The following is a 65,312-nucleotide window of genomic DNA, read 5'->3' as shown; positions in this document are numbered from 1 at the left end:
GTAGATGTACAATTCCAACAACTATACACAATATACTTTTTTTAATCATCCTATACAGCTCACATGTTATGCACCTTGATTTAAAAAATCAAATTTAGTCATTTATATCTCGGTCTCAGGCAACATTTCTTGTTTATGTGTCGAAATGTTGCCTATACGTCTATATGGCAATGCAAAACACACAGCAAAGTCTTAGCGGAGTGTAAACACAATGCTTGATAATATTGTATGACTATGGACCGGTTTGGTGACATTTTCACAACCTTGTTTTAACCTCATACAGTATATATATATATATATATATATATATATATATATATATATATATATATATATATATAGCACCAAATACTTAGTAGTATTTCAAATCCGCAATGAAGACTTTTCTCATAAAGGGTACACTATCAGAGATAATGACTTGATCCATTCTTAAAGTGTCAAGTCTAGACCCCATATGCTTTCCTAGAGTCACTGACAATATACAGTGCACTGCCTGTGTCTATACAGCGTCATATGAACAATCATAGAGCCAGAGGACTGAGCAGCATTGTATGAGGTAAGTTAGACTTAGGATAATTCCACATGTTTTCAACCCAGACCCTATTTTCCTACGTTCAACCTATTCCAACCAAAGTCTTGTCATCTGCACCACGTGAGGGAGTTGTTTTGTTCTGGCTGTTCTTGTTAGCTGCAGCTGCTGACTGTTAGTGATGGCTGCAGCTGCTGACTGTTAGTGATGGCTGCAGCTGCTGACTGTTAGTGATGGCTGCAGCTATCCTGCTGACTGTTAGTGATGGCTGCAGCTACTGACTGTTAGTGATGGCTGCAGCTATCCTGCTGACTGTTAGTGATGGCTGCAGCTACTGACTGTTAGTGATGGCTGCAGCTGCTGACAGTTAGTGATGGCTGCAGCTGCTTACTGTTAGTGATGGCTGCAGCTATCCTGCTGACTGTTAGTGATGGCTGCAGCTGCTGACCGTTAGTGATGGCTGCAGCTGCTGACAGTTAGTGATGGCTGGAGCTGCTGACAGTTAGTGATGGCTGCAGCTATCCTGCTGACTGTTAGTGATGGCTGTAGCTATCCTGCTGACAGTTAGGGATGGCTGCAGCTATCCTGCTGACAGTTAGTGATGGCTGTAGCTATCCTGCTGACAGTTAGTGATGGCTGTAGCTATCCTGCTGACAGTTAGGGATGGCTGCAGCTGCTGACTGTTAGTGATGGCTGCAGCTGCTGACTGTTAGTGATGGCTGCAGCTATCCTGCTGACTGTTAGTGATGGCTGCAGCTATCCTGCTGACTGTTAGTGATGGCTGCAGCTGCTGACCGTTAGTGATGGCTGCAGCTGCTGACAGTTAGTCATGGCTGCAGCTGCTGACTGTTAGTGATGGCTGCAGCTATCCTGCTGACTGTTAGTGATGGCTGCAGCTGCTGACCGTTAGTGATGGCTGTAGCTACTGACAGTTAGTGATGGCTGCAGCTATCCTGCTGACTGTTAGTGATGGATGCAGCTATCCTGCTGATTGTTAGTGATGGGGCAACTGCGCAACTGGCAAAGAATTAACAAAAATATAAAAATGTCATTTCAGAGTATAACAAAAAGTCTGGCTCCTTTTGAGTCTTTCTTTTTTCACCTTTTGAAATGCACCAGGTTGAGCTGCAGCCAACTTGAATGCCCAGAAAAACACAACTCCCCTCATTCAAGGTCTTGACAAGACTTTGTTGTGAATTGATTGGTATGATGCCAAATTATATAAAAACAGGGGCTACGTTGAAAATAATCTGAATTATCATATAAAGTGTTTGTAAGATGGAGTTGATCAAATACAATAGTGTTTTCAAAAAGATGCAAGGGGCCAGTTGTGTAGATTAATTATAAAGGACTAAAGCATTGCTGAATGAGAGTGTGTAACCTCAAACCAGTATGTGTGTGATCAGAGAGCATAATGTCTAGCAGTGTCGAACCATAGTAAGCAGTCTGTGTTCAGTAGGATGTGTGTTTTCGCTGAGCTGAGGTCAGCCTCACAAAGTCTCCGCACTTGAAGCAGCGTAAATTGGAGTTCTCCTCCTTCCTAGGGATGTGCCAGCATTTGATACAGCGTACTCTGTATTTCTTATACCTTAAAAAAGGGGGGAGAAAGTAAAGACAATAGAAATGTTATGCTGAATATTTTCTTTCTCTTCTAGTACATTGAATGCTATTGTTCTTGTGGGTGGTCTCCAAGCAAAATACACAGAATGTTCGTAATGATAGCATGATAACAAACAATGGCCCATATGTTTTGAAGTTCTCCATATAAGTGTAGGCCTCCTTGAAGCAATATGCCACTATGGTAGAACATTTAACATGCATAGCTCAGACTCTGAACTCTGCCAAATTAAATAAATAAAAATGTATGTATGTGTATATATATATATATATATATATATATATATATATATATATATATATACACACTTGGAAAAGTATGATGCAGTATAATACACACAAAAGATTATCTGGGACACATTAATCATATGTGTTTGAAGTATAACTTTTTGCTCTGGGGTTTTCAATATTCATTGAGATAAATCATGACATATGTATCTGGGGCAGCCCATACCCACTGTTCATAAACTAATATAACGGTATGCCGATTTAGTCCTTTCAACATATGTTACAGGCTTCTTTAATATAGAGTGCAATAAGAATGAAGAATGCTCTGAAAATTCGTCTAGCCACCTTATACCACAAGCGTTACACAGCGGTGTCCCGTCCTCAGCATCCCTCCACATGGGGGTCGTCTTGGTGCAGCATGACGCACATTCTTTGATCTCTGATGGGACAAAGGGAAGATTCTTTTGTATGTTTCTATTCAGTTTATGTTACTTTACACAACATTTAGTTCCAACCACACATTGTGATTGGACAAGAGATGGTAGTGCTCATAACAGAAGTATAGCACTGCTACCTTACATTGCTTCGCAATGGGGAATTCATTGTTGTTGGAAGATCAAAGTAAAGCGTGGGTCTTTGTTTAATCTTAGGTTTGAAAAGATTATGTAAGAATGTGTGTATAAAAACAATAACACGTGCTATATACTATAGTAGTTAATTGACAAAAGGTAGTGCCAATAGCCACAATATATCACTCTCTCTCATATTGCTTAAATAGCATTAATGACTCATGTTGTTGTGGTGGTCTCTGAATAGAAGAAGTTTCAAGTTTCTTTAATAGTTGTCATACAGAAGTACAGAATACTTTTGTACAAAATGCTTCTTACTGTTGCGCTCCAGAGACTGTGCATGACAAGATAAGTATGAAATAAAGACATAGTAAAAATTAGAAGTAAAAAAAGAGGTCACAGTGTTCAGTTTAGACATATGTACAATGTTCGTAGACGTAGTTACCATACAATATACAATACTGTGCAGTGTACTAATATACAATACTATATAGTGCAAGGCATAAATGGACGAGGTGCAGTTTAGGTACAATTCACAGTAGGTGTACGAGTTGTAGTGCAAATCCTTTATCAATAAATATAAAGTGTAAGTGTGTTTGTGTGATCTAAAGTGTGGAGAGTGGGTGCTGCAGTGTGTTGTTTGTTTGAGTGAGTGTGTGCGTGTGGGTGTGTGTGCTGTGTGCATTTGATGGTTGTTGCATAGTGATTATTGTTCGTTTAGCGATTATTGTTCGTTTAGCAGCCTGATGGCCTGGGGATAGAAGCTCCTTCTGAGTCTTTCTGTGCTCGCCATAAGACTCCGGTATCGCTTGCCTGACGGCAGCAGTTCAAAGAGGCAGTTGTTCGGGTGGCTCGAGTCCTTAATAATTCTCTTAGCCTTCCCCTTGCACCGCTTGTTGTGGTGGTGGCAATGTCAATTTGGAACGCTCAAGGTGAATGTGACGACATTTCAGTATTCAAATGCAGTTGTTTTCCCAATAAACAAACACGCTTTGGTAGCACAGGTGAATATTCTTCTTCTGACCTCCAATCTGTGATGCTGTACTATAGTGTACAGCTCAATACAGAACTGAGGAGGAAATTAAAAAGGTGACTGAAAGAACCCAAGATGATGGTCTGCACTATTGTGAAATATAGCTCAATTATATTATATAATATTATACAAGTTCAGACAAACATTTTGCCTCCCATTTATGGTCAATGCTGTGACTTCAGGCGACGCATTGGCATGACATCACAAATTAAAGTCATGGTTTTGTGGTTTCCAAATTTAGGGTAATCTTCATGTTCACAAATGTTGATAAAAAAATAATGTTGATTGGGCTAACATAGGCTACAGGAATATCATGTGTAAATTGTTCAATTAAGCAGGACACCTCTTCCCATAACTACATTCAGAATGTAGCAAATAATGGCGTGTTCACTGAGATGCATTGTGAGGACTTGTGAAGGGGCACAGTGTGTTTGGATTTGTGTGCCAATTCTTTCTCCTTTTCCATTGCTCTATTATTGGGCCCTTAGGGGAACTGTTTGTTACCCATTATGGTCTTAAGGATGTTTACACAGCAGTTTCCCTAAATACCTCCTTTATTATCACTCATCAAATGTATTCCACCTGTCTGTAGTTGGGCTGCTCACTGGTCATTTGTTTTGTGATGACACCCCCTAGTGGAGAGCCACTGACACAGCATGGATATATACTATCCCGATATTGGATCTGTGAATTTCTTTTTTACAATCCCATTAACTGCAGTGAATAGGTTCGCCAAGGTGTAGATTACAGATCTGTTCCATTAAGTTTTATGTAAGCAGTGCAAATATAAACTGTTCTTACTGGAGAAGCTGGGGGCAGAGTCGCTCTCCTCCTCTGAGCTGCTGGTTCTTAGGGAACTCTGGCACGACCTTGACCTCACCCTGGACTTTCTTACACTCTTACAGAGCTCCTCGCTGGAGAAGAGACAAAGACAAAGACAAAGACAAAGACACACACACACACAATACACAATTTAAGACTATGTATGACCCTATGAAGGGAATGTACAATCAACAACTTAGTCAGTTATGCATTTCAGTTATATGTAATGATAATAATAATCATAAAAAAAAATTATTTGGACATAAGCATTTCACCTGTACTTGGAGGTGATGAGGAGGCGACACTGCTGCTCCCTGGCATCATCCAACTGTGTGTGCATCCTGAACGTCACGCCCTGGAAGTGGGGGTCTTGGACGTCAGCACTCCGGGTGGGATAAGGCTGTTTCCTTAGAGTCTTGGTGTCCGATCTCTCCATTGACTTCCATAGTAAAATTGGACATGAGAAAGTCAATTAAATTGCACATATCTGTCGGCTACTTTAACTTATGTTAAAGTGACAGGAGGGTGATGCTTTAGGTTTAGGGGACTGGACAACATAACACTCAGAAGTCAACCGTCCCACCTAAAATCCCATTAAATTGGTTTGAGAGGCACTGGTCTCTGCTTTGTTCTGCAGAAAAGACAAAACTTTTATCATAAATCGATCAATACAGACCGTATTAATTAATGTTGTGTTTCTTTTTCAAAAGTAGCCAAAAGTAAAGACCATAACCCTATCAAAACAGCAGTCAAAGTGTATATTTTCAGCACTACATTTGTTTACCGATGTTTTAAAACATTTCCGAAAATAAGAATTTATCAAAACTCTATCTCTCTTTTATCGTAGAACCACAAGGAAATGACTAAATCCAGATGTACTGCCATTGGAAAGAGGAGCTTTTTCCCTATCCATAGATGTATGAGTTGGCCATAATAAGGTAATTTATAGTTAATAATTGAATTTTGAATGTATAATTCAAATGGTTTATAATTATTACTGTATCTACAAATCCTTCTGTTTAATCATCTTCCCTTTATTCATTTGCTTAGATTTTTTGTACACATGATCTCAAGAAGGTGCTGAATGAGCTCAGTGAGCGAAATCAGAAGAACCTCAAGGTTAGAATGGTGTTATTCACCGGGAAAGATGCAAATAAAAATCATAATTTATATTCTCCTTTGTTTCATCACAATTTACTCAAGCCTAGTAACAGACACTATTCCTTACACTGGGGAATACATTCCCAAGAACATGCAAATTGACCTTGTAGAAGTGGAGCAATCTTCCATTTACTTGGGCATGTATACTGTTAGGTGACATTTCTGAAATCACAGATCAAGCCATCTTTGATCGCAAAGGATTTGAAAACAAATATTAAATATGACAGCATTATTTAAGTTTATGTTTATTTGTACAATTACTTTTGCCCCCTAAAAGACTAAAGGGCTACATGCAGTTCCTATACACAGTTCACCTGATATGGATGTGAACATCCTCAAATGAAAGCTGTCTGCACTTGAATGGGGTTGGGTTGGGACATTTACAGGGGCCAGTTTCGAATTGCAGTCTCCCGTAGGTGTTCTTTGAGAGTGGTTTTGATGTGTGAGTGTGTGATTCACATTCCTTTACAGCTTTTATAGGCCGGGCGTTCCACATTGTCAAATCCAATGTGCTGGATTTGACATCTTTCACTGTCCTAAGACTTGGGCTACTGACTGTACTGTAATCAAATGCTAATGATATATTACAGCATACATTTATTGTTGAAAGATAAGCTGTTTTCAGAAGATGTATAAGTTTCAGGTGGGTTTTAATTGAAAGATATAGAGTATAAATAGCTAGGGAAACAAAATAAATACTGATAGTCACAAGAAAACATGTACGCCACGCCTATAGATATTTTGATAAACACCCTATTTTCGTAACTACAGTATTCTGAACTTTATCAATGATATGGATACACAAAAAGGCTATGGAAAACTTGATTTGCCAAAAGGGCGGCATATTGAAACCCAGTAGTGTTTAGGCTGCATACATTTGATCCAAGCTAACATTAAAAAAAATTGGGAAACAAGTTGTATCCATGAAGCTAACATGTCATGAATCATATTGTGTAACTCAATGGATAACAGTCAAGCAAAGCTGTCAAAGTTGCTTTGAGGAGTTGAGTTGCCTCTTTCGAAAATAGGGGTCATGTACAGTTACAAATTCCAAGTTACAAATTATGTATCCTAACTCACCTCAAAGATTATACAAATCTTTTTCCAGAATGTCTTCAGCATGCAACAATGTAGCAATCTGTCCTGATGGTAATATTTCTGTCTCGCGCGCGCGTCGCTAGTTGAACTTTCAATCAGCGCGCGCGACGTGCAGCTACAGCAGCCACCACAAGACGTGCTGTTACGCCGAAAATTGCATATAGGCTACATTTCACACACTGGCCCCTGGCTTTGACCGATCTATAGGCCCCATTGATCATTTTCCTCAATCGATTATTATAATCCACCCTGATCACCTACTACTAGCCTGCTGATCTTTTTAATGTTCCATCAAAACGCTACGATCAAAACACCCATGTGCATCGGTGATCGTGCAGTTCAATAGACTGCGATTGCTTTGCACATGGTCGCTCACCTTGTAGCCTATCTCCTTTGAATGTGGCATCAACGAGATTACACGGATTGTCAGCTTATTTTGATCACAAATGTAGTCAAATGGGTTGTCACGTTGCTGCATCCATGTTGTTTTGGACTAGGTCAAGTGACAGGTGTTACTGTTTGAAGCTGATTGCCCCGGAAATCCCTGACGTAAAGTGTTTTCCTCGCCTCCCCTCGGGTTCTCAAGTGAGATGGTGTCTACAGAGTGTCCTCGCCTCCCCTCGGGTTCTCCAAGTGAGATGGATCTACAGAGTGTCCTCGCCTCCTCTCGGGTTCTCCAAGTGAGATGGATCTACAGAGTGTCCTCGCCTCCTCTCGGGTTCTCCAAGTGAGATGGATCTACAGAGTGTCCTCGCCTCCTCTCGGGTTCTCCAAGTGAGATGGATCTACACGTGGGCATTGGCCTAAAGACCAAAATACAAATACGTCGCAATGCTTTCAGTTAGAATTTTCTGTCTGAGTTCCGGGGGTGAGAAGTAATGAATTACATTTACTCGTCTCTAGTTTAACTCTGTAATTGAGTAGATTGTTTCTTAGCTGAAACTATTTTACAAGTATTTTTTATTTTAAAGCCTGTACAGTACTTCTACTTTTACTTGAGTATGTTTTATTTCTGGTCAGCATACTGAGTACAATCTGTAATTTACAGTAAAAACGTTATTCTGAACATGACTGATTTTAAAAGGGGTTAAAAGGGGATCTCTTAACCTTGGATTTTTGGTATAAATATTTACATTTACATTTAGCTGATGCTTTTATCCAAAGCGACTTACAAGTTCTGTACGACAAGTCATCAGGAAGGGTACAAATCAGCTGAGTAACAATGTTCATCAAAGTGTTGCGTGTTACAGTGTAGGTTAGTTTATTAGGACAAGTGCATGGCCGTAAGGTTAGTTAGGGTTAGGTATTTTTGATTTTTTTTTATTATTTCAGATAATGGTTGAAGAAGACTCTCTTTAGTCGACGGCGAAAGATTGGACAGGTTTCGGCTGTCCTAACTGGGGTGGGTAGTTCATTCCACCATTGTGGGGCAAGGACTGAGAATAGGCGACTTCTCTTTGATGACCCTCCCGGAGCTTGGATAGGAGTAGGTCTGAGGTGTCCAGAAGATGCAGAGCGTAGGGGTCTTGAGGGTGTGTTGTTAGAGACCATTGACCGGAGGTGGGCGGGAGCGGTTCCCTTTGCCGCACGGTATGCTAGGTCGAGGGCCTTGAAGCGGATATGTGCAGCAATGGGGAGCCAGTGCAGGTCCCTAAGAAGTGGGGTGACATGGGCCGACTTCGGTAGGTTTGAGATCAGGCGGGCCACTGCGTTCTGATTGAGTTGAAGAGGCTTGGTGGCAGTGGCCGGGAGGCCAGCGAGCAGTGCGTTGCAGTAGTCGAGGCGGGAGATGACTGTTGATTGGACGAGGAGTTGGGTGGCTTCTTTTGTTCTTGGCGGTTGGGGACACGGTCACAGCTGCATTCTCGACGGTGATGGAAAGGTCGGTCAGGGGGGAGGATTTGGCCGGCAGGTGGAGCAATTCTGTTTTGCAAAGGTTCAGTTTGAGGTGGTTGGTCGTCATCCAGGCGGAGATGTCGGACAGACGGCCGAGATCCGCTCAGAGACGTGGATATCTGAGGGAGGGAAGGAGAGGAAGAGTTGAGTATCATCGGCATAACAATGATACGAGAAGCCATGAGACGTGATAATGTTACCCAGTGATTTAGTGTAGAGGGAGAGAAGAGAAGGGGTCCTAGGACCGAGCCCTGGGGGACACCCGTCCGCAGGGGGCGGGTGGCCGACAGGGTCCCTCTCCATGACACTTGGTAGGAGCGGTCATTGTCAGGTATGATGTCAGCCATGTCAGCGCAGAGCCAGCAACTCCCATTCCTGCGAGGAGGATCTGATGGTTGACTGTCTCGAAGGCTGCAGATAGATCTAGGAGAATCAGGACAGAGGAGAGGCCTTTCGCTTTTGCTAAGTGAAGTGCCTCTGTGACCGCAATGAGGGCCGTTTCTGTGGAGTGGCCAGTCCGGAAGCCAGACTGATTAGGGTATTGGCAAAATGTTACAATATTAGGGTATGCACAAAATTTGAAATTTGATTCTAATACACAATTAAATACATTTAATACTTTTTAGAGGGCTCCTAAAATAAGATTATGCTTAAGTGACATTACTTATACATGAGTAATATATTTCAGTAGGCCTACTCTTTCCACTTCTACTGAGCTATATGCCAAGTACTACATCTATCAAAGTAAAAAAGGAAATGAAGGAAATCTGTTAAAGTATAACATTTGAAGTACAGAAATCAAATGTTTGTTTCAGTTCACCACACACTGGCATTTGCATGGTTCCAGCATTTAATTTAATTATCAAAATAATCTGGCTAAAAAGCAGAGACCATGCAATATATTTTAATCGGATTATGGGATTTTAAAGAGGACTAGGACTAGGAATAGTTTGTGGTGTCTGCTTCTAAAACAAGACATTATGCTGATTCCAGGCAAGCCAATGTGGGGTGGCAGAGACTTATCCAAACGATATAGATTTATCTAATTGGTTTCACATAAACTTCATCATCATCATTTCAATCTCTCTTTGATTGCATAGCGTAAAAAATAACATTTTGAAATAACTTTGCAGCACATAGTCTCTGTTCTGTTCTGGATTCCCCCACAAGAGGGACCCATGACTCCTAAAAGGGCTAATTACAAACTGCATGCTGGCTATCTCCTCTTCTGTGGCCAGGTCAAAATGGCAACCCTAATGAGCTGTTGACAGCAGTCCCCTACCCTCTGGAACTCTCTCCCCCCCAAATCCGCAATGCCTCAACCCTGGACACCTTCAAAACAGCTCGACGCACCTTTTCACCAAGGCTTTCCCCACTAGTTAGTTTAGATTAGATTTAGGTTTCATTATCCCTCTACCTGCCCCCTCATCCCCCCCTTACCCCTATTGCCCATTTCCCTAGCCCTCTTGATTGTGAAACAAGCTTGGGTTTCTTGAAATGCGATATCAAAATTTGATTTATTATTATTATAGTGTACATGAGCAAAAGTAAGAGCTGCTCCTCTCCCTGGGCACAGGTGTTCCCTTTATCAGTGCTGTGGTTTGTGTATGTGTGCTGTTAGCCTAGGTGTTAATATTCTTTGTTAGTTCATCCTTTGCTCTGACACTGTTGTTGTGCCACTAGTTCTAATTCTACTATTACCACAAGTTCCACAACTGTTGACAGAACCAAACCACACACACATCTTGTGGGGAGACGGGGACAAGAAAGCACTTGCATGAACATGGCATCTGACTGGTTGGACATTGCATAGTTTCATCATTGATAACAAATCCTGGGTCAGTGCCCTGATACACACTTGTTTTGGTTTTGGAAGCAAAAGTTTCACCTACAATTGTTCACAAGCGGTAAATTATTGTATATCGGCAAAACTGTGGCCATTTGTTATTTCCACAGGTCTAATATTACATGGCAATGTGCTTGTTATGTAGCCATGCTGTATGTTGTCTGTGTCCCTAATTCTCTTGTGTTCCAGGATTGGCCACCTCCTGTCTGCAGAGTGCTTAAAAGCCCTCCCCCGCCAGAAGACATGCTGGAGCAGAAGATACTGCCATCTTCCCCAACCACCACATTTCTCTTTTCATTACCTGTACTTTAATAAATACACAAACCTTGGTTTAAACATAACCATGGTTGTTTTTGTCCATTTATGTTGCTCTCCTCAGAGCTGTGGTCTTAACAAAGCTACTTTAAGATGAATCCATGACAAAAAAGGTAAAACTGGCAGTTGAACTTCTTTCATGATGGTAGTTTATTTTATTGCACAACGATTTGCAAAGGAAGTATTAACACCACATATACACGTAAACATATTTGTGCGTATATTGTACAATTACAGTAGGCCTACAAGTGAATGCCAAGTATGGTAAAAAGCATTCCAGGGTAACTTGAGACAAATTTCTTTCAAAACAGGGGTTGACAAATCCATTCACACCTGATCCAATTTAACTAATCAACACCTCATTAGTACAGCTGTGCATCTGTTGGATCCCAGAAGACATGCTATCTTGGAATTGAAACTCGAGTGTCACATAATAGAAGTGAGTAGAAGCAGTTTTAAAATGACCTCTGGTGGTGAAATGTCATGGCAAAACACTGTACACAGCTGAAACACAAGGCCGACATTAATGGCAGACATTCATAGAGCTGCAGAGACATCGTTCAGGTTTTTTGAGGAGTCCACAATACAATGTGAACAAAGCATTTTTCTGTGGTCACAGGCAGCCAGCTATAATGCGGATGCCTTCTAGTCATTACCCTTCCTGGTAAAACCATACCACTGCCCAAGTGTATTGCATTGATCGAGCATGGACCACATATACGAGCAAGAAACAGAGGGAAACATACAAATCACATATCGAGCAGAAAACGAAGAAAATGCTGATGTAAGGACTGCAACATTGCCAGGGTTGGTTGCCGGTGCCGTACTGTTGCCAAAGACAGGACAGTAAAAAAAATACACAATACAGCAGGCTTCCTCTGACCACGGAAGGCGGCTTGGTGCGTGTTGCCCTGTGAACTCCTGGAGAAACCTAAATGACGTCACGGCAGCTTTATGAATTGTCCGCCATTGTGCAATCTGTGAACTAATAACTGTTGAAACATATGTCTTGATTTATTCACTTGATTACACTTTAATAGGTTTTGTTTTTGGGCCTCAAATTAACCATCATGTTGAATATGGCGTCTTCACTATTGAAATGCTTGAATGCAATGCAGAGGAAGGAACATTTCCAGCATAGGATTGTAGGGTTACTGGAGTACTTGATGAATGTCAACAGACGTACAAATAACCTAATCTCTAATTAGATAAATATGGTAAATGCTATGTGTACAAACAATAACAGTAAATCATACACTAGTAGAAGTGACTGGAGAATGTGTTCCATGGGTTTTTGTGCGTATATGACCATTGTAAATGAGGTGTAACATGGAATGTTCCATTCAAGGGCACAGAGCTGCTGTTTGCTAAATTTTGCTTTGGATGTAAATACAATATGGTAGAAATGTTAAATTAAAATACTGTCCCTCATTTTGAAGGAAATATCAAACAACAAATTATGAGACTGAATGGTTTGAGATGTCATCTCAATTCTGGCCTGAGAACTTTTCAATACACACAAATCACAACTCTTTGATTTTAGTTGGTAACCATCCATTTCAACTTTTGTGTGTGCGTGCGTGTAACAGTACAACCCGCTCCATGTAGACTGGTGTGATAAAACCAGAGTTTTATCCATTCAGTGTGATAAAACCAGAGTCTATGTCATTTGGAGCCGTTGTCCTGTCACTGGTGGTTATTCTAGGAGCTTCTCAGCAGACAAAGGTCTTGTAGAGAGGTTGCTATGGTTTCTCCATCACAGAAGTGCATCCCTCTCGGTCTCCAACCCCTTCACTTGACCAGTGCATCATATTGCTGGTCAGCGGATAGACCCTCTCGTCTCCCTCTACGCCCCCTCTCCTCCACCTCCATCTCCGCTGTTTTTCCTCAGTGTGGTTTGGGAACATGGCCATCCACGTAGAAGTTCCTGGTGACCTTGGGCAAGGTCAGTTCGATGCCATCGAGCTCTGGGGTGAGAATGATCTGGCAGCCAAGTCGGGAGTTCTCCTGAAGCATGGGTGCCATGTCGAGCATGTCATCTTCCCTGCAGGAAGGGAGAGAGGAACAAAAGGTCAGCATAACATACTATGCTTACGTACCGCTATGGTCAGCACAACATACTAAATGCATTCCCCCTTCAGATATTTATTTCCCCACTCATTTCACACTCATCGAAGTTGTCGAAGGGTAGAGCCCTTTCTCAGCACAACCCAGCTCCTTAGGGCAATAAATTGACCCCGCCCTCTTTTCTTGATTTTGTCCGAGGGAAGCAACAATTGTGTTTGGAGGATCAAGGAAAAGAGGGCGGGGCTTGAGATAGGTAAATGATGTAAGGCCACTGTAAAAAGCCTTTTATCATGCTCAAACATATTTCTTTGCTTTAGGTTCACTGTGGAATAGGTTTCAGCATTTGTTTCAGAGCTTGTACAACTAAAGGCCCCATTAACTTTACATTCGTTTTGTGGGTATCCAGTAGGAACAACAACATGGATAATTTGTAAGTAGGAAATAGGGCTAGGGGTTCAAAATCCTTAAGTTACTCTTTAACTGTACACTTATATGAAGGAAATAAGAGTATCTATCTACCACCTATCCCCTTGGTTAAATAAGAAAGAAATAATAGGATCTACCCCCTATTTCCTTGGTTACCGGTAAATAAGAAGGAAATAAGAGTATCTACCCCTATCCCCTTGGTTAAATAAGAAGGAAATAAGAGTATCTACCCCCTAACCTCTTGGTTAAATATGGCCCAACCCACTGCCAATGATATAGACAGTTTCACTGGAATTCTGTTGCTAGGGAACAGTATTTCAGCTAATGCAGGGGTTCTCAAATTTTTATACCACGACCCCATTTTATTTAGGATTTCTTATTGCGACCCCACACCCACACTTAACACATTAACTGCCACGCTTCTATCCATCAATGTATGATCACTGCCACCAGTCTAAGCCTATGGAGATGTTCACCTTCTTTGCAGGGCTATAACTTTTTAAATTGTATTGCTAAATTGACATTACTATGGCCCATTCAACATCGATTATCTATCATTCAGGATGTAGGAACGTTATACTTTTTCATTCATATATTCATACGAAAATACCGTCTAGAATAAGTATGTTTTTATCGTTTTCTGCAGTAATTCCTAGAACGCTAGTTATAGGCCTAAACCAGTGGTCACCAACCTTTTTAAGCCCAAGATCACTTATTTTTTTTTTTTTGGTGAAGGCAAGATCTACCTATTGAAGCGTTGAGAGAAAAAGACAGCCAAGATTGTACTTTAAACTAAATGACCTTTATTTGCCTGTATTCTAATTACATGCAACGCTTTGGTCCAACATTAAAACGTCAAAGTAGAACTGTAATATGTACTTTCTCAGTCAGTGCTAAGTGCAGTCATCTTATGCAGCATCACTTTTCACATCAAAACAAAAGTAGAACTGTAATGTGGACTCTCATATTATTACATTAGAAAATGCTAATTGTAAATATGTTTGTCAAAGTAAAACTGTAATATGTACTTTCTCAGTCAGTGCTAAGTGCAGTAATCTTATGCAGCATCACTTTTCACATCAAAACAAAAGTAGAACTGCAATGTGGACTCTCAGGGAAAGATTAAAAAAAGTAGAACTGTAATGTGGACTCTCATATTATTACATTAGAAAATGCTAATTGTAAATATGTTTGTCAAAGTAAAACTGTAATATGTACTTTCTCAGTCAGTGCTAAGTGCAGTAATCTTATGCAGCATCACTTTTCACATCAAAACAAAAGTAGAACTGCAATGTGGACTCTCAGGGAAAGATTTAAAAAAAAAAAAAAAAAAAAAAAAAAAAAATTACATATTTTTTTTAGGGAAAGATCTACAGGGAAGGTCTCAAAGATCGACCAGTCGTTGGTGACCACTGGCCTAAACGCATAATATAGATTATCGATTGCAGTTTATTCGCAATACACGCTATATTAAAAAATCCAACTGAATACGATCCTAAACGTTATGACTCATCATGCGCGGGGATGAAAGGGGGGGGGGGGGGGGGGTCGTTTATAATTCCGTGATAGTCAGTAAATGCTTTATGTAGTATGGGTGATATATTGATCAGAGCGGTTTGCATTTCAAAGAATAAACAATCAAGCTGAAAGTAACGTTACTGTCCTTTTACCGGTCGCCGATGAGACTGGAGGAAAAAGATCCCACTTATTTGACGTCGATCGACTAGATCCATTTCTGGTTTGTATGGCGCAATAAACGCCCAAATCATATTGATTATTGAGTTATGGCAGCGATCCATATACACGGATGTGTGTCTAGAGTCCCGCAACGATATGCGACTGCCGGACGGATTTCCCAGATGCACCGAGATCACCAGAGATCCATTTCCGGTTGTAACTCGCCCGATCATCCACCAGGCGGCGGTATTGATGATAACGTCAGGCTGGATGGATGAAAAATGAATGGATATAGCGAATAAAATAAATATCGATTAAAACCCGAGAGTCTTGGCGCCCAGAGCATGGCGAGTTAACCCGGACTATCTCGGGTTTGGCCTCCAAAGGGTTAATATTATCAACAAAAGCAACATAATTGTTTCTGTATACACATTTATAAAACAAGGTATATTTAGCCAAAATATGTTGCCAGAACATTAAAAAAATTAAGAAAATGCATTCACATGCGCTTTTCAAGAATAAAAAAACTAGACTTAATGGGAAGGGTGTGCTTGTACATTTTAACACAGTTCCATGATACGTGGCTGTGTTTCCTTTTTACCCCCTTGAATGCCCAGCACCACTTCAATGTTAACGTTAATATCGCCTAATCTATGTTTTAAATTATGGCTATGTGTCTAATCTGCCCGTCGCATTATCAATGACCCATTCCAGTCAACATTGTCGAAGCGGATTGTTTTTTTATCGGTTCATTTCCGTTTTTTTTTCTTTTTTCTTTTTTATCTTTTTTATCTTTTTCCCCCTCCATTTCCCTCCGATTTTTTTCCCATCCCAATGTTAGTCGTTATGCCAATTCCCAATCCCCTTCCTGGTCGCTGCGCACTTACCCCCCACAGTCAGATCATCTGGGAGAGTGGAGGCTATCACGTGCTTCCTCCGACACACGTCCAGCCAATCAACCGCTTCTTTTCACCTGGCAGCGCGGATATTCTCCGAGAGGGCGTAGCGTGTGGAAGGATCACACTATCCCACTCAGGTCCCATCCGCGCTTAGCAGGCGCCCCGACCGAACTGTAGGAGTCGCTGTTTACAACGACCCGGACCCACCCCGGCAGCTTCTCCCACCCTCTAATACTGCCAATTGTATTAGTGTGAACGGCCAGCCAAGCTGGTGACAACCCCGGAGCTGTGAGCTGGACTCGAACAGGCGAATCCAGCTCACAGCTCCGGGGTTGGTGACGAACGCAATCTCCGCTACGCCACCTAACCGCCCCTTCATTTCCGTTTTATATCATTTTGAAAAGCCCTCGTTTTCACGGAAATAAGAGATTCCATGATAATCGCCCTGTACTGGAATATTCTAGAACGTTGTCATTTTTCGGCCTATTTATGAATCGTTTTCAAATAAACGCTAGATTATCGATAGTATATGTGTACGTGTGCACGCTGGTGCCGCGCGCTGAAAATCGATTCTCTCGGTTCCTGATCGCTTTTACAGTCAAACAGCCATATCACATTATAGGGGGAAAGCTTATATCTCCGTGAAAACGGGTCTGATTATCCTAATACTGGTAAAATAGATTCCTTACCTGAGATCAGATGGTATCCAAATGGATTATTCCAATTCCTGATCGCCATTCCAAAAATCGATCCTTTTATTGATCCACCGCGTATACTGTAATCCCCGCTGCTCTGAGGGTTCAGAATGAAGCTGATCGACTCCGGTCACATGCGTGAGAAGTAAAATGTGGAGTCCGGGTTTTTTTTTCTCATGCCTTTTCATTGAGTCCAATCCAAAAGGGTGAATTACCATCTGAGAGACGATAGGGGGCGCTTTTTTCACATCTGAGCGCCTGGAGTGGCTGATTTACCAACGGTAGACTCGGTTGATGAAATATGAATTCAGATTGCTAATTAAAAAAAATATTCTCGTGATGGGCATTCAACCCGCGGGGGGTAAACCCGAGAAAACTCGGGTTGGGCAATCAAAGTGTTAATGTCAGTGCCGAAAATCCGGCCTCACAGAGGTATACCATATAAATACAAATATGGTAACGTGGTTGTGAATTTTAAAAAAAACTGTGGTTGGTTTAAGAGATAGATGGTTATGATCATCAGAGCACTAGTGTTGGGTGAAACAGATACAAGCCGCGCTTTGTTTTATTACTGTTTTTACAGTTTGGCTCAGCACCAAGAAACGGAGGATGTGCGTTATTTATTTTTTCTGAAACAGATACTAGCCACAGATTCAGGGTCAGATATTTTCCCTTTGTACAAATTGCTAAGGTTATGGAATGTAAGGAAAATCTGATCGTAGGTCTGCGATTGAAGCCAGGGCCCTCATTTATCAATAATGCGTAGAATAAGTGTTCTATTTTTGTTTGTTTATTTTTTGGAATTTAGAATGTCTCTACGCACAGAAAAATCGGGGTGCATACACAGGTCCTACGCACACCAGCAAGTACTCCGTGTTGATAAATGCCACTTGTTCTATGCTCCGCGCTCGTGCACAATTTTAAGTATTTGCATACAGAAGCGCCTCTAATTAACCATATGGTAATGAAACACCCCCATGGAATGTAGAATAATGGACTAAACGGACTTGAAACTTCACTGAGAGCGAGTCCTCCGTGATCAATCTCGCTTTCAGTGAAGTTGTTTCAATGGAGGTTGTAACTGAGGGGTACAATTCCCTGACTGTATTGATAAGTATGGTATCATTAAACCACTACCGCTTTATGTACTTTAATTACTGGCCATACAGTACACGATATATGAATATGATGAACACTTCCCACAATGAAATCGGTTCCAGTCAAAGGTATTAATCAAGTATTTAATGGAGCAAAAGGTACATAGGATACTTTACATTATTCTTTGAATGCACTTGTAAGGCAAAGGAGTATGCGTAGGCAAATCAATAACGAATGTCCATTCTCTGGTTACGCAGGAGGTAATTATACAACCTGAATCTTAGGGAATTATATCTATGGTACACTAGTAATAGCGGGAGATACTGGAAGGGGTTCCCACTGGTTGTAAGCCAGCAAGGGGGTAGAAGATCTGTCGGTAGTAGGACGTCTGGTCAACGATGACTAGGGAGACTTCAGGTACAGAAGCTGGTGCAGTAGTCTCTTGATCCACAGACGAATACAGCTTGGTTCTCTTGTAGACTGTAGCTCTACAGTGAAGAAAGCTAGGCGGCCTCAGGCTCTCTGAGCGCCGACTCGACTTGACTCCTCTCGGGGTAAATCCAACACGTGCAGGCGTCGGCGATTATCCGCTCCATAAATCATAGGACCAAAGCAAATATATTCCAGCCGCAAAGGGCTATGTAGTCGTTGGGTAGATTAATCCAGTGTACATGTCCATACGGTTCTCGCCTAGATCTCCTCGGGTGAAAGCGCCATGCGGTCGGCCCAGCCTGGATAAGAACTCTAGCTAATACGAGAAAGCGTTGGAGATGCTGGTCACTATAGAATTCTAACCGCACGATACACTATACACAAATAGACTATTAAAGACTCAATAGAAATATGTCGCACTCGACGGTATAGCGCCAAACTCTGACAATTCAGTTATTAATTTGCACGCGGTCTCGATGCTCTATTCTGAGGCCAAACAGGCCATACTTCACCGCACGTTGTATCGTGGGTGAGGCTTCAACTTATCGGTAACATACTAAAAGGACGAAGGGTACGGAGGTAAGGGGCTAAGGGGCTTCTACATTCACCTGTGCCGTATTTATACGCACGGTGCACAAATAGTGCCACTCTCATTTCTGTCGCCGTATCCCTGGGCAGGGCCGGGGCAAGTACAGACATGTCGTGTCGGTGACTTTGAACTTGGCTCCGGGGGCCGGTCCCTGGCGCCGGTGGACCACTGTCCAATAGGAGAATGAACTATTATGGGCTGGACTAAAGGGATATTCCGTGTATATGTACAAGGAATATACAAGGGATATCAAACGATATACAAATACTATGCAATATATATCAATAAATAAATATATATATTCGGTTTAATCTGATCCTTTGTAACAGCCGCCCCCTAATTAGTCCCACCTAATTAGCTAAGCAGAGACAGATTAACCGCACTGTCCACTACTCAATGTCTGCTGTGAGGGTCAGTCAGTTCACAAAGTCATGGGGTCATGGTCGTCATCGATAGTATCGGGGAGCCTTGGCAGTTCTATTAGCCTCGCCACGGGTCGGGTGTAGGTCCGCCCTTGGACGAGCACTTCAGCTGCTCGGACCTTTTCCGTCGGCACCGGTGATCACTTTGCTTACGCGGCCAGCCGGCCACATAGCTCGGGGTAGTGACTGGTCGATAATCATGACGACTGTTCCTTCTGTCAAATTGTCTCTCTCTTTTACCCATTTCTGGCGGGTCTGTAGAGACAGTAGGTAGTGGAGTAGGAAGCTGTTCCAAAACTTGTCAGCCAATACTTGACTGTACCTCCACATTCTTCGGCCGTTCGCTTCTTCAGGCCTGTACATTGTCTGTGGTAGCGCGGGGTCCAGCCGCCCCATCAAGAGTGTGTTGGGGGTGACTGGGTCGACATCTGCTACATCACTTGAGACGTAACCGAGGGGCTTTGAGTTCAATACTCCCTCGATCTCCGTGAGGACTGTCATTAGGGCTTCTTCCGCCACGGTCTGGGCCCCAAGCACGGCGTACAGGGCTGTCTTTATTGAACGTACTTCTCGTTCCCAAGTTCCACCGAAGTGAGGTGCGTTCGGGGGATTAAACTGGAAGTCAATCTGGGATGGAGCGAGGTGGGTCTTAAGTTCTGGGCCCATAGCTTGGAAGCTCTCTCAGCTCTCTTTCTCCGCCTTTGAAGTTTGTCCCGTGATCAGACAACAATATAGACGGTTTGCCTTTCCGCGATGTGAATCTTCGGAAGGCCATAAGGAATGAGTCTGTGCTCATGGTTGGAAGGAGTTCTATATGTATCGCTCGGGTGGTCATGCATTTGAATACAATACCCCACCGCTTCTCGGTTCCTCTTCCTTTCTTTATATACAGCGGGCCGAAACAGTCCATACCGGTGGAGTGAAAAGGCTTGTCGCCGAGTCGGAGGCGACAGGGAGGTAGGTCAGCCATCCGGGGTATACTGGGCTGCGCTCGCCACTTACGACAGTCTAGACAGGTTCGCTGGAAGCGCCGCACTGCTTCTCTCCCTTGCAGTATCCAATAACGACGTCTGATCTCCGCGAAGACTCTCTCTGCCCCGGCGTGATGCACATCCTCGTCGTATTTCTTTATGATCAGCTCTGTGACCTTGTGTCGGCTGTTCAAGACTATCGGGTACTTGACGTCATCCGGTAAGTCTGGGGCTCTCCGCAGATGACCACCCACTCTGATGAGACTATGGGCGTATGGACTCTCGGGTGCTAGGTGGAGCAGTCTGCTGTCTGATGGGACGGGCTTTGCTCCCTGTAGACAGTCTAGCTCATCGGGGAACGAGTCTCTCTGGGCTCGTTGTAGTAGAAGAAGTTCTGCTTCTTCGTAGTCAGCTGCTGAAATGTCAGTAGTGGGCTGAACCTCTGGGTGGTGCCACAGAAATGTCTTTAGCTGCGCACTCTCTAGGGTGAGGCAATCGTCTATGTCGGGGTCTGTGGAGACGAGTGTGTTCAATCCACAGAACACAGATTTCTTGTTTTCGGCCTCCTCTTTACTCGCCTCCCGTGGGGTGGGTGTAGGCCACTCTTCTTCCGGGAGCTTGAGAAACTCTGGTCCGTCACTGTATGGGTTGTGACGGGTGAGGTCATCCAGGGACATTCCCCGGGTGATGACGTCAGCTGGGTTGTGTTTTGTGTCCACATACCTCCAGCTTGCTACTTCTGTTAAATCTTGAATCTCTGTGACTCTGACTCCCACGAAGACCTTGTATCTGCACGAATCAGACCGGATCCATGTGAGTACTGTCGTGGAGTCTGACCACAAGATTGTTCTTTGCACCGGAATGGTGAGTTCACGTTGGATTAACGTGGCGAGGTGCGCTCCTGCTAGGGCTGCGCAGAGCTCTAGACGCGGGATAGATTGTTGCTTTCGTGGGGCTATTCTTGAGCGAGCCAGGATGAAAGCAGTATGTATTTCTCCTCCCTCCTCTCGGGCACGCAAGTAGGCCACCGAACCGTAGGCTACTTCGGAGGCGTCGCTGAAGACGTGCAGGTCCATCTGGCACGTCTCCGGCCTCACTGTGGGTGGGAAGTAGCTGCGGCGTATGTTAACACCTGGGAGTGAGCTGAGTTCCGTCTCCCACTCTCTCCATGTGGATGCAAGGTGTTCGGGTATGGGGTCGTCCCAGCCCTGGTCCTTGTCCCATAACGCTCTTACAATCATCTTTGCCCTGGTGGTGTAAGGTAGAATACATCCCAACGGGTCATATTGTCTGGCGAGTGTTCTGTATACACTCCGTCTGGTGGTCGGTAGTGCAGTCGACCTTCCCTGCTCCTTGGTCAGGGGTGTGTGTTTATAATGGAGCGAGTCTGTTTTGAAGCGCCAGACTAGTCCTAATGTCATTTCTTGGGCTTCTCCTGGGATGGTCGCCATCCAGGTCTCGCTGCTTGCTGCCTTGTCCTCGGGGGAGAGGCTGCGCAATACTTGCGGGTCGCTGCTGGCCCACTGCCTGAGATCAAAGCCGCCTTTGATCAGGGAGGCGCGGAGCTTGAGTAGAAGGGCCTCGGCTTCTTCTGGCGTCGAGACGCTTTGCAGACAGTTGTCCACGTAGAAACTATTTTCTACACTTTTTCGGACCTCTTCATCAGCTGCTGGGTCCTCTGCGACGTGTTTTTGCAGTGCAAACGTAGCACAGCATGGGCTGCATGTGGTTCCGAAAGGGAGGACTTCCCATTGATAGATGGCTGGTTGCTCATCCCCGATCCTCTCTCTCCATAGGAACCGCAGCAGGGGCTTGTCCTCTGGGGAGAGGCTGCGCAATACTGGGGGGTCGCTGCTGGCCCGCTGCCGGAGATCAAAGCCGTCTTTGATCAGGGAGGCGCGGAGCAGCGCACGACGTCGCCAGTCAATTTTCTTTGTGTCCCGCTGTGATTCGCTTGTTAATCTCAGCGCGGTACACAGTCTCTTGAGCGGGGTCTCTGGCTAGGCGCCGCTCTGTGTTCAATAGATACCGCTCCGTCGCTTCTTTTGGGGCGTGGAAGGTGGGCATACCCTCTCGCCTCAAGAGTGGAGTTGCGTATCTCATCACTCCGTTGACTTTGACTCTCTTTGTCCCTTGCTCGAGGAGTGCTATGGCGTAAATGTCTTCCTTGGAGCGAATGTCTTTCTTTTCGTTCTTAAAGGGCATTGTCTCTAGTGTCCATAGCCTCTCGACATGCTGTAGGAGGGTGGTGTCTTCTTCTGTCACTCTGGAGTGGAGGCAGTTAGTGGCTGCTGTTCGGTTAAGAGACTTAGCGAGGGGGCCTTGTAATGTCCATCCTAGGCGGGTCTCGACTGCTGCAGGACAGCCTCTGGGCCCTGTGTGGACCCGGTCTATCGGGACTATGAGGTCTGCATGGTCGGAGCCTATCAGCAGGGTCGGGGTGGCACCGTCTATGAGCGGGATAGGTAGTTGACGCAGGTGCACATATTTATCCATCAGCTTGGCGATGGGGTAGGTGTACTGCGACAGGCCTATTTCTTGGCTGGTGAAAGCATTAGTAATCCTATACCGTCTCTCTGGCTGCCCGCTTGCTGCGATAGTGAAGGAGACATTCTCGCCCTTTATCGTCTTTAGATCTCTTCTTATTGTCCGAATCGTCATCTGGTTTTCGCTCCCCCGCAGCCCCAGCTGGGCCGCAGCGGATGCGAGGAGAAGGGTCTTCTCTGACCCGTCGTCAAGGACGGCGTAAGTGTCCATGACCTTGTCTTGGTAACTCAGTGTTACGCGGACCACCTTTAAGAGCACTCGGGCGCCCCCGCTGCTGGCGGGGTCAATGTACATAACACTTGCCTTTGTGCTGCTTGAGGGTGCGGGCTTTCTTCTGTTACTGTCGTGTAGGACATCTAGGTGGGCTCCGTCACACCGACTACACCTCTTCTTTAAGCGGCACTCGGCTGCCATGTGACTGCGCGCACATCGGTAACAGCGTCGGTTGGACTTTATCCATTGACCCACTTCGTCGGCGGTCATCTTCTTGAATGTGTCACATTGTGACAACCAGTGTTCTTTCTCGCAGTACGGGCACACCATCTTCCACTTCTCTTTCATCGAGGGGGTACTGTGGTTCTTGCTGCTCGGTACTGGTTCTGATTGGTGCATGACAGTCACCAATCTTCGGCCATCGTTTGCTCTCCTAGGTCCCTCTCTGGAGCTTGGTGTGCTCCGCACGAACGTATCCAATCGCAGGCTGCTGACTTCTCTCGCCAGGAAGTCGGCTAGGTCTAGGAGGGATGGCTCGGGACCGTTAGGATCACGGTGATCTCTTTGCCGCCTGAAGCGCTCTTGTCGGGCGGGCGGAAGCTTCTCTAAAATCCTCTCGACATTAGAGTTTGCGTATAGTTCGTGCATACCCTTTTCTCGTTGCGCCCCCAGCATCCCTACCAGGGATTGTACCTTGATAGACAGGTCGTCTAGTGAGCGATTGTCTGTTGCTGGGGGTAGGCGGTCAATATGCCTTATCTCTTGTATTACGTAGTCCCATATGCGTCCATATCTTTGGTCGAGTGCTGCTAGAGCCGCTGTGTATGGGGTAGTAGAGGTGGCATAGGCCAGCGCTATATTGTGCGCTCGGGGCACCTTGAGGTGCTTCAATAGGATAGCATACTTGTGGCGTTCATCAGCTACATCAGCCATCATTGTCTCTAAGCACATCCGTAGCTCCGTGTACTGTGCTCTGCTCTCATGGGTGAAGTCTGGAAACGTCGGTGTGCCAATGTATGATGCCGTAGATGGCTGGCACATCGGTGAGCGTTGGAAGAGAGGCCTCCTAGGCGAGTCTCCTCTTACGCCTCTCGGTGGGCTGGTACCGCGTATCCAGGTGCTATTCCTCGGGACTGGTCGTGCGTCAATCTCACCCGTGAATTGAGTCGAGGGTCTGTAGCGCAGAGCCGCGGGGGTAGAGCCTGGGCTGTACTGGACCTCCTGGTCCTGTGGAGTACTGTGCTGCTGTTGGGCTTGACTCTCCTCCTCTCCCTCTTCTTCTTCCTCTGTCAGGTCCTCTAGATCCTGTAGTCGTCTATTTAGCCTCTCCGCGGTGTATACCGTTCCTTCCTTGTAGCTGGGTCTCACTGGGACCGGTCGGGGAAGGAGTTCGGAGGGGGGTATAGGCTCTCTCTGGTGGTCGGGCTCAGGGTCGCTTGATCGGTTAGGGGAGGGTGCCCTTGACCCGTGTCTTGACGAGGCCCTGGAACCCCGTGCGGAGGGAGGGGGTGTTGCCCTGGCGATCAGCTGCTCCATTAGCTGCGCTTGTAATCGGTCGCGCTCGGCTTCGCGCTTGGTGAGAGCGATGTCGCGCTCTGCTTCTCTTTGGGCACCGGCAGCGGCGCGCTGGGCTTCGGCGGCGGCGCGCTGGGCTTCGGCGTGGTCTCTTACCATATTCTCTTCCGTCTGAAGGCGTCTAATCTCTAGACGTATACGATCTTCGTCGCTCCGTTGCTGCGCTTGGAGGCGTTCTCTTTCCATGGAAGAATGTTCGCGCTCACTAAGCGTCTGTGCTTGGAGTCGATCGCGCTCTGTTGAGGCTGCTAGGCTGGCGAGGAACGCCTGTGCCAGCATCTTGTCCGCCTCGCTGGGGGAAGACGCTGGTTGAGGTGATCCGCTCCTGGCAGTACTCGTTGGAGATGCGTTCTCCTGCGGGGAGTCCTGGAGCTCTATCTCCTGGGCGCTCTCCTCTTCTTGTACCGGGCAGAGTTCCATCTCTGGAGGGTTGTCTTTCTCCTGGAGCTCTCCGGGGACTACTTCTTCGGTCTTGGCGGGGGGTAAAGTCGTGTCAGTTCCCTCCTGGTCCCTACCGTGAGCTTGGTCAGTTACATTAGAACCCACTAGGGCCTCTGTTGGCGGGGTAGCCTGGTTGATAGGGTCGGACATAATTTTACTTTCTACCTTTTCCGCGTTTACCGTCTGTAGAAGGCTAGGTAGTATACTGGCAACGTAATCCTCTAAGTACTGAGGTGGCTGCCGTCTACGCTGCGGGCGATCTACTTTAGGAGGACCGTTTTGTGGAGTGTTCATCATAGGCCATTTCAATATTAATACCACTATATTAATATTACACTAGTTATTCTCCGGCTCGAAGGACCAATTGTAACTGAGGGGTACAATTCCCTGACTGTATTGATAAGTATGGTATCATTAAACCACTACCGCTTTATGTACTTTAATTACTGGCCATACAGTACACGATATATGAATATGATGAACACTTCCCACAATGAAATCGGTTCCAGTCAAAGGTATTAATCAAGTATTTAATGGAGCAAAAGGTACATAGGATACTTTACATTATTCTTTGAATGCACTTGTAAGGCAAAGGAGTATGCGTAGGCAAATCAATAACGAATGTCCATTCTCTGGTTACGCAGGAGGTAATTATACAACCTGAATCTTAGGGAATTATATCTATGGTACACTAGTAATAGCGGGAGATACTGGAAGGGGTTCCCACTGGTTGTAAGCCAGCAAGGGGGTAGAAGATCTGTCGGTAGTAGGACGTCTGGTCAACGATGACTAGGGAGACTTCAGGTACAGAAGCCGGTGCAGTAGTCTCTTGATCCACAGACGAATACAGCTTGGTTCTCTTGTAGACTGTAGCTCTACAGTGAAGAAAGCTAGGCGGCCTCAGGCTCTCTGAGCGCCGACTCGACTTGACTCCTCTCGGGGTAAATCCAACACGTGCAGGCGTCGGCGATTATCCGCTCCATAAATCATAGGACCAAAGCAAATATATTCCAGCCGCAAAGGGCTATGTAGTCGTCGGGTAGATTAATCCAGTGTACATGTCCATACGGTTCTCGCCTAGATCTCCTCGGGTGAAAGCGCCATGCGGTCGGCCCAGCCTGGATAAGAACTCTAGCTAATACGAGAAAGCGTTGGAGATGCTGGTCACTATAGAATTCTAACCGCACGATACACTATACACAAATAGACTATTAAAGACTCAATAGAAATATGTCGCACTCGACAGTATAGCGCCAAACTCTGACAATTCAGTTATTAATTCGCACGCGGTCTCGATGCTCTATTCTGAGGCCAAACAGGCCATACTTCACTGCACGTTGTATCGTGGGTGAGGCTTCAACTTATCGGTAACATACTAAAAGGACGAAGGGTACGGAGGTAAGGGGCTAAGGGGCTTCTACATTCACCTGCGCCGTATTTATACGCACGGTGCACAAATAGTGCCACTCTCATTTCTGTCGCCGTATCCCTGGGCAGGGCCGGGGCAAGTACAGACATGTCGTGTCGGTGACTTTGAACTTGGCTCCGGGGGCCGGTCCCTGGCGCCGGTGGACCACTGTCCAATAGGAGAATGAACTATTATGGGCTGGACTAAAGGGATATTCCGTGTATATGTACAAGGAATATACAAGGGATATCAAACGATATACAAATACTATGCAATATATATCAATAAATAAATATATATATTCGGTTTAATCTGATCCTTTGTAACAGAGGTCATCTATTCTAACCAACAAATTGAAGCTAGAAAGCATTTCGTTGTGACCAATCTTATTTGGAAACATGACACAAAATAATAGTATTTCGCTTTTTATTTTAAACAATATTTAATCACGTTTGGAGGTGGGTGTTCTGCGTCTGCCCCCCGTGCCAAACAAGCAGGCCAACTGCGCTCTAAAGGGTGCTTGTTCGCGCGTGAGCATTGCACTCCTGTTGAGTCGTTCGTTGGGTTGGTCAGTCATTAACTATGGCTTCAGTGGATAACCCCGATCACCTGCATTTAAGTAATATTTTAAGTTCAAGTTCAAGTTTCAAGTTTCTTTAATAGTTGTCATACAGAAGTACAGAATACTTTTGTACAAAATGCTTCTTACTGTTGCGCTCCAGAGACTGTGCAAGACAAGATAAGTATGAAATAAAATAACATAGTAAAATTAGAAGTAAAAAAATGAGGTCACAGTGTTCAGTTTAGACATATGTACAATGTTCGATGCAGAATAGACGTAGTTACCATACAATATACAATACTGTGCAGTGTACTAATATACAATACTATATAGTGCAAGGCAGAAATGGAGAAATGGGACGAGGTGCAATTTAGGTACAATTCACAGTAGGTGTACGAGTTGTAGTGCAAATCCTTTATCAATAAATATAAAGTGTAAGTGTGTTTGTGTGATCTAAAGTGTGGAGAGTGGGTGCTGCAGTGTGTTGTTTGTTTGAGTGAGTGTGTGCGTGTGGGTGTGTGTGCTGTGTGCATTTGATGGTTGTTGCATAGTGATTATTGTTCGTTTAGCGATTATTGTTCGTTTAGCGGCCTGGGGATAGAAGCTTCTTCTGAGTCTTTCTGTGCTCGCCTTAAGACTCCGGTATCGCTTGCCTGACCGCAGCAGTTCAAAGAGGCAGTTGTTCGGGTGGCTCGAGTCCTTAATAATTCTCTTAGCCTTCCCCTTGCACCGCTTGTTGTAAATGTTCTGGAGGGTGGGAAGCCCCCCTCCAATTGTGCGTTCGGCTGAACGTGTCACTCTTTGTAGTCTGCTACGGTCTTGTGCAGTGCTATTCCCAAACCAGGAGGTGATGTTGCCGGTCAGGATGCTCTCTATTGTACATGAGTAGAAGTTCCTAAGGATCTTCTGACTGACTTGGAACTTCCTTAGGCGCCTGAGGAAGTAGAGGCGTTGTCGTGCCTTCTTCACAACACTGTCAATGTGTGTGGTCCATGTCAAGTCCTCGGATATGTGGGCTCCGAGGTACTTGAAACTGTTCACTCTCTCAACCGGTGCCCCGTCGATGCTGAGGGGGCTGTAGTCCTTGACCCCCGACCTCCTGAAGTCCACAATCATCTCTTTTGTTTTGCTGACGTTCAGGGAGAGGCAGTTCTCCTGACACCACTGTGACAGGTTCTCTACCTCTTCCAGGTAGGCCCTTTCGTCGTTGGCAGAGATCAGGCCCACCACTACTGTGTCATCAGCAAATTTGATGATGGTGTTGTTGTTCCGCTGTGCTACGCAGTCATGTGTGTACAGGGAGTAGAGGAGGGGGCTCAGAACACAGCCCTGGGGGGCCCCTATGTTGAGCGTGATGGATGAGGAGGTGCAGTTGCCGGCTCTTACCACCTGGGGTCTGCCCGTCAGGAAGTCCAAGACCCACTGGCAGAGGTCATAGTTCAAGCCCAGGTCCCTGAGCTTGGCTATGAGTTTGGAGGGGACTATGGTATTGAATGCTGAGCTAATTACAGTCAAATAACATTATTGTACATGTACGCACGGTCTGAGCTGTATGTAGATATACGCACAATCTCAAACACACGTTCATTTTGATAAGTCCCACACTTTGCTTAGAAATGATCGTATGCACGGTTTACGCACCATTGATAAATGAGGGCCCAGGAGTCTACGCTGTGGTGACGTCAGTCAGCAGCGCCAAAGTGAAGTGTAGTTCCTCAGTGAACGAAAACATTGTTATTTAGCTACTTTTACGATTAATTGCGAATTGTTTCATGTTGAGCTATAGATTGTGGATGAAAGGTACACCATGCCAATGTTCATGCTTTAAACGAGACGATTTAGAAATGTGTCCATTGGAAATACATTGCAATTTTAAGTGAGGTGGACCGCGTGGAAAAGAACAGTGACGTAACCACTACACTCCCTATCGTTCCGGACTGATATCTATCTATCTATCTATCCATCTATATACATTCCCTGTCAGGTCGGCAAAAGATGCAGAGAATTCAATCAGGCCTTAAGAAAATTTATAATACCAATTGGTATTGTATTTGATATCGTTGGAAAGCCTGATTAGTCACCTTTACAACGAGGTACAACTTGTAAGGAGCATGCATTCGTGGAATGATCAACACAGCTAACCGTGTGTGTAGCGGCCCAAAAAGATTTGCCAAAATCCCCAATATGCAATATTCTTCTGTTGGTATTCACTCTCGTTTTTGAGTTGCTTGGTGGATTGGATGATTGCACTCTCCCACAGTAATAAGTACGTGCCACTAGGGCTGGGCGATATGGCCTCTAAATGATATCACAATATTTTTTGGCTCTATCACGATATATATTGCAATATTTTGACATTTCCTCTAAAGCCCTTAAAAATGCTTGATTTAACCCTTTGATGGATACCGTCAGTCATGCAAATACGATGATTATAATAGTCCCTGCAACATATGTCTGCATTAAACCACGAAGATGCTTTCAAAAATAATTAAATTAAAAGTTTCAACATTTTTTAAAGAGTAGTCTACTGACACACTAATACAGAAATAAATGTATTAACATCTAAGACAATTTATATAAAAACTCTTGGGTGCCTAAGACTTTTGCACAGTACTGTGTTTTCTATCCACTTTAGCCAAAAATACACACACATATATATACTGTATGGATGAGGGTTTGTGCAAAACATCACGATGTCCACGATACATTTAAAAAGTGTATCGTTAATGAACTGTACCCGATATTTATTTAATATCATCATATTGCCCACCCCTACGTGCCAGAGTGAGCAAAGCAACCATGTTGGCTGACTTGCAGCAAATCCTGGTTGAGGAATGGGATGCCATCCCACAGCAGTGTGTGGCCAGGCTGGTGACCAGTATGAGGAGGAGGTGCCAAGCTGTTCAGTGTAAAATAAAGTGTAAAAATGGCCATGGTCTTTTTTGGGGCGCTACACACACGGTTAGCTGTGTTGCTCATTCCACGAAGGCATGCTCCTTACAAGTTGTACCTTGTTGTAAAGGTGACTAGTAATCAGGCTTTCGAACGATATAGGGGGGGGGGGCTCAGTACTAGAAGTGTCTATCACTAAATGTGACCCGGCACAGTCTAGGCCAGGGGTGCCCAACCTTTTTTGAACCAAGATCTACTTTTTAATTTGCCACCTAGCCGAGAGCTACCAGCCCAAATTTGTCCTACTCTCGGCTAAGATAAGATAAGATATTCCTTTATTGATCCCCTTGGGGAAATTCAGGCATAATAGCAGCATGGGGGAAGGGGGGGGGGGGGGGGGGGGTACAGGTAGTAAAAACAACACAAATGTCAATATAATTACTATCTAACTAACTGAAAAATATATTCAGTGTCATAAGGTGCATAAGGCTAGTATTAGTAGTAATAGTATTACCCATTCAATATGCACATGACAGAAAATATTATATGCCATATAATATTTTCTGTCATGTGCATATTGAATGGGTAATACTATTACTACTAATACTAGCCTTATGCACCTTATGACACTGAATATATTTTTCAGTTAGTTATATTCACAGTATTCAAGTTTCTTTAATAGTTGTCATACAGAAGTACAGAATACTTTCATACAAAAGGTGCATAAGGCTAGTATTAGTAGTAATAGTATTACCCATTCAATATGCACATGACAGAAAATATTATATGGCATATAATATTTTCTGTCATGTGCATATTGAATGGGTATATAATATAATATGCTATTTAATATATCATTGTAACAGTGTAGTGTAGGACTTACAAGAATGACAAGACTGTAACTGTAACTTCTCAAGTTTATTTCACACTCTGCATAAACACTGACAACACACACACTCAGTTCAATGGGCATGAGAAAACATGTGTTTACATTGCCAAAGCAAAAGTGGAACAATACAATAAAAATATATGTACAATAAAAAAAGGAATAGGAATGATGTGTAAACAGAGCTGTCACATTGCAAAATGGAATACAATCAAAAAACAATTCCACAAAAAGGTCTGTCAACAGTCACTGATAGTTCTCCTTTATCTGTTTTTTTTTTTTTTTTTTTTTTTATGTCTCTACCTTAGTGAGAACGCTGGCACTGGGAAGAGGTAGCTAGTTTTTCAATGTCTGGGTTGTAGGAGCTGGTTGCAAGCCTCAAGCAGTCCACAAGATGGTCATCTGTTAATGTGGTTCTGTACTTGGACTTGATGATCTTCATGTGAGAGAAAGCAGACTCACACAGGTAGGTTGATCCAAAACATGCTGTTAAGTTCATGGCACATCTCCTGAGGTTGGGGTACTTCTCAGGCAGCAGTAGCTCCCAGAACTCTGCCTTCATCCCTTGTGTTGCCCTGGCTTTAATCTCAATGTCAGTTTGAAGTGTGAGGATCTCGTTCTCCACAGCATGGCTGTCCAGATTGCCTTTTCCTTAATGATAAGCAAGCAGTGCAAGAATGCGGAAGCATTCTACCGTAGTGGCGTGCGGTAATGCGCCTTTCATTTTCCGCCGCCCAGCGCCCGTGCGTGCACCGGCGGCGGCGTGCTCGCTCAGGTGCGTGCGTGCGTGCGTGCGCCGGCGTGCTCGCGCGAGGTGCCCGCGCATGCGCATGAGATCCCGCCTTGGTTCGACACGAGCGGAGCTCAATATATATAAGTCACCGCCCCTTATTCAGTATCTAGAAATAGCTCAATTGGTAAGACTACATGGCTGTGGATCCTATGGCTTGTTTGCTGGCGAGTTCGAATCCCATCGAATATATTTTTTTTAACGTGATTTTTTTTTTAACGTGTATTCTTTCGCCGGTTAAGGTTAGGCATGGTTAAGGTTAAGGTTAAGGTTAGGCATTGTTTCGGAGTTGGTTAAGGTTAGAACGGTTAAGTTTAGGCGCTGTTAAGGAGCTGGTTAAGGTTAGAGTTTGTCAAAGAGAATGGCAATAGACAGCCTATTTCCGCGCGACAGCTCCCAAAGCGGGCCTGAAAAGAAAGGCGCTTTACCGTAGTGGCGTGCGGTGACGAATGCTTTAATTTCAGGCAGCAACTCGCTGAATCTCTCCAGAAATTTACCTCTGCTCAGCCACCTTACATCTGTGTGCAGCAGCAGGTCTGTGTGCTCCGCCCCCGTCTCCTCCATATGTGCACGAAATAGCCTCCTCTGTAGGCTCCTTGCCCTGACAGAGCACACAATCTTCATAGCGATATCCATAAGGTCCTTCATATTTAAAATCTTTGCACACAGCACTTGTTGGTGAATTATGCAGTGGTAATTAAGGAAGTCCGGGAAAGCGTTGCTTTTTTTGCACAGTCCGGTGAACCCATTATTACAGCCAACCATGGCTGGTGCCCCATCGGTTGTAATAGAGATGAGTTTATGGAGGGGTAGGTTGCTCTGCTTAGCGAACTCCATGAAGGCTTGAAAGATGTCTTCACCTTTAGTGTATCCTTTAAGAGGCAATATGGTGAGCAGCTCTTCTTTTGCGCTCATGTCGTCAAAGGCCATTCTAATGTAAATACATAGCTGTGCCACATCTACCATATCAGTCGATTCATCGAACTGCAGGGAATAACACTCGCATGTATTAATGTCCCTCATGAGTTGCTGGTGGACATCTTCGGACATTTCCTCACAGCGCCGGGTCACAGTATTACGTGACAGCTGAAGGTCTTTAACAGCATCCATAATCTCTGTGTGATACTTGGAATTACCGAAGAGTGAATCGGCAGCGGCAGTCAATGCTTCTTTTACACATTCGCCGTCTTTAAAGGATTTTTTCTTTTTAGCGAGAATGTGACTGACACGATAAGAAGCAATTGTTGCAGCTTTTGCCTTGGTGCTGGGCTTCGTAAAAGTGGACTGCTGTCCCACTAGTGAAGACTTCAGCTGCTGGAGTGCTGTTCTTCGTAGGACTGTTTTTGGAGGAAAATCCGTGCGGTGTTTCTTGTGCATCGTTGTATAATGCCGCTCCAAATTACCCTTGCCACAGTTTGTTTACAAATCAGACATACTGACTTTGCGTTGAAATAAACAAAAAAGTAAGCCTCCTCCCACTCTTCATGGAAATTATATGTTTTTGGTCTTTTGGCTGCTCTGGTTCTGCTTGTGGCGCTGACGCTGGTGCTATCCGGCAGCTCATCGGAGGCGGCGTTGGAGCTGCTCCCTGGCGGCGGCGGCGGCAGGCGCAGCTCGTCGGAGGGTCCTGGCGGCGGCGGCAGTGAAGTCTTGCTTGCGTTGTTGAAAACGATCGTCCTCTGAATGAACCTCTTTTTAGCTGGTGGTGTTCCATTCATCTTGCAGTTTCGAGTGACTCAAGACTGGTCTCAGAGCCACGTTTATACTGTACCTGCCAGGTGATGGGCCCGACCCCCACTCATGCCACTCCATGAAAACAAAGGCATCAATTTGCATCCCTATGGTGAAGCTCGCTGTCCGGAATGTAGACGGTATCGATTGGCGCAGGCTGCCTTTTATACACAGGACTGCTCGAACGTGTGTTGTCCTCCCCTCCAAATCAAATCAAATTAAATGATTTTCCAAAATAATCTCGCGGCCTACTTGAAACCAACGCGCAACCTACCGGTCGATCTGGTTGGGCACGACTGGTCTATTCTTGTTAAGGAGCTCATGATTCCTCAGAAAACCCCAAAATGTTGCGCAATTCAGAAATAGGTCAAAATGGAGATATTTTATATTATATTTTTATATATTTTGGGTGCTTTGAAAATGTCTCTATAGGTCTCCTTATTTGCAAAACTTAATACGACTTGTAAATAGGGCTGGGCGATACGGCCTAAATATGATATCACGATATTTTCTGACCTTTCGGCGATACACGATACGCATCACGATGTTTTTCTTTTTTTCCCCAAACAATTCATTATGAGGCTTACCAAGACAGTATTTGAGTTTGCAAGCTAACATTAAAGACAAAATAAAATACCCATGCATTTAGCATTTTTATATTATATATTAGATTTAGATTATTGGATTATTAGATTATATATTGCATATATTTAGCAATGAGATATATGATTTAGATATGAAATATGATGAATTGAAAATGGGGGACCCTGATGTAAACAAGACGAAAGTCTTTTCTCTGGTCTGCATCCTCCAGTCCACTGTTGTTGTATTGAGCTCGAGTTCAAGTTCAAGTTCTTTAATAGTTGTCAAACAGAAGTACAGAATACTTTCATACAAAATGCTTCTTACTGTTACGCTCCAGAGACTGTGCTAGACAAGATAGTATCAAATAACATAATATAGCATGTAATTTAGAAGAAGAAAAATGAGGTCACAGTGTTCGGTATAGACATATGTACAATATTCTGAGTTACCATATAATATACAATACTATGCAGTGTACTAATGTACAGTACTATCTAGTGCAAAGCAGAAATGGGATGAGGTACAATTTTAGGTACAATTTACAGTAAGGTGTACGAGTTGTAGTGCAATCCTTCATCAATAAATATAAAGTGTGGGGAGTGGGTGCTACAGTGTGTTTGTTTAAAGTGGGTGTGTGCTATAAAGTGTGTGGAGTGGGTGCTACAGTGTGTTTGTTTAAAGTGAGTGTGTGCGTGTGGATGTGTGTGCTATGTGCGTTTGGTGGTTGTTGTTGTGTAGTGTTCATTCATTGTTCGTTTAGCAGCCTGATGGCCTGGGGATAGAAGCTTCTTCTGAGTCTTTCTGTGCTCGCCTTGAGACTCCGGTATCGCTTGCCTGACCTCAGCAGTTCAAAGAGGCAGTTGTTCGGGTGACTGGAGTCTTTAATGATTCTCTTAGCCTTGCCCTTGCAACGCTTGTTGTAAATGTTCTGGAGGGTGGGGAGCCCCCTTCAATTGTGCGTTCGGCTGAACGTGTCACTCTTTGTAGTCTGCTTCGGTCTTGTGCAGTGCTATTCCCAAACCAGGAGGTGATGTTGCCGGTCAAGATGCTCTCTATTGTACATGAGTAGAAGTTCTTAAGGATCTTCTGACTGACTTGGAACTTCCTTAGGCGCCTGAGGAAGTAGAGGCGTTGTCGTGCCTTCTTCACAACACTGTCAATGTGTGTGGTCCATGTCAAGTCCTCGGATATGTAGGCTCCAAGGTACTTAAAGCTGTTGACTCTCTCAACCGGTGCCCCGTCGATGCTGAGGGGGCTGTAGTCCTTGACCCCCGACCACCTGAAGTCCACAATCATCTCCTTTGTTTTGCTGACGTTCAGGGAGAGGCTGTTTTCCTGGCACCATCCCGCCAGGACCTTGACCTCTTCCAGGTAGGCCCTCTCGTCGTTGGCAGAGATCAGGCCCACCACCACTGTGTCGTCAGCAAATTTGATGATTGTATTGCTACTCCGCTGAGCCACACAGTCGTGTGTGTACAGGGAGTAGAGGAGGGGACTCAGAACACAGCCCTGGGGGGCCCCTATGTTGAGGGTGATGGATGAGGAGGTGCAGTTGCCTGCTCTCACCACCTGGGGTCTGCCAGTCAGGAAGTCCAAGACCCACTGGCAGAGGTCATAGCCCAAGCCCAGGTCCCTGAGCTTGGCTATGAGTATGGAGGGGACTATGGTATTGAATGCCGAGCTGTAGTCGATGAATAGCATTCTCACATAGTTCCCCTGCCTCTTGTCCAGGTGTGATGCTGCTGTGTGCAGCACATGGGCTATGGCGTCCTCCGTGGACCTGTTGGGGCGGTATGCAAATTGCAGGGGGTCCATGTTGATGGGGAGGGAGGAGCAGATGTAGCCCTTTACTAGCTTCTCAAAGCACTTCATGGCTATGGAGGTGAGAGCTACAGGGCGGTAGTCGTTGAGGCAAGCAGGCTTGGATTTTTTGGGTACAGGGATAATAGTGGACTTCTTCAGGCAGGTGGGGATGACAGCCTGTTCTAAGGACAGGTTAAATATGTCAGTGAATACTGGGGCCAGTTGGTCGGCACAGACTTTTAGGACGCGGCCGGGGATGCCGTCCGGACCTGCTGCTGTACTGTATTGTACCCATGCTGCAATCTGTTAATAACGTTTTCATTCATTCAGACGGCAAACAGAATCATTTTGATTGACAGTCGAGTCTGCCAATTACGTCACACCGATTGCACCCGCCCTGCTGTTCTTAGCACCAATCGGCAAGCGCGTATTCATTTTTTACTTCCGCCATTGGAGAGCTCAATGACAACAACAATGGTAGCGGTAGCTCCCCGCGGCCGACGTTTAGCTTTTAGCTCCGCAGGATGACTAAACGACTGGAGGCATAATGATTTTACTGCAACGGATGTTATAATAAAAGCCTTTCCATACATCTGTCTGATTGAAAACTTTATTAACAGACCGCAGAATGGGCACAACTGAGTCAGCACGGGCTGAGATATGAACGACTAATGCTTGCTATATCTAGGTCGACCTCGGACGTTGCTATGTAAATACGCTGATGTTATTGAACGTGTAACTATATAACGTTAATGCCACAAAACGAATGCATTTGTTATCATAAGTAGTAACTTTGATGCAGTAGTGTGTGTGTGGGGCGGCGCTGTTCAAAAGTTTCAACGTGTGGACCAGATTGACGCGACACAATCCTCTTGGGCAAAACATCACGATATCCACGATACGTTTAAAAAGTGTATCGTTAATGAACTGTACCCGATATTTATATAATATCGTCATATCGCCCAGCCCTACTTGTAAATATGTTAATTATTGTTAGATTGTCCGACAGTATTATTTCCCTCGCTGTGTGAAAAAACTACAGTTGTGTCGGAGGGGAGTGGCTACTGGCTAAGTATTTTCGGTCTCAGGTGTCGGCGAGGAGACGCACAGAAATGAGAGGAGAGGAGACGCACCAAAATCCATTCCGAGACAACAGGCCCAGTATGTGAAAATATGCCGAGAAACATTCATATCTTTGGAACCGTTTGTGTTAAATTGTATCTGAATCAGGAGATGATCTTCTATCAGTCACAATTGAAAGTGTATTTCTCCGTCGCATAAAAGTGGCTGGCAGTCGCATAGAATAATCTACTCCAGTACACACTCAGCAAGTCTGTAAGCTTGCACATAACGGAGTATAGAGAGAAGGCTCTATAGCAGAGGTTCCCAACAATCGGGTCGCGGACCGGTACCTGGCCATGGATCATTTGGTACCGGGCCGCAAAGAAAGAATAAAGTTGTTTAAAAGGAAATGTATTTTATTTTCATTAGTCTTCCGGGTATTTTACTTTGAAAAATTGCCACTTCCGCCCGTGCCTCACTCTTTTTCGTAAAATAAGTCATCTGCCATAATGCTTCCCTTCGCGTAATTCACTCACAGCTCTGGCTGTGGTTGTACTAGAGAGTAGAGACATGATCATAATCAGGTTTTTATGCACCCAAGTCTCCCGAACACGTAGAGATAGCATACATACGCTGAGCTATGGTAACCTTCGCGCACCTACCCTCTACCAGTGAATGCCTCTCACCTGGAAAAGGTGTTGGGTGGCAAAGGCCAGTGGGTATTTGTAGTGCTGCATGCATCTTAAGAGAACAGCCAACAGCCCCTTTGAAGCTCTGTAGCTCAAAACGGGCTATTGTGTTATCATCTTTGTTAATAAGACATAGATTTAAATGTATCCGCCCGATTTGTACTTCAACCTTCAAGAGTAACTGTGGCTTATTTTGAAGGTAAGAACCTGTACTTTCATATAATGTAAAAAAAGAATATTAAGACTGTGCTCAACAAGACCATATTCTTCGTGCCTGGTCGCAAATGTCTATGTACAGAACATCAATATGTTGGTTCATACTAGGACATGGCCTACCTTTCATCAGGTTCTGGCAGCTTATCAAAATGGCCTCCGTTCACATAGACTTGACATGTCGAGCAGGCAAGTGATGCCTCACAGGCTCCTGAGATAGATATAGCGTGTTTGTTTGTGTTTGTGTGCGTGTGTGTGTAAGTGAGAGAGAGACAAGAGAGGGATAGAGGGGAGTAGAGAGAGAATTAAAGGTATTTTCAACTATTGTATACAATTTGCTTGAATATGTGGAACACGTTTGTTTATGTTTTATATTTGATTTCACTGCCAGGGTTAGGGGTTCGATTTCCACTGCGGCAACCCATACTGGAAAACAAATGCAGTCATTCCATTGTAAAGCGCATTGAGTAGTTGGTCTATACTGGTAAATTTGCTATATAAATGCAGTCATTCTATCTGACCAAAATGTAGTTTGTTTCCTCATACATTTTAAGTTGTCAAAGTAAATAATAATACATGTCAATAAAGGTGTGCACTCACCTTCTAGGTCGACCCCATGCCTGTGAGCAAGGTACATTACATTATCTCCCACTTTGGCCTTGACTGGAATCCTCTGTCCAGAACGATCTATATACACCACGTTGACCCTAAAGAGCACAGGCCCAATCATAACGTGCCCCTCTGCTAGTGCCCATATGTACCACCACAACAGCTACATATCACAGCTGGTCAAATGAATGGATAGTGAGATGAACTTAAGAGATGCATCCGGCTAAATCATATCATATGACTGAATATCATATAATTTGTATTTTCTTAGTCAAGACACATTCTGTACCTACATCATGAAATATTGAGGACTATCGCACTCTTAAATTATGGACAAAGGCTAATGCAGCTTCAAATATTGAATCCACATGGAGGCAGATGAAAGATGTTCCAGCGACTTGTAAAGGTCAATGTTTATAATCCCTGCACTGTTTGCGTACTGTTTTTCCTTAGATGGAGCCCCTAATTTTGGGGTGGCAGGTCACCTGCAGCAGCAGTCACGTGAAATGAGATAGCTCTGTTTGAGGAAAAGCCATATGCAAACATTGCTGGGATTAAAAACATTGCCTTTTACAAATTATTAATTGAATATTTCAACACCACATTGTCAGCACAACCAAGATATTGTAATGACAAAGCCAACCAAGTAACAGGCTCTATGTTAAGTCGTGCCAGTTTGGAAATCATTTGATTTCTGGCCTACGATATTTTCTCCCAAATACTAATGCAGTCGAGCTTTAGTATAAGTTGGGCATACCAGCTACTGACAGTGCAAATCTACCATCAGCTCTTGTGTAGCTGAAGTGATTTACAGCATCTATTTGGTGGATTTTGCTGCTAAAGAATCTGTTCTCCAATTGCGGTGTTATACACATATTACTTATTGTTGTGTTTGACTTTTACTGACCTACATGACAAGCAATTTGTTCCCCATGCTCCTCATGAGCCCAGGGATGTAAATGTGATTGGACACTGCTTTAAAGGACCAGAGGAATGGGAACCTCTGCTCTCTTAGGCAGTATGGTAACAGTCAAGTTAACTTACTCTGATCTCTTCCTCTGACCAGTATATAACAGTCAACTTAACTTACTCTGCGCTCTTGCTCTAACCAGTATGTAACAGTCTATTTAACTTACTCTGATCTCTTCCTCTGACCAGTATATAACAGTCAACTTAACTTACTCTGCGCTCTAGCCCCTTTCGTGACTTTCGGTTTGCAAGCCTGGGGCAAAGGGGCTATCTGCGCTCTTGCTCTAACCAGTATGTAACAGTCAACTTAACTTACTCTGCGCTCTTGCTCTAACCAGTATGTAACAGTCAACTTAACTTACTCTGCGCTCTTGCTCTAACCAGTATGTAACAGTCCATTTAACTTACTTTGATCTCTTCCTCTGACCAGTATGTAACAGTCAACTTAACTTACTCTGCGCTCTTGCTCTAACCAGTATGTAACAGTCAACTTAACTTAACTTACACATCATCCGGGGCCTCTGCATTGGAGCTTCCCTCCTCACTATGGTACAGACCTTTGAATAAAAGACAGATGTTAAGTCATCAGGAGAGGAGCAATGCTAGAATATGGACGTAATTTGGGTGAAAGAGGTCATCACACAAACATGTTATAGCCTAATGAAGTCAGAAACCCATTCATTAACTGTCTATAGAGCAGCCACAGAGTGTACAGTCCAGTGTCATCACAGATTGGAGGGTTCTCGCTCTGATGATGTCTAGCTTTAGGGTAGTGCTGCGCTGCCTGAACTGTCCCGGGCACAGGAGGAACATAATATGTGAATTCTTAAAATGGGTGACATTCCCCATTAAATAAAAGTCAAACTCCAACCTCCAGCTGACCTCAAGTTCAGAATCGTCGTTATTGACGAGTTGTGCAAACTATCAGTCAACCTTCTGTCAAAATGTCAACGTAGCTTTACGACTGCCAATATCCAAGAGCATTTATTACGTTTGGTACATGGCTTTTGCACAACATCATAACGTTACATAGTAATGATTTCACGTGTGCGAAGACCTGTCGATATTATCACCAACTAGCTGGGAAGAGTAACGTTAAGCTAACATTAGCCAACAGAGCAACTGACCTATGGAGGTTTGCAAATGCCGGTTCAACGTCCGAAAACGGTCAAGGCGGGTTCTTCTTGATGAACTATTTCCACAAATATTCAATCTGTACAGAGGGCAAGTGCTACAGTCCGGTATTACTCTAGAAAGTCTCAAAGTCAGCCCCACGCTCGACCGTACAGCAGCGGAAGCCGCCATGACACTGTTTTGTTCACATGACAGAAGGCAACCAATAGTAAAAGAGCGGCAGTGGCTGTAGGTTAATACTGTCTTCTACTGTTTTGACAACAGGGGTCGCTAACATTTCATAAAAGACCACGAGACACTCAGAACCGGAGACACTGATTGATTGAAACAAAAGTATGCCGATATAAAATATACAAAAGAGATGGTCCCTCAACAATATATATATTTTTTTATTTGTTTCAATTATTTTTATTTATTTATAAAGCGTGCATATAATTTAGTTCTATGGTACTTTTTGTAATATCTCACAAATGAAAATGTGGAATTACCCTCCACTACATCCCTGGAAGGCTAAGATAAGATAAGATATTCCTTTATTGATCCTCTTGGGGAAATTCAGGCATCATAGCAGCATGGGGAAGGGGGGGGGTACAGGTAGTAACAACAACAAGCAGTGTAAACAAATAGGTCAATATAATTTACTATCTAACTAGCTGAAAAATATATTGACAGTATTCACAGTGTCACATAAGGTGTAGTATGCCTAAGGTAGTGTTATAATTTACTATCTACTGAAATATACACTATTCACAGTATCACACAGTATCCACTGAAATATACATTATTCACAGTATCACAGTATCCACATAGGGTGCAGTATGCCTAAGGTAGTGTAAATTGTCCTCCTTGGGTTCCTATTAGTCCCAGGTCAATGTCTGGCAGCAGTCAATGCCCTCTGTTGTGGAGCCTGGAGGCCGCTAGTCGCTGCCCACTGTTGTGGAGCCTGATGGCCGCTGGTATGAAGGACTGTCCGAGGCGGTTAGTTGAGTGTCGGGGGGGTATGAGTCTGTGGCTGAACGAGCTTCTCATCTTGACTAGCTCGTCGTAGAGGGGGTGGTAGGGGTTCTCCATGATGGCAGCCAGCTTCCTTCTCATCCCCCTCTCTGCCATCACCTCTAGTCTAGGTAGCTCGACTCCCACCACGGAGCTAGCCTTCCTCACCAGCTTGTTGAGCTTGTTGGTGTGTGTCACATAACATGGAAAGATATCAGATATTCTGCACTATTGTTTTGGTAGTTGTTCCTCCAATGTGCCCTTAGAGACTGAGCTGGATTGGCTATCTGATGCATGAAGGCACTGAGGGGTGGCCCATTGTGTATGGCTGAGGCCATCAGAGTGTGAAAAAAGAGGCGATGTTATGACTGGAGTCTCTCTCTGCCCCCCCCCCCCCCCTTCCACACACACACACACACACACACACACACACACACACTCACACACACACACACACACACACACACACACACACACACACGCACTGCTTGGGAATAGTGCCTGGGGAGTGTTTACCTTTACAAAGTGTGTGTGTGTGTGTGTGTGTGTGTGTGTGTGTGTGTGTGTGTGTGTGTGTGTGTGTGTGTGTGTGTGTGTGTGTGTGTGTGTGTGTGTGTGTGTGTGTGTGTGCGTGCGTGTGTGCGTGTGTGTGTGTGTGTGTGTGTGTGTGATAAATCAAATTGCTGTCAACGGGGAGTATAATCTGATCTGTCATTCACATCTGCGGACCGACCATTGCTGAGAAACCTACACAAACACTCCTGCAAACACAGACACACACACGCGCGAGCGTGCGCACACACACGCACATGTACATGTACACATGTAGCTCCACTCATCTCTTTTCTCCAGGGACGGTCCAACAGGGAGCACCTTTCCTCATCTTTACTGCACAGTGTGGGCAGGCAGGCAGGGGGCACCGCAACAAAGTCATCACGCTTCAGTGGAGCTCCCTGAAGTACAGCAAATGTACACATATGACCTGCTGTTACAAGGACAGATTCACCACAGAGAGAGACACGTCCCCAGGTCTCTATGGTATCACTGCCCTCTCATCAACCCCCCCCCCCCCCCACAATGCTTCCATATCTCAAGGTCTGCCTGCCCAGACAGTCAGAACAGGGCATTTGGGATGTACATTTGTGTCAGCACCTCTCCCTGCAGGTTTGCACACTATCACTGTGTGGGAATAATGGGAGGGTCTCTCTCTCTCTCTCTCTCTCTCTCTCTCTCTCTCTCTCTCTCTCTCTCTCTCTCTCTCTCTCTCTCTCTCTCTCTGTCTCTGTCTCTGTCTCTGTCTCTCTCTCTCTCTCTCTCTCTCTCTCTCTCTCTCTCTCTCTCTCTCTCTCTCTCTCTCTCTCTCTCTCTCTCCTATCTCCCTCTCCAGCTTTCCTCTCTGGTTAAAGTCAGTGTCTGCTTCTCATTACTGTCCCCTATCCGTCATGCTATTTCCAGGCATACTGCAACTGTATCATAGCCTTTGATCTCACGTGGTGAGATGATTTTTATTGGCCCCTTGGGAGACAGGCAGCACAGGCTAATTTACAAGTCTACATTTTGGATGGGTTTTGTAAGGTAACTCAGAGTACCTTGATTGATTGAAAATTGTATTAACACATTACAGAATGGGTACAATAGTATGGCTCAATACACACAATTGTTAAGGGGATGCAGACCAGAGAAATACTTTCTAGGATCAGCACTATATTCAATGTCTTATTAACCTCTTAAGTCCTAGCCATATTTTCAGAAAATTCGCCTAAAAGTACACCCACGATTGCTCCACTTCTACAAGGTTTATTTGCATGTCTTGGTATCTAGGGACATCTAGGACCCTCAGGGAATGTATCCCCAGTGTCAGAAATATTGTGTCTGTTACTATGCTTGAGTGAATAGTAATGAACCAAAGGAGAATATAAATGATTATTATAATTTTTTTTTTCCATCTTTGATGGTGAATAACACCATGCTAACATTGACCAGATTGCCACTGAGCACATTCAGCACCATCTTGAGATCAAGTGTACAAAAGATCTAAGCAAATGAATAAAGCGCAGATGATTTACAGGGTTTCTTGTAGATACAGTACTGAATTTTGCCATCCGGACACATGCAATTTGAAATATGAATATAGAATATCAGGCCTAAATGACCTTATTATGGCCAAGTCATACATCTATGGATCGGGCAAAATCTCATCTTTCCAATGACAGAGTTCAATCTGGATTTAGTAGCACCAGGCGTCCGTAACAGGGCAGCAAAGACCGTGAATGAAATCTACTGTAAATACAGTAACTTTTTTGTAATGAAAAATACTCCGCCATTTTCCATCAGATTGAGACACGTTTTTCACAGAAAGGTAAAGAAACAAACTACGTTATTATTTATGGCAATAACGGTATGTGAGACATAATCACGAAAAATAACGTATAAAAATATTTTCGAGGCAGATGGCTCCAAGTTTGACAGGGGCTGGAGTGAGCTGTGTAGTGTAGTTTTATGAAATTCGAAAGCCCATTGAAATCCCTGGGTCTCTTCTTTCATAGGACTACAAACATGTATGATGGTGCTATTTCCTTGCGTCAATATCCGCTTGTTTCCGACTCAATGCACTGAGATTTCTATAAACTCATATTTAGCTATAATAACACTTAAAATCATTGGTAAACAAACATAGTGCAAACAAACAAACAAACATACACTTTGACAGCTGTTTTGATAGGGTTAGGGTCTTTACTCTTGGCTACATTTGAAAAAGAAACGCTACATTAATTCATACAGACTGTATTCATCTATTTATGATCTATTTAATAAATCTTGGCCCGGTACAGGGCCCATCGGGCTTAAGGATTCTATCTCAAACCCGCCCTCTTTTCTCAATGGATACATGCACATTGCAGCAGGTATGTATTCAGTGGCTACCATTGTAATCTGACCCCAGGTCAGCAGTCCGAGGCTCCAAGGCTGTACTATGGGCCATTATAACATTTATCATGGAGGTTTTTTGGACGTGACCTCTAAAAGAGTCCATTGACAACAGGACAAGTCTGAACAGACCGTTGCATTTAATCTAATCAAATCATCTTCATCTTTATGTTTGCAGCCGACAATGTGTGTGTGTGTGTGTGTGTGTGTGTGTGTGTGTGTGTGTGTGTGTGTGTGTGTGTGTGTGTGTGTGTGTGTGTGTGTGTGTGTGTGTGTGTGTGTGTGTGTGTGTGTGTGTGTGTGCGTGCGTGCGTGCGTGTGTGTGTGTGTGCGTGCGTGCGTGCGTGCGTGAGTGCGTGCATGCGTGCGTGCGTGTGTGTGTGTGTGTATGTGTGTGTGTGTGTGTGTGTGAGAGAGAGAGAGATAGAGGGAGGGAGGGAGAAAGAGAGAGAATATGTGTGTGCGTGTGACGTGTGTGCGTGTGTGTGTACTGTGTAGCCTACATGTGAGTGCATGGGTGAGACAGCGTGCATGTATTCCTGCAGTAGTGCATGAAGGAGCTGTGCAAGCAGTGTCATGACTCTTTCTCAGGTGACTCAAACACTCTTCATGTAACTAATTAGGAACAGGTTACAAGGTGCCCCTATGCCCCTGCATGCTCCATCTGTGTGGGAAGGCCCGTCTTTCAACATCATAAAAGGGAAAACTTTACGAGCCTCGAGAATTACCATTGCCGTCTGGGAGTTTGGATTGGTATTAGAAGGAGAGTACCCTTTTCAACTTCTTGTGAGGTTTATATGACAGCTCTGCTCTGGGACAGTTTTTCATTTAATTTTAAACCTTTATTTATACAGGTAAAAATCTCATTGAGACACAGTCTCATTTGCAAGAGCGACCTGATCCACCAAACAAACACAACAAATACATAAAACAAGTTCCAGACAAATACAAGACAAGTAACTCAACTAAAAATCTAAGAGAGGCTAAAATCCAGATAAATTCAATTAAGAGCAAGAACAAGAACAGGCCCCCATGGATGACCTCTCAATATTGCGTATAAGAAGTTTAAAATCCCCAATGGGAATTAGGTTCGGGAGCCTCATTTCCCTTTGCAATAAGTTCCACGTAGATGGGGCAGAATAGGAAAAGGCAGTTTTTCGGAGTTCTGTGCGGGCAAATGGTACAGAGTTAAAAGATCCTGTGACCGCAGGGCAAAACTAGATTTATAGATGAAACAGTACCAGTGGAGAGTCCTACGCAAGTGTAGAGATGTCCAACCTAGAAATGAGTAGAGGGTACAATGATGTGTAAGGGGCTTACAACCAGTAATGAATCTCAATGCCCCATAGATAGCGTCTAACAAGTGAAGAGAGTGTTGAGATCAGGCACGTGCACACATAGAGGCCAAGGGGTGCTTGAGCACCTGCCTTTTTGAGCCTCATCAAAAAAGTGCCCCATTAAAAAAAAAAAAAAAAAAAAAAAATTTGTTACGCATATAAACTGCCCTTCCAACTGAAAAATGTCAGGATAGAATCAAAATATTAGGTAAAGAGAGAGAGATGCCCCATATTCCATTGCAGTTTGCACAGCCTCCTCAGCGTGGCTCTCCGCGGACCTATATATTTTATGCATAGTGTGGGTGGTGATGATGATGATGATGATGATGATGATGATGATAGAAACCGCTGTGGCGCATACAGTTAAATGCTGGTATTACACTCATTGAGGGACACGAAGAAGTCAAGTCCGATGGGATTTGGGAATCTCAAATACAAATCGGGATTGGAATAAAAAATGCATTAAACAATACAGAATATACATCACTTCTTGGGGTCTGTAGGGTAAGCACTTATTCCCTCCCCCTGAACATTTATGGAGATGTATGGGCCTTTTAAGTCAGTGATAAAAGTGTCTTTCAAGGATAAGTGAGCTCCTGCACTGATTATTATAGTTCAATATTCAATATTTGATCACCAAAACCCCCCCAAAAAGCATAAAAAGGGGCCCCCCCCGCCCGAAAAGGGCCCTTAAAAATCGCGCTTGCGCGCTACGCGCGCTCGGTTAATATATACACAAAAGTGTAGTGCCCTTTTCAGCCTTTGAGCACCTGCCCCTCTAAAGTCCTGTGCACGTCCCTGGTTGAGATGCATCCTTGTACAGAACATCACCGTAATCTAAAACAGGCAAGAAGGTGGCAGCAACAAGACGTTTCCTGGCATTAAAAGAAAAACATGACTTATTTCTAAAAAAGAAGCCTAACTATAACTTTCATTTCTTAAAAAGGTGGTCAATATGCGACTTAACTCTTACCACGCAACGGCCCACATGTGGGCCCTCTTGAGGACGATTTGGCCACCGGCACTTCTAGCGGCTCGGGTGTGCATATCTTTTAATACAATATATGAATTAAAGCCCTAATTGTTTCCTGTCGATTGCCCTTTCAGGCGACAAAATACGTTCAGCGGTTCTCGAGTTACATGCGAGGCATGCGCCGAAGCACACGGCTCTGTCTACCTCTGTCAATCATTTGGCAATCTCGAAAATCATTGGACAGGGTTGTAACGAATGAGTGTGGCTTTCCAATGGTACCGCATGGGAATTAGCGAATCAGGGATCTAGGTGAAAAGTCATGAGCCAAACCAGGAAGAGAATTCTTCGTTGAATGCATTAAAGTCCATGAGAAAATCGTTTTCTGAGCTCTCTTACTTTTTTTTTTTTTTTAAACTTTGGCCATTCCCCTGGCTCTTTTATGTGTTTATCACATTTATTCTGGTCAAGGATGACCGACAGAAACAGGCTGAAAGGGTTCAGATGGGGGGGAAGACACTCTGGGAAAGGCACGGCTGCAGTCCGGGATTCGAACTCGCTAAACCCCAGATCCGTGACGAGCACGGTTGTCCACGGCGCCGAAATAGCGCTCGCGGTACGTGGTGAGCTACTGGAGCTCCCCAGCTCTCTTACTTTTGACCAAAACCGCTTATAATCACTCATTTCTGAACGGATTCCTATGACATCTGGACATTTACTACAAGCGACGTCAGGCTGGACCCAGGGTGTTATTTCAGTACCATTTCAATACCATTTTATTTGGATATACTACTACTTATAATGCAACTACTACAGAAATACGTGAGTAACAAGTTTTTCTACAACTCAAGTTCAGACCTATGTTACTCTATTTCATTAGCACTAAAAGTGAATTATGTTTATTCTATCATAAACCTTAGAATGTCATCATTCAAAAGAGACCGGGCTCATGCATGTGCTATAAGTATAAAGTATAGTATTTTGGGGCGGCTGGGTGGCGCAGCGGACATTGCGCTCGTCACCAACGCAATTAGAGACACCGGTATCAAATCCGGCTGTCAGCGTTGCCTCCGGCTTGGGCCGGCCGTCATACTGACTCAATTGGCAGAGTTAGCGGGAGGGAAGTCGATGGGTGGTAGTCTGGTCGTTGTGAACAGCGACTCCTACAGGTCGGTTGGGGCGCCTGCACAGTAAAAGACAGGAAAATGGCGGGGGCAGTGTGAGCCTCCTACACGTTACTCCTCGCCAAATGAGAGTCCGCGCTGGCAGGTGAAAAGATGTGACTGGCTGCCTCCACATGTATCGGAGGGGACATGTGATGGGCTTCTATCCTCCCTACAACCGGCCAGTGGGGGGCACATGCGAGCAACAATCAAGACAGGGGAGGGGAGAATTGGCACGGCTAAATTGGGATGGGAGAAAAATAGAAAAAGGAGGAGAAAAAGTGGATACAAAAAAAAGTATGCAGTCCTCAAAAACGAAAACTTGGCTTGGCCGGCCGTCATACTGGCTCAATTGGCAGAGTCAGCGGGAGGGAAGCCGGTGGGTGGGTCCGGGTCGTTGTAAACAGCGACTCCTACAGTTCGGTCGGGGCGCCTGCACAGCAAGGGAAGGATCTGGAGGGAGGTAGTGTGACCTTCCACACGTTACACTCTCCCAGTGAGAGTCCACGCTGCCAGGTGAAAAGAAGTGATGGGCTGAGTACACATGTGTCGGAGGAAGCATGTGATAGTCTCCGCCCTCCCAGACTGACCGTAGGGGGTAGAGTGCGCAACGACCAGGAAGGGGATTGGGAATTGGCATAACGACTAACATTGGGAGGGGAGAAAAACGGAAAAAGAAGGGGGGAAAAGATAATAATAAAAAAATAAAAAATAAAAATAAAATTGCCACTTTTGGGGGTGCAGGTTAAAAGCGAAAGGTTGTCATCAATTAAAAGCCTAAGTATTTATAGGTGGACACAACTTTGATAGAAGTCCTTTGGTCGAATGAAATGCCAGGAAGAACTGCCGGACCTTCTTTTAGTTATAAGAACATGACCTTGGTTTTGTCTGTGTTTAACACCAGTCCAAGACGAAGCTGACTGAATGGCATTGAAAGCAGACTGCAGACATTCAAAAGCGGAGACAACTGTGTGTGCGCAACAATATAAAACAGTATCTCATCAGCATAAAGATAGTAATTGAATAAAGCATACATTGTAATATTATAATGTGTCTTGGTGGACTTTAAGGTCTCTTGCTGTTTGTAATGAATAACTTGTTTCCACACACAGCACTAGGAAATGATACAACGTCCAGTAGTAACGTGTATGTTTTCGTTTGAAGTCTGTTTGTGGTTTAGTGGCTTTGGTGTTCTTAGGGTCTTTGGTGAGACACTCCTGTTTGGCCTGTGATGGACAGCATCGACCCGTAAAGTTTGACCTTTGACCTAAGATAGAGAAAGGTCACAGCGAAAGGAGGTGGACTTGGGGAGGTCACAGGGGTGCAAGGAATCATGTCAACAAATCCAAACACACCAAGGAAGTTGTAGGTCTATTCCTTTGGTGATGGCTGGTGTGTGTCTATGGGGATAGTATTACAAAAACGTGGGCAAAGGGAGGCTCAGAGCCACAGGATACAAATATAAAGCAAAGAAAGTGTCCTTTGTGATATAATGCAAAACTAAAGCCTTTACTAAAGTACAACAAGAAACATAAAATTTTCCATAGCGTGGCACATGTTATTCACTATACACACAGAAGATACACACGTTTCCTGTATCTAAAATCTTTAAGGTTTCACACTTTTTTAAGACGCTAACACCCAACCATCCCCAACCATAAAGGTTTTCAGATTCCCACTTGCTAACATCTTATACTTTTTCACAAGCTCCAAACGACACTGTCAATGGATTTATTCACTGAACATTCCCTCTCTGAATGTCCTTCCCATCGAATCTCAACAGGGCCTCGTACTTCCATCAAAGCTATACAGTAGACAGACCAGACTTATCTGTCAATCATGTATCCATTGCTAGGGAGACAGTGACACTCTGGGAGTATCTATCACCGTGTGGGCCAACCAGAGGCCCTCTTCTCTTGTCATGACAGCAGGATGATTGATAGGCTCCCTGGGGAGGGAGAGTGCCTCAAGGCATCTTCCCTGTGTTGACAAGTAAGGAAGACCTTAGTTGGCAAGGAAAGAAGAGTGTTTTTGTGAGAGAGAGAGAGAGAGAGAGAGAGAGAGAGAGAGAGAGAGAGAGAGAGAGAGAGAGAGAGAGAGAGAGAGAGAGAGAGAGAGAGAGAGAGAGACAGACAGACAGACATAGCCTATGTGTCCAATGAGTGAGTGCCTGACAAGCTTTGACTGTGGGGCCATTGGTTGACCACAACTGCCCTCTTAAAGGCCCAGACGAGGCCCCTATGGGATGCTATGGCCAGAACGTCTCTCTGGGGAGAGGAAGGTGTTAACTACAATATGACTTGTTTCTGATTCAGTCCATAGGAAGCTGTACACTGAGTACAACATTTTCACGACAGTAATATATTTTTCTGAAGCCTCAGTGGCAGTTGAATATTTCAAAGTGAAGTTTTAACACATATCTTTCATACATGCTGTACTGTATACATCATAAAACCATGGTTTTGTATGTGCAAACTGGGGTGCCAATGTAGCTATGTCATTTCTTCCTACCTACTGTAGGATAAAGCTGAGCAGTGATAAATCACCAAACCATCAGGCCATATTGTATCCAGGATAGAGAGATTCAAAGTCCACACACAGCTAAACCAACACACACAGGCCCTCAGCCACATTTGCCTACTTGGCAAAAGTGGACGTTTATGCTTCACATGGCAACAAACTCCCTCACTCACAACCATATGTTCTTGTGCGGTCCATTCTGTCTTCTCTCCCTCTTTTTCTGTTTTGGACTTTTATCTGCATGCCCAGCTCACAATGGATAATGGCCCTTTCCTCTCCAAGCCACAGCTATGCTACTCTCTGATCCAGGTTCCAAAGAGGAGATATGGCAAGTGGAACAAAAGATTAATATTTCAGCAGTAGGAACCTGCAGTATAAGGGAATTATCGGAAAAGCCTGAAGCTGCTGTAAGAAAAGTATAATAGAATAGAATAGAATAGAATAGAAATACTTTATTTATCCCGAGGGATAAGGAGAGCACATTCACTTCATCCCTTTGAATTTGGTCTTCTATTTCCACGCCATTCATGTACTTTATTAGAATTGTAAGTCAAAACAATTGTGAAAGACTAAAAGGCACTCCATGTACAGTATGGTCATTTGCTATTATGGTTAATCTTCTACGCCCATGAACCCTATCTATCTGTGTAGCCTCCACGATTTTAGCAGAGTAAAATTAGCTCCCAAGGGCTCAGAACTGCAGTCAGTATTGACCAAGTCCAAGTCCATATATCTTTCCTGCTTATCCTGGCGTCCTCCACGCCACGTTCCCCCTTTTCCCGTCTCTTTCACTCTACCTCAGGCTCCGTTCCAGCCCATCTTCTCAGAAGCCCTCATCCCTCATCCACTGTACAACTGAAACAAAACGTATTGAATTGGACATACACCACGTTCCTCGGAAAGAGATATCGTATCAGCATCACTCACTTTTTGAAATGCTTGAGAGGAGCGTGAGACAGGAAAGCTATCTTGTGTGACTTGAATGTGGCTATATGATTCGTTACATTATCTGAATGCATAAAAAAGAGTGAATAGAGCAATAGCATACCCTTTCAACATTGTATACTTACTGTATAAAATCTAACTTTTGACCGCTAATAAGTGGCATTAGTTTGAAAAGCATACATGCAAGGACCCATGCTGCACAAGGAGGTGTGAGTAAGTGCACGAGAAGATGTGAGTAGGTGCACGAGGAAGTGTGAGTAAGTGCACAAGGACACGTGAGTAAGTGCACAAGGATGCATGAGTAAGTGCACAAGGACGTGTGAGTAAGTGCACAAGGACACGTGAGTAAGTGCACGAGGATGCATGAGTAAGTGCATAAGGATGCATGAGTAAGTGCATGAGGGTGCGTGAGTAAGTGCACAAGGACGTGTGAGTAAGTGCATGAGGATGCATGAGTAAGTGCACGAGAGTGCGTGAGTAAGTGCACGAGGATGGGTGAGTAAGTGCATGAGGATGCATGAGTAAGTGCACGAGAGTGCGTGAGTAAGTGCACGAGGATGGGTGAGTAAGTGCACGAGGGTGCGTGAGTATATGCACGAGGACGCATGAGTAAGTGCATGAGGATGCGTGAGTAAGTGCACGAGGATGGGTGAGTAAGTGCACAAGGATGCGTGAGTAAGTGCATGAGGATGTGTGAGTAGGTGCGTGAGGATGCATGAGTAAGTGCACGAGGATGCGTGAGTAAGTGCACAAGGGTGCGTGAGTATATGCACGAGGATGTGTGAGTATAAAGAGCATGAGGATGCGTGAGTAAGTGCATGAGGATGCGTGAGTAAGTGCACAAGGATGCGTGAGTAAGTGCATGAGGATGTGTGAGTAAGTGCATGAGGATGCATGAGTAAATGCATGAGGATGCATGAGTAAATGCATGAGGATGCATGCATTCAACAAGCATGACTTGCTGGTTCCCCGCTGTATATTATGTATCACTATGCTTTGCTTGCTGGGCAAATTAACACAGACTGAAATGTACTGATCTCGCGGGTACACGCGGGTACACACGCACGCACGCACGCACACACACACACACACACACACACACACACACACACACACACACACACACACACACACACACACACACACACAGGAGTTACAGTACATTCACAAGTAAAATTACCTATTCTAATAGCTTGAAATGTGTGTGTGTGTGTGTGTGTGAGTCATTCCCTGATTGAGCAAAAAAATATATATATATATATATATATATAATTTCTTTTGATAACCGATACCGATATTTTCCGATAGCACATTTTTATGCCAATATCGGTAGGCCGATAATATCGGACATCCCTACTAATAACATAACATAGTGAACCCCTATAGGTGAGACGATTCTTATTCAATAGCCTGACATAGTGAATCCCTATAGGTGAGACGATTCTTATTCTAATAGCATAACATAGTGAATCCCTATAGGTGAGACAATTCTTATTCTAATAGCCTGACATAGTGAATCCCTATAGGTGAGACGATTCTTATTCTAATAGCCTGACATAGTGAACCCCTATAGGTGAAATTATTTGAAGTTATTCCTAAATCAAGTAAACCCTGGGTTTGTGATGCTCCAGGTGTGAGGAATTAGATTAGAGCAATATTGAAAGGCCCCATTGTTTGTAGTTATAGAGGACTCTCTCCCCCCCTCACCAGATCTGATCTATGCACTGCTTCTCGACACCTTGGGGTTGGTCTGTTCCTAAAGCTGTATTTCAGCAGGGGATTCTTCCCTACAAGCTGTAAAAGCACTATCATGATTTTAAGGTCCATCCAAATGGCTTAAACAAAGACTCAGTTCTGCGGTTTAGCATTTTTCTCCTTGTGCTGAGATCCTTTACATCTCAGCGGGTTCTGGAACAGACTGGATTTATGAGGAGATGGATGGCAGAGTGTTCAGAGGTGGGCCAAATTAGGCCCGACCACTCCAAAATTGGACTCACAAAAACTTGTTTTGTTCATATGGGCCCTGAACTGGCAAACTTCAACTAGAGCCTGTGATTTGAAGTGAATTAACCCTGTGAGGCCATCGGTTGCAAAATTACAACATCACTTTTAGCTTTTAGCTATACAAAAAAAGGCTGTAAATGTAAATGTCTTAATTTTCCAGCACATTTACATAGTCAATGTGTCCTGTTTTTCAGCTATTGGATAATGTGTTTATAGGTCCCACATTCTGGCCCCTGAAGTTGCTAATGTCAATTTAATTTGGGCCTTAGATTAAAGGGGAACACAACCTAATGTTATTTCCATGGGCCAGTTCAATCAATATTTGTGAACATGAGCTACTCTCTCTCCCAAAAGCAAACTTGTGATGTGACTAACAACAAAGGGATTTGAAATGTAGACCACAATGTAAAGAATGGACAACGCCTTTGTTTGAAGAACCCATTTGCTAAACAAATTAACACAAGGTGTTTTCTCACGAGGGCAAGCAGATTAGCATGGATATGGCTATTGTGTGATACTAGACAGTCAACATTATTTCCCTAATGAAAATTAAGGCCTCATGTACATGTACATGTCAAAATACTTCCCAAAGGTCAGTGAATACCACGATCACAACACCAGAGGGAGCTCCACAAATCATGTTAAACCCAGATTCGGCTCAAACAAGGGACTAAACACGTTTAGCAATTATGCCACATCAATGTGGAACGCCCTACCCAAAGCTGTAAAGGAATGTGAATCACTACCCACTTTCAAAAACACTCTCAAAGAACACCTACGGGAGACTGCAATTCGAAACTGGCCCCTGTAAATGTCCTAACCCAACCCAATGTACAGTAAATGACCAAGTATGGTTTTGTCAATATTCCAATGTACAGTTTTGCTTGTACAGTTGTACAGTGTCCCCCCCCCCCCCCACCCTACCACCTCCAATGTACAGCCCCCCCCCCCTCACCTACCCTCCAATGTACAGTTTCTACGTCAAATGTATATACTCTCTTTTCTGGACTCTTTTTGTATCACAAACAGTACTGTATTTGCAAATCTGGTATGTCATAAATGTATAGATGTAGCAGTACTGTCTATCTGTATGTCGTGTGTGTCATATATGTTATGATGAATTGAAAATGGGGGACCCTGATGTAAACAAGACGAAAGTCTTTCTCTGGTCTGCATCCCCTTAACAATTGTATGTATTGAGCTGTACTGTACTGTACCCATTCTGCAATCTGTTAATAAAGTTTTCAATCAATCAATCACATCAATGTAATGTCCTCCACCCTCACCCCACCCCTCATTATGAACACGTTTCTACACTCTGTGGTGTTAATGCCACAACTACAATGTGATGCAAACATTCTACGGAAACACCATCTCTTTTGTTTATTCAGATTCAGGTTGTATTGTCACATCATTCATACACTGTTACAGCAAAATAACTTTGTTCTTGGCTCCTCCACCACACTGTGCACTTTGCTTTGCATGCGCAAACACACACACACACACACACACACACACACGCACGCATGTCTTGTACCCAAAGCTCACATCGAGCAATGGTTGGTATTTTATATACTTGTCCTGGAAAGCCTGGTCCATGTACAGGTCAAAGGCACAGCCTACTTCTAAGATTAACACCTCCTTGTGGCTGGTGTCAACAAAAACAACATCAGGTGTATTTGGAATGTTAGCAAAGACATCATTGGTAAAACCAAACCATTTTGGTAGCACTCTAGTATGCTTGTACATTGTTGCACTAGATGGTAAGATGTTTTGTACCACATCAGACACAATGTCCACAATACGGTCATGATTCAAGATTCAAGATTCAAGAGGTTTATTCATCACATATATACACAAGACATATAGTGAAATTAATGTTTCTTTTTTTGACTAGCTATGTACAGGTGTTTGTATGCATTACATCCATTTGTCATGTGTGCAATGGATTCTATGTGTTGATGGTTTAAACAGAATGGACTGTGAATGTGAGGATACCAGGTGGACAGATTGTACTTAGTAGGTAATACTTGCAGTCTTGCTTTGATGGTAAATTTCAAAACATCTAAACTGAGTGTGAGAATGAGTGGTCAGCAAACTCTAAACAGGCTAGTTTACCCTGTAATCTGAGTCCACACCAGTGCTGCCTGATCTCAGACTGCTTCATGCTAAGCCGAACCCTCCTTGCAGAGTCTCTGTGCAGTTCGACAGTCTCTTCCTGCGTTGTTGTGATGTTGGCCTTCACAACCACACAGGGGTCTGTGATCAGTTAATCAGAGACACTACACACACACACACTCACAACCACACACACACACACACACACACACACACACACACACACACACACACACACACACACACACACACACACACACACACACACACACACACACACACACACACACACACACACACACACACACACACACACACACACACACACACACACACACACACACACACACACACACACACACACACACACACACACTGGCTTGCCAGGACAGAGGGATACTGATAAGGCCACGCTGGGTGGCGGTTTAACAGTCTAGTGTGGTTGTAGGGGGTCTGTGGGCAGAGCAGCTAGGCCCTGGCTGGTATATCTGCCCCGGGCATCATCCTGGTTCCTGTCAGCCTCTCTGTGACTTACTACCACTACATTTCCTGTTTGACACATGGTGGTGGTGGTGGAAGGTCATGCAGTGAAGGGAAAGTTCAGATGCTGAAGTGTTACAAATACCGTACACACGCACACACACACACACACACACACACACACACACACACACACACACACACACGCACGCACGCACGCACACACACACACACACACACACACACACACACACACACACACACACACACCTGAGCGGCATGGTGGTGCAGTTGTTAACACTGTCGCCTCACAGCTAGAAGGTTGTGTGTTCGATTCCCGCTTGGGGACCAGTTTGCCGTGTTGCCAGTTACCCAGGTGGGGTAACTCCCGGGCCTTTCTGTGTGGAGTTTGCATGTTCTCCCCATGCTCGCAAGGGTCCCCCCCCCCGATAAGATAAACCCAATGGAAAAACATGCACAACAGGTCGCTGTCGCGTCCCTGACGAAGATGGACAGGAGCACTTGGATTGGTCCCTGGGTGTGGCGCTCGCTGCAGCCCTCGTCTGCTCCCGGCTGCCCTTGGGGGGAAGGACGATGGGATGGGAAGTGCAGAGAACATTTCGTCAGCGACTCAGTGTGCGTGTGGGTCGCCCATCGCATGTGTGTGTGTTAATCTGATGACAAATAAAGACTTATACTTATACTTGTACTTGACAGAGCGAGTTGTGGTTTTGTGAACAATCCAGGTTGCAATTCAATTTAGTGTTGCAGCTGCACAACAGACAAAACCAGGCCCGGACTAGCCATCGGGAGCACCGGGAGTTTTCCCGGTGGCCTGGCCTGCACAGATTAAAAAAAAAAAAAATTATATATTTTTTTATTATACCTTTTTTTTTTTTTTTTTGCCAGGCCATTGTTTCTAGTTGTGGCGGTGGCGCGGCGCGATAGTTAGATAACCTAGGTGGGTGGGGAACAACCAGGATTTCACTGTCTGCGACAGAGTTGGAGAACTATCTGACTCTCTCTCTCACACACACAATGGAGCCGTGCTGCCGCTTGTGATTGGTGGAGGGGAGGCGGGACCAGGCGATACAACTGATTGACAGCGGAGGCGGCGAATGGAATGGCAGATGGCACACCCACTTTTCTGAAAGGAGTTGTTGTGATTGATTGATTGAAAACTTTATTAACAGATTGCAGAATGGGTACAATACAGTACAGCTCAATACACACAATTGTTAAGGGGATGCAGACCAGAGAAAGACTTTCGTCTTGTTTACATCAGGGTCCCCCATTTTCAATTCATCAGGACATATATGACATACATGACATACAGATAGACAGTACTGCTACATCTATACATTTATGACATACCAGATTTACAAATACAGTACTGTTTGTGATACAAAAAGAGTACAGAAAAGGGAGTATATACATTTGATGTGAAATCTGTACATTGGAGGAGGTTGGGTGGGGTTGTGTGGTGGGGGTTGGGTAGGGAGGGGTTGGGGGGGGGGGAAATTGTACAACTGTTAAATCTGACATTACAAAAAACAATATGTGGTGGTTATGATTGGGGCTGAAGTTGAATAAACAATGTATGAAAGAGAAAGTCAAAATAATTCCATGATAATTCAAAGATTACACACCTTTGCCACATTGGCTACAAACATAATCACTGCAAAGTTATCAAAAAAAATAAGAATCTGATCAGACACAAGGGTTAAGTTGTTGTTCCCTTTCTAATTTCCTCAAAAACATCTAGTCTAGTTAATGTGATCAATATTATTTGACAATTGATGCTTTTTGTTGGAAATTTCAGTCAGTGAGCTCATACTTTGAGCTCATTTTATAGTTAAAATGATTGAGACAACGCAATCTTCTGTCTTCGTTGTGCATGCATGCGTGTGGTCACCACATGCGATACATGTGTCACTATTCTGGCAGTGGCTACTGTTATTATAGTATTGTAATGAAAGGTCTGTTATTTAATGTTTGTGTAAAGGGCTATTTTGTAAAGGGCTATTTTAGTGCATCAGTAAAGTGAATATGGTATTGTGCTCTTGCTCTGTTTGAATAGGTGGAGAGAGTGGTTAACTGTATTATAATAGTAAATAGAAAAATATGTTGTGCTCTTGCTTTTTTCTTTTTGAAGGTGGAGAGTGTAGCATTGCTAGTGCCACAACAGTTTTATTTGAGGTTCATAACAGTACATTGTACTAGGGCGGCTATGTGGCGTAGTGGGCAAGGCGCTCGCCACGAAATCTGGAGACGCTGGGCTTGCCTGTTCGAGCCCAGCGCTCCACATTTGCTTTCAGTTTAGCTGGTCGTCCGTACTAATACACATTGGCCGTATTAGGGGGTGGGAAACTGATGGGTGGGGATCGGGCGTTGTGGACAGCGACTCCTACAGGTCGGTTGGTGCGCCTGCGCAGTAGAATCAGGAAGTGTCGGGGGCAGCGTGATCCTCCCACGCGTTACTCCTCGCCACTGAGAGATCGAGCTGCGCAGGTGAAAAGATGCGACTGCTGTTACCTCAAGTACCGGAGGGGACTTGTGCTATGTATGACTTAGTCCACATTGCAGCCGGCTTGTGGGAGGCAAGAAACAGCGTTTGTGACAGGGGAGGGTTGAATTGGATGATACGAAATTGGGATGGGAGAAAATATAGAAAAATGGGAGAAAAAGTGGATAAAAAAAAAACAGTACATTGTACTAAGCAATTGTCGGCTCATTAGTTTGTGATTCACATGCACTAAAATTCACCAGAATGCAGGAAATTAAGTCTTTGTAACAAAACATTTCCGGGTGGGGGACCCCCAGACCCGCCGCTTAAAAGGTGGCCTGATTGGGGCTATATTTCGCGCTATATCTCCCGGTATGAATTATTTCCCCAGTCCGGCCCTGGACAAAACCACATAATATGTCCTTTCAGGGTCATTTCAGAGTGTTGGAGGAGACATATCTGGTTGCATTTGAGGACAGTTTTTGACTGTTGAATTTAATTGCAGCTGGAGGAATTGCAGGAATTGCCAACTCGTCCTGGAAAACACAACTCGCTCATTTGTGGTCCAGTTGACAAGATCACAGTTGGAATCAGTCAGCATGATGCCAGAGATGATAGAAAAATAGGGACTAAATTGAAAATAAGCACATTATAATAAGCACATTATCCCACATCATCTCCACGCCACACGGCCTGACTACCTACCAACCTACCTATAGGGACCTACCTACAGTAGCCTACATACAGCAGAAACGTTTGAAAGCCTCACGCAACATGCTAAGCAAGGAACATGTGCACAACAAGTGTGTAAAACATACTTAAACCTCTACTGCATGAACACACTTGCCCACACGTGGAAAGATAACACGTAATGTACAACTACATACATGTACACACAAGTAAGTATAGTGTCCATTTTGAGTCATGCTTTTATCACATCTTTTACACTTGAATAAAAAAACGTCATGTACAATGCACACATACAACAACAACTACACATACACATTTGAATACTTTATTTGGTTCCACAAATCATATTACATAAACAGGGAATCAAATATATCGGGGCCAAGCAGCACTGAACACTTAAGGGTACACATAGCACCTCCTTCTCCACACGGCTAAACTGCCAATAATAGCTGAGACAGAGCAATATTTGGCAATTTGTTTGGCTTTTCTCTTTGACATTGCAACAATTCTCAGACCGCTCATGGTGCATTTATATACATGGCCAAGACTTCTGAATATAAGTATACTGTATCTACACTGTCTTGTACCCAAAGCTCACATCGAGCAATGGTTGGTATTTTATATACTTGTCCTGGAAAGCCTGGTCCATGTACAGGTCAAAGGCACAGCCTACTTCTAAGATTAACACCTCCTTGTGGCTGGTGTCAACAAAAACAACATCAGGTGTATTTGGAATGTTAGCAAAGACATCATTGGTAAAACCAAACCATTTTGGTAGCACTCTAGTATGCTTGTACATTGTTGCACTAGATGGTAAGATGTTTTGTACCACATCAGACACAATGTCCACAATACAGTCATGATTCAAGATTCAAGATTCAAGAGGTTTATTCATCACATATATACACAAGACATATAGTGAAATTAATGTTTCTTTTTTTGACTAGCTATAATAATAATTTAATAATTTAGGACCTGCTCCGAGGTCATCAATTGGCACACATGCGATGCATGCATGCAATTCGTATCTGCGATTAACCCATCCCGTCGTCCTTCCCCCCCAAGGGCAGCCGGGAGCAGACAGGCACAACATGAGCCGCGCCAGGGGACCAATCCAAGTGCTCCTGTCCGTCTTCGTCAAGGACGCCACAGCGTTAGCGATCTTGTTGTTGTGCATGTTTTTCCATTGGGTTTTTATCTTATCGGGGGGGGAAACCCTTGCGAGCACGGGGAGAACATGCAAACTCCACACAGAAAGGCCTGGGAGATACCCCACCTGGGTAACTGGCACCATGGAAACCTGGTCCCCAAGCGGGATTCGAACCCTGGACCTTCTTGCTGTGAGGCGACAGCTACACCACCGTGCTTGTGCTATGTACAGGTGTTTGTATGCATTACATCCATTTGTCATGTGTGCAATGGATTCTATGTGTTGATGGTTTAAACAGAATGGACTAACTGTGAACGTGAGGATACCAGGTGGACAGATTGTACTTAGTAGGTAATACTTGCAGTCTTGCTTTGATGGTAAATTTCAAAACATCTAAACTGAGTGTGAGAATGAGTGGTCAGCAAACTCTAAACAGGCTAGTTTACCCTGTAATCTGAGTCCACACCAGTGCTGCCTGATCTCAGACTGCTTCATGCTAAGCCGAACCCTCCTTGCAGAGTCTCTGTGCAGTTCGACAGTCAGTGATGTTGGCCTTCACAACCACACAGGGGTCTGTGATCAGTTAATCAGAGACACTACACACACACACACACACTCACAACCACACACACACACACACACACACACACACACACACACACACACACACACACGCACACACGCACACACACACACACACACACACACACACACACACACACACACACACACACACACACACACACACACACACACACACACACACACACACACACACACACACACACAGACTATAAGTAGTGTCCATTGAGTCACAAGTGCTTTTTTCAATTTTCTCACCACCTGCAAATACAGTATAGTCTCGCAGAAACAATTAACCCTTTGGTTCCTGTCATAAAAAGGAGAGTATCTAAACCCAGACAGCTCAGGTCGGAGGTGACGCAATGTGAACAGGTGTGCGGGGGAAGCAGGGATGCCAGACTACACTTATCTGTATGTGTCAATGACACTGAGCCAGACAGAGTATAGAGAATCACGCAAGCTTAGTCATCTTCACTCCGGTATACACCCACACACTGATACACTGATACACTCACACACACACCCAAACAAACAATCTAGACATGGACCACAAGACGTAGAAATATACCCACACACACGCAAAAGGGTTGGGTAGTAATGGATTACATGTAACTGAATTACTCAATTAAATTGCAAGAATTTGGTAACTATAATCATTGTAATCTGTTGAACGTTATTCAAATAAGAGTTTCAGTAGCCAGACAGCCAATTGGAATAAATTGTCCATTTTACCTTCCAATTTTGTACATTTAATTTAAGAGGCATAGCAAACTAATCCTGAATTAACCAAATGTAACCAGGTTACATTACTGTGTTGGAGTAATCTAATCGATCACGTTACTGATTGCAATCTTGAACAGGTCATCAGTAATCTGTGATGGAACATTTTTAAAGCAACTTTCCCAACCCTGCACACATACACACTCACAACCACACACACACACACACACACACACACACACACACACACACACACACACACACACACACACACACACACACACACACACACACACACACACACACACACACTTGCTGTATTACAGTACACATTCACAGGGTCCTTTAATTATCCTGCCATGCTTACCTCATCCTCTCACTCTTGTCTAGAACACAGCACCTAAGGGCAGGTCACATCACTTCACACACACACACACACACACACACACACACACACACACACACACACACACACACACACACACACACACACACACACACACACACACACACACACACACACACACACACACACACACACACACACACACACACACACACACACACACACACACACACACACACACACACACACACACACACACACACACACACACACACACACACACACACACACACACACACACACAGTGACAAATATAAGATACTATAATAAACAATGAGCAATGAGATGAGACAAACAACAGAGAGATAGAGATTTGAGTGGTGACTGGAAGTTTGGCCACAGGCAACTTTTGCCAACCCTACAGTTGTGCAATATGATCATTGCCACAAAACAATTATGCCAATGTGGTTTTTAATTAACTTGCATTCTACAGCTCAGAATGGATGATTCCTTTATCTATCATAGTCTGGACGGGTGTCGCTGAAAGAGTGGGAAGAGGCTCCACATTCCATTGAAACAGAAGTCTCATAACCTAACCCACCACAGTGTGGAAATTCCCTGTATGGAAATAATTCATTACAAATGTCTCTCGTACGCTCAAGGCATAGATCTCTCAAGCGCATCATTTGGAAAAGAAAAAAACACACATGGTATACGTATTTTCCTTTCCCATTTACCAGAAATTATGTCATTTATACTGCATTGTTATTATTGTTTTATTTAACATTTATTTAACCAGGCATGTCAATTTAGAACAAATTATATTTACAATGACGGCCTGGCGAGAGGTCAAAATGGCCTCGAAATGTAACTGGGAAAAGGGAACAAAGAAATATATACGTAAATACAATTTAAAAATAAAGAAATAAAGAAATAAACCAAAAAGAACAATCCAGATAAGACTATTGGACACAGATGATACATAAATCACAGAGGTAAGGGAAATAATTAAAACACACACCAAACAAACAACCAAATAAAATTACAAGATTTGCAAGACATGAAGCAGAACAGACAATTTACATGTCAGTTACAGTAAAAGGCTGGGTGACCGATGCAGGTGTGTGTAAACACCCTCTGTGATAGAGACCTTAAAGGTAGTGAGGGGGATCAATTTGACAATTTTCAAAGGATTTTGCATCTCATTCCAACTGCTGGAAGCAGCATATTGGAAGGAGGATTGGCCAAAGGAAGTGTTAACAATGGGGAACATCTAGCGAGATATGGTGAGCAGCTCTGGTGTTATAAAGATATGGTGAGCAGCTCTGGTGTTATAGAGATATGGTGAGCAGCTCTGGTGTTATAGAGATATGGTGAGCAGCTCTGGTGTAGAGATATGGTGAGCAGCTCTGATGTTATAGAGATATGGTGAGCAGCTCTGGTGTTATAGAGATATGGTGAGCAGCTCTGGTGTAGAGATATGGTGAGCAGCTCTGATGTTATAGAGATATGGTGAGCAGCTCTGGTGTTATAGAGAAACAGTGAGCAGCTCTGGTGTTATAGAGATATGGTGAGCAGCTCTGGTGTTATAGAGATATGGTGAGCAGCTCTGGTGTTATAGAGATATGGTGAGCAGCTCTGGTGTTATAGAGATATGGTGAGCAGCTCTGGTGTTATAGTGATATGGTGAGCATCTCTGGTGTTATAGAGATAAGGTGAGCAGCTCTGGTGTTATAGAGATATGGTGAGCAGCTCTGGTGTTATAGAGATATGGTGAGCAGCTCTGGTGTTATGGTGAGCAGCTCTGGTGTTATAGAGATATGGTGAGCAGCTCTGGTGTTATAGAGATATGGTGAGCAGCTCTGGTGTTATAGCGATATGGTGAGCAGCTCTGATGTTATAGAGATAAGGTGAGCAGCTCTGGTGTTATAGTGATATGGTGAGCAGCTCTGGTGTTATAGAGATATGGTGAGCAGCTCTGGTGTTATAGAGAAACAGTGAGCAGCTCTGGTGTTATAGAGATATGGTGAGCAGCTCTGGTGTTATAGAGATATGGTGAGCAGCTCTGGTGTTATAGTGATATGGTGAGCAGCTCTGGTGTTATAGAGATATGGTGAGCAGCTCTGGTGTTATAGAGATATGGTGAGCAGCTCTGGTGTTATAATGATATGGTGAGCAGCTCTGGTGTTATAGAGATATGGTGAGCAGCTCTGGTGTTATAGAGATATGGTGAGCAGCTCTGTTGTTATAGGTGTATAATTTTTTGGGATGATGAAAGGGACATTTTACAGGAGAAGTACATGTTTTGCTAACTAACCTATTTTTCAGAACCACATTGCTACAGTAACACTATAAGAAGAAGAGGAAGTTGCAGTTTAATTATACGAGAACGCACTGAAGCTGGTGAACCTGTGCTGCAACGCTGAGCTAGATTTGGCTAGCGATGTTTCCTTTTCTCTTTTGCCTAAGGGCGATCTTTTGATAACCCATTAATTTCTGGGAGACTGGTGGAGCTGGACCCGCTTATCATGGGCAGAAGAATTACGACACACACAAGGGGCCTATAGTCATAGCATTACATGAATAGGATATCATCGCTGAGTTAACTAAAGGCTGTGGTCATTTCTGGTGGAAATGAATATGTCATTTCATGCATACCATACACCTACACAGTGAGGAATGCTACAAGTCTTGGAATGCCGTTACTACCGGGAGGAAGGGGGGGGGGGGGGGGGGGGGGGGGGGTCTGGGAAGTGCTGAGCAGAATTGCCTCTCATTCCTTCTCAGTTCAGCATGTTGCCGTATTGGATCACCTTTCCTGAGCGCTGGCACCTTGCCATTCAAAAGGCTCCCCTGTTCCAGCAGCACTGCAGGCCAGGTCTAACAGCGTCTGTCACTCCAAATCTGTCCAATTCAATGCAGAGAGCGATGGCCACATGTTTTAGTGAGACAGCCACTGCAGCATCTTTCTTTCTTTTTAAAGCTACATTTTTATGAAGCATTTAACTAACAGCCGTTTATTTTCCCCTCATAGAAAAATGAATGCTTTCTGTCTTCGGTTTACGTTGTTTATAGCTGAGAGGACACTTTCCCCATCTATGTACAATATGGGGGATATGAGTGATGTAAAGTCAGCATTTTGGACACAGAGGGAGAACAGGTGAGGAAATGTGACCAGCTCAGGTTCACTCTGCGAGTTGAGTTCCTTTTGATAATGTTGAAATACCCCTGTAAAATCATCCATTGATGATTAATTGAGAACCACTAATCGGGTGGGTATGGAGTGTGCAGTACATTTCTAACATGTGTTTCATGTTGCAGTATTTTACAGTTATAAGGCACTCAGTGGAAAGCCCCATGTAAT

The 65,312-nt window shown here is 44.1% G+C and overlaps 1 protein-coding gene across 1 annotated transcript; it reads right to left on the bottom strand.

The window, feature by feature from the left end:
* Nucleotides 1–11,254: 11,254 nt before the first annotated feature.
* fdx2 (ferredoxin 2) lies at nt 11,255–40,670 on the bottom strand (the record flags this gene model as incomplete). Its single annotated transcript, XM_084317938.1, has 5 exons — nt 11,255–13,158; nt 37,911–37,998; nt 38,388–38,494; nt 39,871–39,922; nt 40,493–40,670. 5 exons carry the CDS (start codon nt 40,668–40,670, stop codon nt 13,002–13,004), a joined length of 582 nt encoding a protein of 193 aa, XP_084174064.1. The 3' UTR covers nt 11,255–13,001.
* Between the last annotated feature and the right edge of the window lie 24,642 nt (nt 40,671–65,312).

Source organism: Notolepis coatsorum, assembly GCF_963971535.1.
Source record: "Notolepis coatsorum genome assembly, chromosome: 7".
Taxonomy (NCBI): Eukaryota; Metazoa; Chordata; class Actinopteri; order Aulopiformes; family Paralepididae; genus Notolepis; species Notolepis coatsorum.
The sequence above is the reverse complement of the archived record's forward strand: the minus strand, read 5'-3'. Positions and strand labels throughout refer to the sequence as shown.